The sequence below is a fragment of the Tenrec ecaudatus genome, chromosome 5 (genome assembly GCF_050624435.1).
Source record: "Tenrec ecaudatus isolate mTenEca1 chromosome 5, mTenEca1.hap1, whole genome shotgun sequence".
NCBI classification, from domain to species: domain Eukaryota; kingdom Metazoa; phylum Chordata; class Mammalia; order Afrosoricida; family Tenrecidae; genus Tenrec; species Tenrec ecaudatus.
The window spans coordinates 163,133,401-163,205,489 of record NC_134534.1 but is presented as its reverse complement, the minus strand read 5'-3'; the positions used below and the strand labels follow the sequence as shown (position 1 = coordinate 163,205,489).

At 43.9% G+C, this 72,089-nt stretch overlaps 1 protein-coding gene and 1 non-coding gene across 2 annotated transcripts; one reads left to right on the top strand and one right to left on the bottom strand.

Annotated features, from left to right (window-relative positions):
- Positions 1-44,720: 44,720 nt before the first annotated feature.
- Positions 44,721-44,854, bottom strand: LOC142449628 (small nucleolar RNA SNORA13). The gene has a single exon (XR_012784758.1). It is a non-coding gene; the product is annotated as a small nucleolar RNA SNORA13 (small nucleolar RNA).
- Positions 44,855-47,764: 2,910 nt separating this feature from the next.
- Positions 47,765-65,922, top strand: INSIG1 (insulin induced gene 1). Its single transcript, XM_075550184.1, has 6 exons — positions 47,765-47,924; positions 48,746-49,158; positions 54,074-54,198; positions 56,130-56,296; positions 56,744-56,843; positions 63,949-65,922. Exons 2-6 carry the CDS (start codon positions 48,774-48,776, stop codon positions 63,976-63,978), a joined length of 807 nt encoding a protein of 268 aa, XP_075406299.1. The 5' UTR covers positions 47,765-47,924; positions 48,746-48,773; the 3' UTR covers positions 63,979-65,922.
- The last annotated feature ends 6,167 nt before the right edge of the window (positions 65,923-72,089 follow it).

Genomic DNA, 72,089 nt, shown 5'->3' with positions numbered 1-72,089 from the left:
ACATTTGTACATGTAGCCATCATCATTTTCAAAACATTTTCTTTCTACTTGAGCCCTTGGTATCAGTTCATCTTCACCTTCCCCTACCCTCCCTCCCTCATGAACCCTTGATAATTTATAATTTTTTTCATGTCTTACACTGACCACTGTCTCCCTTCACCCACTTTTCTGCTGTCCGTACCCCTGGGAGGAAGTTAAATGTAGATCATTAAGATCATTTTCTTTTCTCCCCCAGCCTCCCCCTTACTGGTATTGCTACTCTCATTATTGGTCCTGAGGGGTTATCTGTCCTGGATTCTCTGTGTTTCAAGCTCTTATATGAACCAGTGTACATGCCCTGGTTTTGTAAGGTAGAATTGGGTTGATGTTAGTGGTGGCAGGTTTGATATGCATTCTTAACAACATTTGGTATGATCCATTTGTTAAGCTTCAGTCATTCTAGTAGATGTGTGAATGTTGTCCAAGTCACCTGCTTGGACATGCCATCAGGAGGGAGCTGTCGCTGGGGAAGAACCTCATGTTTTGTGACATGGAAGGGCAGCAAGGGCAGCAGGGAGCCTCCTTAACATGGACTGGACCAGTCAGAATGCTGAAATCAAAAGGCTGGGAAGCAGAGGATAACATAAGAGTAGGCAAGGTCTAATTCTCTTTCACTTACTTGCAGCCAAACAGTCGTTAACAACAACAACGGATGTGTCATGGTCCCTCGTCGTGAGGAATAAAGTTTTAAACCCATTCAATTTGAAATGCTTTCAGACATGCATGAACAAGTATCGAGGAAAAGATCAACATCCAGTGTCATCAGCATCTAGATGGTATTTATTACAAGCCATGGACCTGGCTGAGAACTCCTGAGTAGTGTTTTAGGGTTCAAATGAGACCTCATCTCAAATATAACTTAAAGAGAATATTTTTTAAGTCTTAAAAGAGACGAAGACACAGCTGCATCATTCGGATGAAGGAGGTCACTAGCACAGGGTTAAAACGGCACCCAAGGATCCCCAATTGGGAAACAAGATAAATAGGGAATGGGGTAGGGTGATGGTGGTGGCAAGGTCTAAGGAAACTGTGACAAAAGCACAGTTGGTGGCAGATTAGTACATCACAATTACAGGTAGGACTACAGGATCAGGAATGGGACCTTGATTGGGACACTGACATCATTCCTTAGAAGGACTTATACGATTGGTTCAGGACCTTCCAACCAAGGCAATCCTGGCAAGACTGATAGGGCCTGACTTATAGCTAGATACTGTCTCCAGAACTGTGACCTCCATCAAGAACATACCTAGGCAAGCCCCTAACAGGAAGACTGATGCTCCCTGGGTTGGCCAGAGAGGGGTAGAGGCAATCCACTCTCCAAGGCATTCTGCCTGAGGACAAGATGGCCTGCATCCTGAAGGAGGGTGAGGGGGGAAGAAGTGGGGTGTCAACAAATTCAGGGACAAAGGAACAACAAGTGATCTAAAAATGATGGTGAGGAAGGTGTAGGATGCCTGGTGGGGCTTAATCAAGGGCAATGTAGCCAAAATGAATTATTGAAATCTGAATGAAGGCTGAACATGATAACGGGACAAGAAGAAAGTAAAAGAAAATACAGGAAAGAACTAGGAGGCAAAGGACATTTATAGAGGTCTAAATACAGGCATATATATATATGTAAATATATTTATATATAATGATAGAGAAATAGATCTATGTACATATATTTATAGGTTAAGTATTAAGGTTACAGACGAACATTGGGCCTTTACTCAAGTACTCACTAAACACAGAACACTTTGCTCTAATAGCCCGGCATTCTGTGATACTCACCTTCCTGACATGATTGATAAAGATAAAATGGGTGCACAGCAAATGTGATGAAAAAAAGCTGATGGTGCCCAACTATCAAAAGATATAGCATCTGGGGTCTTAAAGGCTTGAAGTTAAACAAGCGGATATCTAGCAGGGAAGCAACAAAGCCCACATAGTAGAAGCACACCAGCCTGTGTGATCATGAGGTGTCGAAAGGATCAGGTATCAGGCATAAAAGACCCAGATCAAAAAATCATATCAATGTGAATGGGGGGGGATGCAGAGGGTGACCCAAAGCCCATCTGTAGACAATTGGATATCTCCTTACAGAAGGGTCACAAGGAAGAAGTGAGCCAGTCATGGTGCAGTATAGCACTGATGAAGCATACAATTTTCCTCTAATTCTTTAATGCTTCCTTCCCCCCACTATCATGACCCCAATTCTACCTTACAAATCCAATTAGAGCAGAGTACCTACACCAGTACAGATAAGAGCTTGAAACACAGGGAATCCAGGACAGATAAACCCCTTAGAATCAATAATGAGAGTAGTGATACCAGGAGGGTAAGGAGAAGGTAGGGGGCAGAGAAGGGGAACCAATCACAATGAATGACATATAACCCTCTACCAGGGGGATGGACAATAGAAAAGTGGGTGAAGGGAGACAGCAGTCAGTGTATGACATGAAAAAAAAATTATCAAGGATTCATTAGGAAGGGGAGGAGGGAAAATGAGCTGATACCAAGGGTTCAAGTAGAAAGAACATGTTTTGAAAATGATGATGGTAACATATATACAAATGTGCTTGACACACTGTATGGATAGATGGATTGTGATAAGAGTTGTACGAGCCCCAATAAAATGATTTAAAAAAAAGAAAACATCGCACCCAGTCCAGATCAAGTCCATAAGTCTGATATTAGCCCACATGTCTAATACGAGTCTATAAATTCCTCTTCAGCCTCACACAACACATGCAATGATGTCAAATGCAGGAAGATCACAGGCCAGTGGGTAGAAGGTCTTGTGGATCCAGTGGCGGTGGAAGCATCTCAACACTGTCACAGGTCTCCATGTGTCTCCTCCAGTCTCTGAGTGTCTCCACAGCAGGAAAGGGAAAGCAGAGAGTGTACCACCTCCAGGGAGGAAGACAGGAATTCCCAGAATTCTCAGGAGAAGGCCAAGCCCACACAGAAGCATGATTGGCTATGACCTGATTGACAGGCTAGACTCCACCCCTTCACTCAAGTTGACAGGAGATTGTGTAACTACCACAACAGTAGTGAATGTGTGTAGAAGAAAGATGATCCTAGGACTCAGCCCAGGGTACACCACTCTCAGCGAGATGAGAGCAAAGAGAAGCCAGGGTAGTGTTTTCAAGGAAGGCTTGACCAGCTGTATCAAATGCTGGTGAAGATCAAGAAGCCTGTCAGCTACCATTTTTATTGAGGCTAAGACAATATAAACTATTTTATGCACAGTCAGTAAAGAAAAAAAATGCTGCTCGTTAAATTATGGCACTTCCTCGATAAAAAGATGCAACCTAATTTCAGAGCTGCTACGGTATAAACAAATACACAGCTTAGAATTAATGAAAATACACTATATGAAAACAAGCTTTTTAATAAGATTATAGGTAACTAATTGTCCTCTGCTGAGGAGTCTCACAGTCATCAAAACAATCCAGGCTCATAGAGACCTTACAGGAAAGAGTAAACGGCCACTCTGGTTTCCAAGGCTATAAGTCATTACTTGTGTAGAAAGCCTCGTTTTTTCTCCCATGGACCCGCTGATTGTCTTGAACTGCATACCATGTGGTCAGCAGCCCACTAAGTCACCAAGGATCCTTGTTATGGACTCTAGTAGGAGATATAATGTTAAATACTGGCTCTGGTTTTGTTCAATGAGTGGCTCTAGTCACAGGCTGGTAGCCAGGCTGGATCTTTGGGAATTGACTGGGATTTGGCTGTTGGTAGGAGAGAGTGTACGCCTGAGGAGTCACACCACATCCAGTCATCACAAGCATCGCCCAGTGTCTAGTAGAGTCCCTGGCACATAGAATCAGCTCACAAACAGTGAGCTGAAAGAATATGTGCGTGAGTATGTTGTGCCACGCCTCTCCCTTGAGAGAGGAGGCACCAATGCCCAGAGAGAAGAGGTGACAATTTCCTGGTCAAGTGTGGTCCTGACTCCTAGTCCAGTGCCCTTCCCAGTACCCCTGCAGCAGCTCCTCATCCTACCACAGGTCACAAGTCCCACCAGCATGGAAAGTCAGGGATAAGAGCAGATATTTGAACTGGCTCTATTTTTTCCCTAAAAGAACATCCTAATTTGTGGTTTTACTTTGAAAGAAATGATTAAGGATTAAATTGTGTGCCCTGTCCCCCCAAATAGGTGTTATATATTATAACCCCTATCCTGTAGTTGTCATCCTATCTGAAATGGACCATTTATTACATTAATGAGATTGTATTCATATAGGGTATTCTTTAAATCAATCTCAGTTGACATAGAAAACAGCGAATTAAGCAGGCAAGCACAAACAGAGGGGACTACATGCCGCCCGATCATCAAGGAGCCTATTAATCAAAGCTGAAAAGAAACAAGGCCATTCTCCCGGAGCAGACAGGAGGGTCTTCCTCTAGAGCCAGTGACCTGACTTCAGACACCCAGCCTTCTGTGCTGTGAGAAAATAATCTATCTGGTCATTAAAGCCACTTGGGCTAATTCCGTCCTAACACCAGTAAACCCGCTGCAAATGAGTTCATTGTGACGCAGAGCAAACATATCGTGTCAAGGAGAACTGCTCCACAGAACCGAGGATGTAAATCTTTACAGGGACAGGTGGCCTCACCTTCTCCTACAGAGAAGCAGGTGGATTCGAAAGGCAGGCCTCTCCGTTAGTTGTCCAACACTGACTCCACTGTGTCCCAGGGGCTCCTTAGAGCAGCACCAGAACACTTAGCAACCAGCCAACACGAAAACTTAAAATTGTCTGGAGTTCTGCACCGGTGTGCACCTCAAAAGGAAAACTAGAATCGGATCAATTATAATTTCTGCCAGAAAAGGAAGCTAAAAGGAAATGCTATCTTATTTCAACTTGTTACAAACGGTGAGGCTAAGGGGGTTGGGAGGGAACTTTGGCCTTTTTCTTACTCCTTTCTAGGTAGGCACATTTTTACATGGTGTAACAGGTTCCGTACCTGCAATGTAGGGATGATAATTAGAGCCACCTTGTAAGGTGGCTGTGAGGGGTAGGTCATACATAAAGTATGTAGCGCAGTGAGTTACACAGTTCTGGCAACTAATAAGAAGAAGAAATCAAATGTACCAAAGGTTTTGACTTCCCCTGTAAAAAATACCTAATTTTAAAAGTGTACAATTAAGAAAAAACAAAAAGAGACTCTATAACTGTCTATGTAACATACACCAGCCAGGGCCTTGAGTTGTAAGTAACAGTAACTGACTCTGGATCACGTAAGCCAAAGAGATGTTATTGGAAGGATATGGGGCAGCTCACAATATTGGTAGAGGGCTAGGCTCAGATGAGACTCAAACTAGTGTTGGGAGCACAGGGATCCCGATTTCACAGTGGGTGCCACAGCTCTGAGACTGGCCTTGCACCTGCTGCAGTAAAATGAAGTAGCCACAGACCTTTCCCTTTCATCAGGAATTTCTCCTGATCGCTGAGTCCTTGTCATGTACCCAAGCCAAAGCTGGGAGGAGAGCTGATTCACACAAACTCACCTCCCCAGACGTGAAGAGATTCTGATGGTAGGAACCACTACACCACAGGGGTCCTAGTGAAGGAGACACATAAAGGCAGGTGGGTGAGAGGCTCAAGCAAGAGCTATTGAATGATCAGAGAATTTGGCCTCCATGGCCAGCAGGTAAAGCAAGGAGAATAAGTGACTTATTGGTAGAAAGTGAACACAATATTAAACTCCACAGGAATAGTGGGTAGGAGGTACTGAATAAAAGACCACTGTTTGCAAGTTGGTTCTTTAAAAGGAACGACAAAATTGACAAACTGCTAGCAAACATAACAAAGAAAGAGCAGATGAAAGTCATCAAGAATTAGAGAAGAAACAGGTGGCATCACAACTGATCCAAATGAAATAAAAATAATAACACAGTATTACAAAAGACTGTATTCCAACAAGTTCAATCATCTAAATGATATGGAAAAATACTTATAAATATACCCTACACTCAAATTAAGGCAGATAGACATTAAAAACTTGAACAGACCCATAGCAAAAGAAGAAATAGACAAGGTCATCAAGAAACTCCCAACCAAAAAATGCCCTAGACCAGATAGCGTCACACATATCCAAAGAAGAGCTGTCACCAATTCTACACAAGGTATTCCAGAATATAGAAAGGGGAAGCAAACTTCCAAACTCATTCTACAAAGTCAGCATAGGCTTATCACAGACCAACAGCTCTTGTGAACATAGATGCAAAAGTTCTTAACAAAATCTTGGCCAATAAAATCCAACAACATATCAAAGAAATCATGCATCATGACTAAGTGAGATTCGTACCAGTGTTACCAGGATGGTTCAACATTTGAGAAACAATTAATGTAATCCATCATATAAACAAGATAAAGTATAAGAACCACATGATCATATCAATTGATGCAGATAAACATTTGACAATATCCAACACCCATTCCTAATAAAAGCACTCAATCAAATAGGAATAGAAGGGAAGGAAATTCCTCAACACAATAAATGCCTTATATGAGAACCCAAGGACAAATAACTCAGTGGGGGAAAGCTGAAAGCATTCCCTTTGAAAACGGGTACCCAACAAGAATATTCCTTACTCCACTCTTATTCCAATTTGTGCTGGAGGTGCCAGTCAGACCATAAGACAATGACAAGAAATTAAGGGGGTACAACTGAGCAAAGAAAAAGTGAAACTCACTATCTGCAGATGATATGATTTTATATACAGAGAACCCCACGGTCTCCACAATAGGATTGTTGGAAACAATTGAGGAATTCAGTAAAATAGCAGGATACAAGATTAACAAGCAGAAATCAATTGGACTCCTATATATAAGTGATGAGAGATCTGAAAAAGACATCAAGAAAACATAGTATTCACAATAGTCACACAAACTTTGAAATGCCTCGGAATAAACCTAACCAAAGAAACAAAAGACCTGTACAAAGAAAACTACAGAACAATAATACCAGAAACCAAAAGAGACCTACACAAATTGAAGACTGTCCAGTGTTTGTGGATAGGAAGATTCAACATTGTGAAAATGTCAGTACTACAAATCTACAAATTCAATGCAATCCTGATCCAAATCCTGTCCCGTCCAGCAGGACATCAACAATGTGGACCTGAAAGAGGGACTGGGAATGAAGATGGGCAAGGGCATGGAGAGATGGAGGCAAGACAGGAATCTGATCAAGCCTCATTTTATTGAGTTGAGAGCAGAGGTTTAAATAGCTAGCGAAGGGCTGGCACCATTACGTCACGTGTAAAATAAGGTACAGCTGAGGTAGTCAATAGTCGTGCATCTCCAAACAAGGAAGGAATGGCGGGCAACTGAATCAAACAGGTAAGTATGCTAATGAAGCATTCCTGGTGAGTCTGGGGGGAGATGCCATCAGTCATGTATTGACCAATGAGCATAGCAGCTGCTAGTGAAAGATCACCAATCCTAGCAAGGGTCAGGGCAGCCACCCTCTGGCGGGAAAGGAACAAAGGGCAGTAAAACCTCAGGGCAGTTTGTATGGCAGGAAACCAAGAATAAATTCATGGCTTAAATCCAGGGTAGGGAGACACGCAGTTCCCTACAAAATCCCAACTTCATTGGTTAAAGAAATAGAAAGAATAAGTATGGACTAACTTCATATGGAGAGGGAAGAAACCCAGGATAAGCAACAAAAAAAAAAAATTATCAAAAAGAAGAACAAAGTAGGTGGTCTCACACGACCTGATCTTAAAACCTACTACAGAGCCACAGTTGTCGAAATAGGCTGGTCCTGGTAAACAGACCAGTGGGATGGGACAGAAAACCCAGGGAAAAGCATCTGTCTACAGGCAAATGATTTTCAGCAAAAGCCATTAAACATTACATGGGAATTGGATGCCCTCTTCAATAAATTGTGCTGGAAAAACTGCACCACGATCTGCAAAATGAAACAAGATCCATATCTCACCCCATGCACAAAAGCAAACTCCAGGTGGATCAGAGACCTAAATGTAAAACCCAAAGCTATCAGGATCATCAACGAGAAAATTAGTGCAAATATAAGGGCCCCAGTGCAGGGCACACACAAGCAACCAAATATATCAAAGAAAGCACACACAGTGCAAGACAACATAGAAGAATGGGACCTATTAAAAATAAAACATTTGTGTACATCAACAGATTTCATCAAAAGAGTAAAATCAAGAGCTCACAGATTAGGAAAAGATATTTAGCAATGATATAATGGACAAAGGGCTACTTAATAAATTCTACAGAATACTGCAAGCTCACAAGAAAAAAAAAACCTTCTTACAATGTGGGCAAAGGCGGACAATGCTGTGCCTCAACTATACCTGTCACCTGAGGACTTAAGAAAAACTACATGATGTGTTAAGAAGCAGAACACAGCTATACCAAGAGTACTGAATTGTTAGTAGGCAGACTAACATTTACTTACTAATTCAGCGCCCTACTTTCTGTATTAAGATATGTATTATTAGTCTGACATTGTCCATGAATATTTAAGTTTTGCCTGACCACCATTGTTTATGCAAATAGCATCCACTCACCTAAGGATTTATTCTATAGAAGTAAATAATCCATATATTGTGATATGTAGTTAGCCTACTTTTGTTTGATCTCCTTCTCTCAATAGTGTTTTAAAATTAGTCAATTTTATAATTAATCAATGACATTATAAACAGAAGGTCCCTATGCTCCAGGGAGATGATCAATAAGATTATGTATCATAAATTAACAACGATTACTCTTAAGGTGAACCAAAGATAGATAAAAAATGTAGATTCAGAAATGGATTTTGAGCCCAAACTTAATCCCAGCTCCAATCAAGAATTAGTTCATACACCATGGCGCTGCTCAGTACTCACCCTCATGAAGGAAACAAAGAAGATATGGGTGCTATAGCAAAGTGTAATGAATAAATTATATAGTACCTGACTATCAGAAAGAATAGCATCTGGGGCCTTAAAGGCTTATTTTCAACCAAGCAGCCATCTAAGTGAGACATCAACTAAGCCCGCATGGAAGAAGCACACCAACATCCTTGATCCAAAGATTGTAAATTACATAATACAAATTCAAAGGAGGGAATCACATAAGATCTTAAGTTGTGAGCATCCCATTTGCAGAAGGCTATGGATGACAGAGGAAGCCCCAAAACTATTTGCAGGCTCTATATCAGCATGAAGCCTACGGTGATTTCCCTCTAACCATAACTGAGGGATGGGAATAACCTGGTTGTCGGAGTATTGGAGAGATGGCTATAGTAGATTAAAATGATAAATCTAACTTGACACTTGATCTCTCTTCTGATACATGCTGTGCTTGATCTGGCTTTTAATATTTTCTGTGTTGGTTTTTCATATTACGTTTTATCTCTGTTGTATTTTGTCTTTGTTGGTAGCCTTCTTGACTCTCTATTATGTGTTTCTCTATGTCTTTCAGCATATGAAATCCAGGAGAGGTAAATCTATAGAGACAGCAACTAGAATAAGGGTCTGTGGGGGGTTCAAGAGGGGGAGGTGGGGAGGGGAAGAAGAAGCTGATATCAAGGAGTTCAAGAAGGAAGAAAATACTCTGAAACTGATGTGGTAGTGATTATACAATACCGCTTGATATGATTGCATTGTGGAATGGGATGATGTCTGGATTAGCTCCTAATAAAACAGTTCAGGGCATGGTGGGGAAGAGCCACTCTTTGCCACTCAACAATCATTTAGGAAACTCTCTGGAGAAGACCCGAAATTTCACTTGTCATTTTCAAACTTCTATTTTGACTAACCAAAAGGAAACCTTGAAAGTTACATTTTTCAAGTCCAGACACAAGTGGATTTTGACCTGCGTCATTGGGTTTATGTGCAATTAATGTCAGAAGACTATAGGATACAGAAGGATCAATTACTCATAATATCTCACCTCTCTCTTCCATTGAGATGCCTGACTGTGGGGTGTCTGCTTTTCAAGATACCCACACAAGTGGAAGAAAATATATTAGTAGAATTTCTAGCAGGAGTAAAACTAAGCTTCATTGATTGATGCTAATGAAGAAAATAATGAAATTAAAATCTTTTCAAACAATTTGTGCATGTAATTTACATATCATACAAATCAATAGTTCAATCATAATTTTTTAAGAGTTGCATAATCAGCTCCACAATCAATTTTAGAACATTTTCTTCTTTCTTGGACTTATTGTTATCAGTTTCCCATTTCCCCCCTCCATGTCCCCCAAGAGACTATCAATGCAGTCTCTGTCTCCAGAGTTCCACCTAGCCTGGATTTCATATACAGAGAAACATACAATTATTTCTTTAAAGCACAACACTACCAAGATAAAACAGAGAAAAATCTCAATCAAAAAGAAAGTAGCAAAATATTACAAACTAATGTACATTTTAAATGGGTCAAAGGGGGAGATCAAATGATGAAGTGTTCATTTGTAACCTAAGGGCATCTGCAATCATCCCATTTCCAGTGCACTCTGCATGGCAGCAAGGCCATTCCCCGAGGCTTCGTCCATGTGTGGATGCTGCAAGTGGATGGCGGGCTGCCATTGTCATCTATAATACCCTGCAAACGAGGTAGGTGCTCGCAATTTAAGCTTGGATACTAGTCTCTCCTTCGGATTTAGATAGGTAAAATATTTTAAAGTAATTTTACGATATGAACCTTCTCTGTGAAGAGAGTAAGTATCCTTATCTTCTATTTCAATGCCCTCAGAATTTTAAAAAGGACTAAATAAAATACAGGTCACAACCAGTTCAAACCACAAGTAAAGTGGACTAGTAATCTGTCTTTTATGGGGACACCAGAGCGTAGCTGTGGAAGAATATGGTATCTTTACCAAAACTAAGCCTATGCCCCAAGGAGCCAGAGTTTTGATATATCTTTAAATATTTCATAAAAGTATTTCTTTTTTTCCTTTTTCTTTATATAGCAAGTTAAAAACTGTTATTGCCTCAGTATAAAAAGAGGAAACACAGGGAATCCAGGACAGATAAACCCCTCAGAACCAATATTCAGAGTATTCGCCATACAGGAGGCAAAGAGGAAGGTGGGGGAGAAAAGGGGAACCGATCACAATGATCTACATATGACCCCCTCCCAGGGGACTGGACAGCAGTAAAGTGGGTGAAGGGAGACATCGGTCAGTGTAGGACATGAAAAAATAATAATTTATAAATTATCAAGGGTTCATGAGGGAGGGAGGATGTAGCAGGGAGGGGGAAAATGAGAAGCTGATACCAAGATTCAAGTAGAAAGAAAATCTTTTGAGAATGATGATGGCAACAAATGTACAAATGTGCTTGACACAATGGATGGATGGATGGATGGATGGATGGATGGATGGATGGATGGATGGATGGATGAATGGATGGATGGATGGTGATAAGAGTTGTACGAGGCCCCAGTAAAACTATTTAAACTAACTAAATAAAAAATTTTAAACACTTTCTCCTTTGTCCTAAAATCTCTTTTGGTACTGAAAGTTGGTTCTTTTCATCTCCTCACAGAAGGGTCACAAGGAAGGGATGAGTCAGCCAGGGTGCAGTATAGCACTGACAAAACATACAACATTCCTCTGGTTCTTTAATGCTTCCTCCCCCACACCCACTATCATGACCCCAGTTCTACCTTGCAAATCCAGCTAGACCAGAGCATGTACACTGGTACAGATACGAGCTCTGGACACACGGAATCCAGGACTGATAAACCCCTCAGGACCAATAAGGAGAGTAGTGATACCAGGAGGGTAGAGGGAAGGCAGGGGAGGAAGGAAAGTAGTCACAAGGGTTGACTTATAATACCTCCCCCCAGAGGGGTGAACACAGAAACATGGATGAAGGGGGTAAGATATGAAAATAATAATAATTTATAATTTATCCATGGTTCACGAGGGTGGGAAGATGGGGCGGGAGTGGAATAAAAAGGAACTGAAATCAAGGGCTCAAGTAGAAAGAAAATGTTTGAAAATGATGGCAGCATATGTACAAATGTGCTTGATACAATTGTGTGTTATAAGAGCTGTAAGAGGCACCAATAAAATGATCTTTAAAAAAACACCTTTTTAAAAAATGAATAATTTTTTAAGCTTTAAGAGCCCCCAATCAAATGATTTATTAAAAAAGAAAAGAAAGTTTGTCCTTTTATTAAAAAGGGAGGAGCTGGGGAAATGAGCAATCCAATCCAGTTCTAAGAGAGATAATAGAGCCACACTTCATTTACATTGAAAATGTTTGGCGTTTTCCACCCTACTTGGCTCTGCCCTGCAAGTTCACACTGCCTCTCCTCTCTCAAGTGCTTCAACAGGAAGCTCACGCAGGCACATAGCTCACCTGATTTTCAGGAAGAAGGAAATGGTTCGGCAGTGTATTTTCCCCAGCTTCCTTTTCTCCCAAAGTCCCCTTGTCTCTGTCTGTGCTGATTTGTAAGTGTGGCCTTTCATTACATGCTTAGCCAGTACAGACCCAGTTCCTTCCAGAAGAGCCCTTCATCCAAAGGAAGCTCCCTCTGAGACCAGAGGATGTTTTCACTGTATCCACGGGATCTTTTAACTGGCAATCTCTTCTCCTTACCTTCCTCCTGCCTCTATTGCTGTCCCTCAGCCTTACCCTAGATCCAACCCCATTCTGCCATCTCCCAGTGCCACCCATGCCAATGACACCTGTCTACTCCTTGCAAAGCGAAGACCTACCTTGAAAGGACCCTTATCTTGCTTTGTTTTTTCAAAGTGCAGTTCCCACAATTTAAAAAAAACATTTAACTTTTCTTGCTGATATGCATCATCGCATAATGTCGGTATATTCTTATGCCATAGAGCCTCTACCCCAACAGGCATGAACAAAAGAAGGTGAGGAAGCAGAGAATCTTGTCCTGCCACTAGGCCATGTTATAAATTTCAATTGTGCTCCCCCCCCCAATGTATGTTATAATCATAATCCCTAAACCTGTGGACACAATCCTCTTTGGAAATAGAATTGGCTTTGTTGGGTTAATGAGGTCACATCAGTGTGGGGTCTATGTCCTAAAGCTGATTGCTTAACAGTCCAGAATAGACAAAGACACACATGCACACAAGGGAAGGCAAAGGCCACATGAGAATCACCAAGGAACCACCCAGGGCTACAGACAAAACAGAAATTGAAATAGTGAAGACCTTGGTTTGTTTTTTCAGCCTCTTACAAGAATAAATTTCTAATTTCTGCTCCTTATAATCACCGATCTTAGTTATCTAGTGCTGCTGTAACAGAGATGCCACAAGAAGAGAGCTTTAACAAATCAATGTCTTTTCTCACAGTTGACCGACAGCAGCCCCAATGCAGGATGCCACTGGCCCTGGAGGCAAGTCCTTGTCTCTTCAGCTTCTTGATGGTTCCTTGAGACCTCCCTATGCCCTGGTATCTTTCTCTCTCCCTTCTCTCTCTCCTTGCTTAATTAATCTCTCTTTACATTTGAAGAGAGAAACCCAGGATATATCCTATTGTAATCCTTCCTCATTAACATAAAAAAGACAACCCACTCCCAAATAGGGTTATAACCACAGACACAGAAGTTAGGATTTATGACACATTTTTGGAGGGCTCTAATTCAATCCACAGTACCACTCACTTGTGTTTTGGTTACAGTAGTACTAGATAACTATGACAGACCCCCAGGTAGCCATTGAGATGCATAAGGCCCAAGAGGAGTAGGAGGTGTGCCAGAGGACGTAGGTTAATTTCCTGCCTTCATGGTTGCGGTGATGTTTAAAATCTAGTTCATCTTACTGCACCCTACCTGGCCCATTGAAATAAAGATTCTTCGTGGATATTTTGAAACATCAAGCAAATGCTAGAAAAGTAATATTCAAACTTCTCATGATGTCTTTAATAAAGACATCTGGTCTACAGAACATAAATTGATCCTATGATAAACTCCCTCTGGGTATGACACACTGAGTGAGGCTGGGTTTTCTCAAGAAGTAAAACCAGTACACACACATACACACACGTTGTTGTTGTTGTTGTTGTTAGGTGCTACTGAGTCAGTTCTGACTGATAGCAACCCCATGGACAATAGAAAAAACACTGCCTGGTCCTGCACCACCCTCACAATTGTTCTTATGCTCAGGCCCATTGCTCTTATGTTTAAGTTCCTGAAACAATAGAAATGCCTGGGACACGGTCACAGATCAGAAGAGATTAAAGGGACATAGCACACCAAATGCAATCAGGTGGTTCACAATGGGAGTTCTGCAAGAGAAACAGGACAGCATTGGAAAAGCTGAAACCAGTTTCTCAGTTTTGATAAATACCTGTCAGAGAAGACAACTTGGCAACAACGTGCTGTTATTTTTGTTTCTCAGGGCTGGAGTCATAGTGGTGCCAACACATAGCAGCCCGTGTGCAAGAGAATACAATACTGCCCGGTTCTGTATCATCCTCACATTGCTACGTTTGAGCCCATTGTTGTAGCCACTGTGAAGATCCATCTGATCAAGGGTCGGCCTCTTTTCAGCTGCTCATCTATTTGACCAAGCATGATGGTCTTTTCCAGGGTCTAGAATCTCCTAACATGCCCCAAGCAATGTGACATGAAGTCTCGCCATCCTGCCCTCTAAGGAACCTGTTGGCTGCACTTCTTCCAAGGCAGATAACTTTAGGAAAACGATTGCCAATTTACCATAATCTCTTGCTCAGCTAGTAGTTAACGCAGAATCCACTGCTGGAAACAGATTCTCGTTTTATGGGAAAGGGCTTGGAGAGACAGGAAGGACATTTCAGTGGCGCTCTTGGTGGCTCGAGGCGAATGCTCAAGTTCGACTTGGAACAGACTCTGAGGCTGTTCTGCTGGATGGCATGTGCGTGAGTTATCTATGACTAGTACACCACAATTGCCAAAGTGGGTAACTGGAGGGACAGAAAGCTTTATTCTTTCAATGTTAGTGACTAGAAGTCACAGACCAGGGCACGAAATCTAGGTGCATTTTATTGAGGTAACAAGACACGGTGTGACTCATGGGCCTATTACCTCTATACCCTGCCATTGAGTTGATTCGGGCTCAGAGCTACCCTATAAAACAGAGAGAACTGCTCGTGGAAGTTTCTAATAGCATATCTTTATGGGAGCTGAGAGCCTCAGGAGCTGGAGCAGTTGATGGGTTGGATGTGCCCATCTACAGTTAAGCCCCTGTACCTGTGGATTTTAGCCCTAGTAGAGGAGAATGGTCAAAAAACACTCTTGTTTTTGTTTTTTACAATGAAATTCCTTTGATTGTCCTTAAACCTTCGGAAAATATATATTACCTTGTAAGCCTGACTTGGTTGTGTTTTGGACATTCATGACTAGACATGAAGAGCAACAACTGAGAGGAGCACGCTAGCTAGCTAGTGGGGGGGGCTAGAATCAGAGGGCTTTTGAAGGGCAGCACACCCCACTCAGGGTGCTCCTGGAACCGTTGTCTACCTTGGGAATGGCAGCAAGAACTGCATGCGTGGAAGCCCCGAAACACTGCATTGACCACATCCAGGAAAGATGGTCTGGGTGATAACATTTGGCGATTTAAGGAAATGTTGATTTGACATATGGAGAAGTTATGCACATTAAACTGGGGGGGAAGGTCAGATGCTCACAGGCATCCTCCCCAGGGCGATCAGTTGCCAGACTGCAGGGGCCCCACTCCCTACCGTTAAAGACAATGGACGCCTGCAGTCATCTATTTGGTTCCAGAAGGTGGGGTTCACACCCTATGGATAATGGTTCCTATTGAGATCTAGGGAATAGGTCAAAATTAAGTTGCCATCCTAAACCTAGGATCTGCCCATTTTGTCACATGTATAACCCCAATCCCTCCTCTTCCTATTGCGTGTATGTCCCTAGACCACCCCCTCTCATTACTGTATTACCTATAGGACAGTCCCTTCCGGTGATGTATGTCCTCGCCTGTAATTAGGGGACTTGAATGTCCCCAAAGAATATAAAAGGCCTGGGCTAGCATTAAAGATCTCTCTCTCTCCCTCCACGTGGACCATCGAGTGGGACTGAGATGAGCATGCTACTATGAATCGTATCTGACTCCATTTATTTCAATACTGCTCTTCTATCTCTCATGCTCTCTATAACTTTACTATGATCTTTACTTATTATCGCTGTACAATTGTGCCTACCGGACCCCTGACATTAAACTATTTTATATAATATAACTTGTGGATATTCAGTCTACTTACATAATAGGCTTCCATGTGATAGTGCACTTGAAAAAGGGTTTATTAAATTTGCTTTTCAATCCCTGGCTAAGACTATTTTTTAAAGGAAATGAATAGATTCAATCCTAGGCAGGGCCTTCATTTAACTGGAAGAAGAAAAACAAACCCCAAAAATGCTTGAAACCTAAAGAGAACATAAAAAAATATTAGAGCCCCTAATAAAATGTTTTTTAAAAAATATTAGAAGTTGTCTTTTTCTTTGCTTCCCAAATAGAAAATTTGTATTTTAACACTAAGTTATTCTGTGCTGGTTTTCTTTCCTTTCTTTGAAGTGGAAACACATTTTCAAGGTTGTGGAAGTCACTATACAATCAAGAAGACAGAAACTGACCCTAAGTCAACAAATATGTTCTAGAAAACACGAAGTTTGTGGAAATAAATCGGTTATTTTGTTTTCTCAATTAAGGTTAAGGAGAGTACAGAATTTTCACATGTCAATAACCTTTGTGTTGCAACCCAGTCATTGGCCTCAGACATCAAACAGCAACGTTTGTCATGTGCTTCCGTCCCCCCCCACACACACACACCACCCCAAATTAAAAACCAATCTACCACAAGCACATGCACTTTTGAAGTGCTTAGGTATTAACATGTCGATGCATGTGAAGACCCGGCCTTGAAATATAGAAGACAAAGAAAAAATTCCCCCTTGCCCCTCTTGTCCAGCTCATCCTAACCAACACAGGATTGGAAAAATAAGATGCCAAGGCCCAGGGTATAGTGAGCTTCTTACAAGCAGACTTTGGGCGCACTTCTTTGTGCCAGGAGGTATCATGGGCACTCAAAAATAGCTCAGACATCAGCCCTCCTTACAAGGTCTTGTGTACGTTCAATGAAGATGGACACAGATATTAGAAATACTAGCATGTTTGCACAAAAATCAAAGGAAGGATGATACCAGATCAAGAGGGGGAAATCTCCTTCTGAAAGGATCATGGTAGAATAGTTTAATTGAGTCTCAAACAATTGTACAATTACCTCATAATTTTGAAAGGTAGGAAAATTAGGGATAAAGGGTTGTCTCTACCAAGTGCCTAAGCTAAACAAAAATTAGCTGGCCATGTCACAATAAAACCATTTGAAAGGAAATCAGGCACACATTAGACACTTATGTGGACTATCCAAAGCTGGGCATGCGCAGAACAAGGTCACCTAGACACAGGTGAAGGGCAAGCTGGGCATATACACTAGACACCAGGGACCTGCTGTCACATATGTGCCTGGACTCAGGCACTAACAATAGCCAATGCCCTCGACCATGCCCCCTGACCCCAAGTGGGGTGGGAGGGAGTAAATAGCAGAGACAGAGGTCAGGCCGCCCGTCTTTCAGGTCAGAGGACGAGAGCTTTCCTGTGTGCACCTGCGCACATGCGCATCCTCGCAGGACTCTCCCTCTCCCTCTTTTTCCTTCCTTTCTTGGTTCTGGCACTCCTCTTTTGGTTCTGTGGACTCCACTTTCTGGCCATGTTTCCATGTGGTGTTCCCGGTTCCCCTGAAGTGGCTATTTTCAGTCTCGAACTTTCCCATGAGGGATAGCGTGGACCACCTGAGACTGTCCCACCGAAACTTCCCTTTCCTCATAAAAGTGACTGGGACTACAAACGTGCTTCCGCCGCGGAAATTCCTTCAGCGTTGAGAAGCAAGGACCGGGGAAAACCATGCCAGAAACTTCACAGATTCAAAGCTTCAATTCCAGAACTATGATTTAAACTGATACATATTCATTAAATCCTCATTTTTGCCTAGTAGCATACTACAGTCTATAGCAACCTGGGTATGCTCCAAGCATAATATTCAATATTTGTGATTCATGTGCTCTGTGATCCAAAGGTTCTCCTAACAGAAGGGAACAGAAATAAGGATTTTTTTTTCTTTTTAAAACCCTCTCCCAAACTGGTTTAACAAGGTCTGAGAAAAGAAGGGGGGAGGAGTGAGATTGAGAAGGCAACATGATAAATATTTTTGGATGCATATTTTCATTAAGAGTTTGTACGTACTGTGTGTGTTTTTTCAAGAATTATCTATATGGGATCATATGAGCAAACCACTAGAAAGGTTAAATCAGCAGCTTAAGGAACAATGAGCTTATGTTACAGCACAAAGAACAATTTAAGAGGTTAGGAATGGTTGTATAACTTGGAGACTGTAATCTAATCGGTGCCACTTAATAATACATGTAGAAATTGTTGGATTGATGCTTGTTCTGCTATGAATATTTCTAATGATAAAAATCAATAAAATAATCAAGGGCTCAAGCAGAAAGCAAATGTTTTGAGGATGATGATGACAACAAATGTACTTGACACAATGGATGGATTGTGATGAGAGTTGAACGAGCCCCCAATAAAATGATTAAAAAGAAAGAAAACCAATAAAATATGTGTATGTAGCTATAAAAATTTTTAACCTTATGCATAGCAAAATAGTGCTTATGTTCACACAATGGAAGAGAAATAAGAAGAAAACCCAATGGGTATATGTATGTGAAGTTTCTTTTAAAGTCTTCAAAATCAAAGAGGGGTCCCCATGCTGCAGCAGCATCCCCTTGCTGCAGACTCGGGGGAGCCCCGTTCAGAATCTTGTCATATAAGAGAGTCCCAATAATCTTAAAGCACATTCAAATTTGAGCAGCACAACTTCAAAGCACTTAAACGTACAGAAATGCTACTTTATCTTTGCAAAAGAAAAATAAAAAGAGGCTATAAAAAGTTCAAATATTCCTGCTCTCCCCCATATTGACGATTCTGCCATTATTACCTGGGCTGACCATCTTCCAGTAGGGGCGAAGATCATCTTTTAAGAATGGGATGTCAAAAAAAAAAAAAGAATGGGATGTCTTTGGCCACACTTCCAAAAGTCATTCTTGCTTTAATCTGACGCTGTTGAAGTTGCTCCAACTCAGGGAATCAATAACTCTGAGCTAAATCGCTGCTCTCAACGCAGTAGCCTGTAGGTCATGACCAGAAAAGAGGGCAGGGAAAAAAAATCTTCCAAACACAAACAGAGAGAGACGGTTCAGGGGAGGCTGCAGAAGGCAGGCCGGAAGGCAGAAAGGACATAGCATTTTTTCAGGGGCCTAAGCACTCCGCATCGCTGCCTTCATTAGACCCTCGGGACTGAAATGTGAGACAGGTGTTACTATTCCCTCCTGGTGACAAGTAATGAGAAGCTGGAGGCTCTGTGGGGAGAAACAGTTTGGCCAAATTGACGTGCTTATGATGAGGGAAGCTACTATTCATATGTATACCTGGGTTTCAAATAATTCCATTGATAGAATAGATAGACGATAAAGTAATAAAGGATGTTAACCAGAGCACATATTAAATTTTACACATGAGAACCTTCCAAGTATTCCCTGATCAAGCACAAGCTCCTCACAATGATCTAATTTGATCAGATAAAGTTTCTCAATGTGCTTTAAATTGAATTGGTTTTATATGGGTAACAAATCACACTTCAACCTTTTGCATCAATAAACATGTTTTTGTTACATTTTGGTTATATATCATGTATGCATGTTTTAAATCAGGATGCAAACCCTTATGCCTTTGTTGGGTCAGTTTATACAAAACTATTTAAAATTTCCAAAATTAAGAATCATATGAGTAAGATAATCACATTCTTGGAGCTTAGGAATAGTCTTAATCATTGTCTGAGGATATTTTGATTATCTGCATAAAAAATGGGTGTTCAAAGAATTTTATAACTTATCCGACTTCATGAAATATTGAGTGGCCAAGTCAGAAGTGAAACTCAGACTTTCTGATTCATAGACTAAACTTTCTTTTTTTCTTTTTCTTTTTAGACTAAACTTTCTACCACCTGCCACACTGCCTTAAAACACACAATATGATACCAAAAGCACAAGCAACAAAAGTTAAGATTGGTAAATTAGACTTTATAAAAGGCCAAACATTTGCATACCAAAGGATTTTATCAAGAAAGTAAACAGACAATACATAGAAAGGGAGAAAATATTTGAGAATCATTTATCTGATAAGAATTCAGTATCCCGAATATACAAATAGCTCCTGCTCAACAGTGAAAACACAGGCTAAAGAGAGAAAAAAAGAAAACACAGGCTAATTTAAAACTGGACAAAGTAGTTGAAAAGACATTTCACCTGTTGTACAAATTGCTCAGCTACCAAAAGAGATAGGTCTGAGGTCGTAAAGGCTTGCAGGTAAACAATCATCCATCTAGCTCAGAAGCAACAAAGCCCACATGGAGGAAGCACACCAGCCTGTGTGATCACGAGTTGCCAAAGGGATCGGTTATCAGGCATCAAAGAACAAAAAATCATATCATTGTAAATGAGGGAGAATGCAGAGTAGAGACCCAAAGTCCATCTTCAGGCAACTGGACACCCCCTTATAGAAGGGTCGTGGGGAGGAGATGAGCCAGTCAGGGTGCAGTGTAGCAATAATGAAACATACAACTTTCCTCTAGTTCTTAAATGCTTCCTACCCCCCACTATCATGATCCCAATTCTACCTTACAAATCCCACTAGACCAGAGGATGAACACTGGTACAGATAGGAACTGGAAACACAGGGAATCCAGGACAGATGATTCCTTCAGGACCAGCGCTGAGAGGGGCGATACCGAGAGGGTTGTGGGAAGGTGGGGTAGAGAGGGGGGACTGATTTTAAGGATCTACATATAATATCATCCCTGGGAGATGGACAACAGAGCAGTGGGTGAAGGGAGACGTCGGACAGTGTAAGACATGACAACATAATAATTTATAAATTATCAAGGGTTTGTGAGGGGGGAGCAGGGAGGGAGGGGGAAAAATGAGAGCTGATACCAAAGGCTCAAGTAGAAAGCAAAACTTTTGAGAATGATGATGGTAACAAATGCACAAATGTGCTTGACACAATGGAAAGATTGATGGATTGTGATAAGAGTTGTAAGAGCCCCAATAAAATTATTTTAAATAAATAAACATTTTTAAAATTTTATGTAAAATCCTAATTGTGAAGCAGTAATAGGGATGAAACCTATTAAATGAAAACATTTAGTGAGATTCAACTTGGACTAAAATACAATATAGCTTAGAAGATAATAATTTATAAGTACATTGTTTTCCAGAATCAAGCATTGTTGTGCTCTTCAACTATACATTGCAATCAAGGACGTAGGTTAGTGGTTGAGATCAGGTCTAAAATGTCTATAAGAAACTATAATAAGATGACTACCAATTTTAAAAAAGAAAAACATAATAACATACTACTTCACTCCCACTCGAATTATTATTATTATAAAAACAGAAATTTCAGAGAAACCAGAAACCTCATTTTTTGGCGGTGGAATTATAAAATGGTACAGCCACCATGGAAACCAGTTTGGTGTTCTTCTCAAGGAGTTCAATGTAGAGTGACCATGTGCCCTAACAATTCCATTCCTCAGTACATACCCAAAAGACTTGAATGCAGTACCTCAAGGAGTTGTACACCAGTGTTCATTGCAGCATTGTGCACAATCATAAATGAAGTTCTAATCTATGTTGTGATATAAATGAATCTTGAGACTGGAGAGAAAATCCCAATAGGGAATTTTAACCTCGGGAAAAGAAGCCCAATGTACTGACACACCCAAGGTATTTCCTCATTCCCAGAACGCAGCCATCCCCCAAGCCCCTTCTTCCTTTACTAAGGACCAGGTGTGCACTAGAAATTGCTATCTATTCCGCTACTATGACCTTGCTCATGCAAAATATAAAAGCCACGCCCACCCACCATTTGGGGCCCGGATCTTCCAGAACACAAGTTTTCTGGGTCACTGGCTGATGAAGTTTTCCTCTCTCAAGTTTCCCAAGCGTGCCGGTCTCTCTCTCGAGTCACAATTTTGCTGTCACAAGACTATTATGCTGAGTGAATAAGTCAGACACAAAGAGCAAATATACGATCCCACTTGTTAAAACTATCAGCAACAGGCAAGTGCATAACACAAGTGTTTATCCAGTGGTGAAGGGTGTCAGGAATTATTGCTGGAAACCAAACCCAACCCACTGCCCATCACTCGAGTCCAACTGAAAATGACCTTATCTGGCTTGCTTCCCCTGTGTAACTCGTGCGCTTGAATCCTGATCTTAGTAGCTTAATGCTCACTCAGTAGGACTACCAGGACTCCTAAATTTCCATTTGTGATGAAAACTTCAGAAATAGAGTGATGTTGTACTCTACAGGAGCCAGAATAGGGACTAAGGGGGGTTGTCACCCCAACGCCTGCATAGGGAAAGGGGGTGGAAAGAAATCAGGCATCCATTAGACGCCTATGGAAAGATCCAAACTGAGCATGCTCAGACACAAGCCAGCTAGGCCCAGGTGGGAGGTCCACCTGGATGCACAGGCTAGGCCCAGCCACTTAACATCACACAGTTGGGCCTAAACTCAGCCAGTTTGGATTGGCCAGTACCTTCAACCATGCCCCCCAAAGCAGGGGGCACAGTGCCACCCGCCTCAGGGCTCCCGGGCTCTCCTAGTTCCACAAGCATGGTTTCGTGCTCCTGAACCCGTGGTGCATTGATCTGACAAATAGTTGTATTAACTGATCTTCCTTGTAGTTGTATCGATATCATCCCATCACAGGCAGCATTGTAATTCAGGATCGACCTAGAAATGTTCTTTTTGACAATGATTGATTCAAAATGGCTAATATCGGTCCATTTTAGTGACTAATGTTCAGGATATTGTATTGATCTTATTACATTCCATTTCATTTTTAACAACTTCCAAATTGCCTCGATTTATACTTCATACTTCCCATATTCTGAGTATTAACGAATGTTTACCGCTGTTTCTTCTCGGTTTGAGTCAGGTGCCATCAACAGCTGAAGGTCCTGAAAGCTTTGTTCCATGCATGTCTGTAAGGTCAACTCTACCTGGTGGAGCCAGTCTTCTGCAGTCATATTTTCAGTGCCTTCCAACTTGAGGGGCTCACCCTCTCACACGACATGTGGGCATGTTCCATGGCTATTCCAGAGAACCCCTCAGAAGTGGCCTTACTGTTTCTGCCTTCTTCCTCGTCTGCTCATATGTAGAACCAATGAGAGCACAGTTCTGCAGCCTGCCTAGACATTTCCAAACACTCACAGATGGCTTTGCGGGGTCAAAAGGCTCGCCAACGGCGTTCACTGGTATTCCATAGTTCACGAAGATAATGTTCTACATATCCTAGTTTGGTGAGTAACATCCTAGGGTCTTGAAAACTTGAGTAGCCTTCTAAGATACAAGGGTCGCTCCTCAGATGGAATAAAAGGGAATGACGAAAGTCAAAGACTTAAAGGAGAAACTAGTTCACAGGACTAAAACTCACATGATACACAATTTCTTTTCAGTGAAGACCCAAAGAACTAGATGGTTCCTAGCTAGCTACAACTGCTTACTGTTCTCACTAGGGAAACAATAGAAAGTCTCAGGAAAAGACGTACAACAAAATCTCAAATCCTTAAAAAAGCCAATACTGGGCCAATAGAGGCTAGAGGAACCTCCAAAACTATCACGCTTTAGCAGAGGTTCTCAACCTGTGGGTCGTGACCCCTTTGGGTCGAACAACCCTTCACAGGGGTCGCCCGATTCATAACAGTAGCAAAATGACAGTGATGATGTCGCAACGAAAATAATTTTATGGTTGGGGGTCACCACCACATGAGGAACTGTATGAAAGGGTCATGGCATTAGGAAGGCTGAGAACTACTGCTGTAAAGTAACCTTTGCACTTAGGATAGAGAGTATTTCTACAGGCCACCCTTCAGCCAAATATAAGATTAACTTATAAAATAAATAATATTACCCATGAGTAATGTACTCCCTTAAAAAACTGATCATATGAGCCCTATCAGTTAACAGTCCCCTCTTTTGACAGGAAAGCAATTGACAGGAAAGAAAGTTGAGGGAAGTGCAACTTGAATGGTGCAGGAGAGAGTGAATGGGGAGGGGGGGGGGGAAACAAGCTATCTTAGGAGAGAGGAGATGGAGCCACAGACCTCTCCAGACCAAAAAGAAACCAAAAAGAAACAAAGATGAGATAGGAAAGGGGGAAAAAAGTAAGAAAACGGAGCGAATTCCTGTGTGCCAGATGACCTCACAGAGATAAAGTGAGTGGTAAGCTGATTTGTCAAGCCAAGAAGCTGTGAGCCATTGTGGTGAGTGCCACAGGGAACCTCTGGGCCTCAGCGCGTGAGCACCTGGCAGGGCGGTCTGGCTACACTGAGAGGGGATTCTGAGAAGAGATGACATGCCAGCGCTTTGCAAAAGATGCAAATCTGTGTTTTGCTTTGTGAGGATTCAAAGGTGATCCTGCTGAGAAGCCAGGCCTTCCCTGTTGGGATGGAGTACTCTACTTCACAGTAAATGTATCTATAATATTCTCTTTAGTAGAGAAAAGTGCCCAAACACGGTTCTTACATTTTTAATGGCTTTCCTGGGGGCTTGCTTATTATTTTGATGTCTCTAATAGTGAAATGGTCTTCTCTTTTCCTTTGTTTGCAGGTTGGCAGATTTATTTTTTAATTTCTTTGAGAACACTAGCTTGTGAATCAAAGGCCTGAGGATCCCGGGCGTAAGCATCAACTTTATTGAGGGCAAGAATTTAAAGTTACACTCTGGCCTTATAAACAAGGTTCTGGTCTGAATGCTCGCCTTGCGGTGCCTCTGATATTCAGCACCAGTGTGGATCAAGCGCATCTCCTTCCGCAAATCACACCCTCTGAGATGAGGTGCCAGCGCCCGTTTCAGCAACTGCTGTGATCTCCAGAGAGGACCCTTAGGATTTCTGGGAGGAATCCCTCAGCCTGACCACGTCGCCAGGACAGGCACTCATTACAACATGCTGAAGGAGAGACTGAAGTGAGGGGCTGGGAGATCTTCGTGGAAGACTGCACCAGAACCCCGAGGAGGGCTGTGTACAGATGGACAATGCAATCCCTCAAGTAACCACTGCAGAAATTAAGAATGGAGTTAAATAATTTACAGTGAAATGGACTTCTCAGAAAACAGAAAGACAAGACATCAAGAACAAACGAAGACAGGAAACAAAGAGTGAAAAGCAGCCAAAAAAAACAAAACCCCTCAGAGATAAACCAAACAAATATCAAAACAGAAGACTGAGCATTTCAAGAATTACACTAAATGTAGTGGATTAAATTCTCCAAAGTAAAGGCAGAAATATTCAGAGAAGTTTTTTAAAAAGCAAGATAAGATGCTGCCTACAAGGGATACATGTCAAGGATAAAAACAAGCTGGAGTCTGGGGTCTTAAAGGCCTGAAAGTAAACAAGCGGCCATCTAGCTCAGAAGCAAAAAAGCCCACATGGAAGAAGCACACCGGCCAGTGCGATCACGAGGTGCCCAAGGGACCAGGTATAAGGCATCATGCAAAAAAAAAAAAAACCTGATATGTGTGTGTATGTATGTGTATATATGTGTATATGTATATACATACCATATTAAACGAAGGGGGAAGTGCAGAGTGGAGACCCAAGGCCCAAGTGTCGGCCAATGGAGATCCCCTCATAGAGGGGCTTAGGAGAGGAGATGGGTTAATTAGGGTGCGAGGTAGTACCGATGAAGAACACAGCTTTCCCCAGATCCTGGATGCTTCCTCACCCCAACTACCATGATCCGAATTCTACCTTGCAGGCCTGGATAGGACAGAGGCTGTACACTGGTACATATGAGGGCTGGAGGTACAGGGAATCCAGGGTGGATGATACCTTCAGGACCAAGGGTGTGAGGGACGATGCTGGGAGAGTGGAGGGTGAGTGGGTTGGAAAGGGGGAACTGATTACAAGGATCCACATGTGACCTCTTCCCTGGGAGAGGGACAGCAGAGAAGGGGGGAAGGGAGACTCCGGATAGGGCAAGATATGACAAAATAACGATGTATAAATTACCAAGGGCACATGAGGGAGGGGGGAATGGGGAGGGAGGGGGAAAAAAAAAGAGGACCTGATGCAAGGGGCTTAAGTGGAGAGCAAATGCCTTGAGAATGATTGGGGCAGGTAATGTATGGATGTGCTTTATACAATTGATGTATGTATATGTATGGATTGTGGTAAGAGTTGTATGAGTCCCTAATAAAATGTAAAAAAAGAAAAGAGGAGAAAAAAATGATTAGGGCAAAGACTGTACAGATGTGCTTTATACAATTGATATATGTATATGTATGAACTGTGATAAGAATTGTATGAGCCCCAATAAATTGTTAAAATAAATAAATTAATTAAATTTAAAAAGAAATGGACTTCTCAGAAAACAGAAAGACAAGACATCAAGAACAAACGAAGACAGGAAACAAAGAGTGAAAAGCAGCCCCCCAAAAAAACCCCTCAGAGATAAACCAGAACAAATATCAAAACAGAAGACTGAGCATTTCAAGAATTACACTAAATGTAGTGGATTAAATTCTCCAAAGTAAAGGCAGAAATATTCAGAGAAGTTTTTTAAAAAGCAAGATAAGATGCTGCCTACAAGGGATACATGTCAAGGATAAAAACAAGCTGGAGTCTGGGGTCTTAAAGGCCTGAAGGTAAACAAGCAGCCATCTAGCTCAGAAGTAACAAAGCCCACATGGAAGAAGCACACCAGCCTGTGTGATCACGTGGTGTCGAAGGGATCAGGTACCAGGCATCATCAGAACAAAAAAATCATACCATTGTGAATAAGGGGGAGTGAGGAGTGGAGACCCAAAGCCTATCTGTAGGTAATCGGACATCCACTTACAGAAGGGTCGTGGGGAGGAGACGAGGCAGTCAGGGTGCACTGCAGCAATAATGAAACATACAACTTTCCTCTAGTTCCTAAATGCTTCCTCCCGCCCCCACCACTATCATGCTCCCAATTCTACCTTACAAATCCAGCTAGACCAGAGGATGTACACTGGTACAGATAGGAACTGGAAACACAGGGAATCCAGGACAGAAGAAACCCTCAGGACCAGTGGTGAGAGTGGTGATATTGGGAGAGTGGAGGGAAGGTGAGGTAGAAAGGGGGGACCAATTACAAGGATCTACATATAACCCCCTCCCTGGGGGACAGACAACAGAAAAGTGGGTAAAGGGAGACATCGGACATTGCAAGATATGACAAAATAATAATAATTTATAAATTCTCAAGGGCTCATGAGGGAGGGGGAGCAGGGAGGGGGAAATGAGGAGCTAATACCAAGAGCTCAAGTAGAAACCAAATATTTGGAGAATGATGAGGGTAACGAATGTACAAATGTGTTTAACACAATGGATGTAAGTATGGATTGTGATAAGAGCTGTACAAGCCCCCAATAAAAATAATTTAAAAAATCAGAGTCAGTTCCAACACAGATAGGACAGAATAGAACTGCTCCATAGGATTTCCAAAGCTGTACATTGTGATGAAAGCAGATTGTCACATCTTTTTCCCTCAGAGTAGCTGGTGGGTTCGAAGTACAGACCTTAGCATCTACATATAGCAACCTCTTTGCCACCAACTTACGAACTGATAAAGTCTGTTAATTCTACAAGTCAGAAATCAAACTGGATGCTGACATGTGGCAAAGAATTTCACCACATTTAGTTGAGTTGGCAACCGAATTATTTTATCAGAAAAGAAGATATACACGAATATTTATCTACAAAGTTCTTTGGTGCAGCTGTGTTTAAGAGACTCAAAAAATAAGAGATCATAATATCTCATGACAAAGAAATCTGTGACATGAAGGTAGACACATACAATTTATGATGGCAGAGTCTCTCCTATTTCTACTCAAATTCTTCATTAAACTCTCCCCAATGAAACATGCACAGGATATTAGAAAGGTGAAGGGGAAAGCACTATACAACAAGAGGATGGTGGGCAAAAAACACAATGGAGGCAAGTGAAGATTGGGCAATGAATAAGGGTTAAAAGCAACAGAGGTAAAGATTGTGATACACCCCTTAGGTGGGTTGACCCGATGCTCTCTTTTCAGAAAAATAATTACTCAGCGCTCCCCTGGCAATTAAAACCTTTTGTACTATAGTCCATAATCCAGGATAAATATCCAAATCTGCTTCTGCAGCCACCTGGATCAGTCCAGCCTCCCACCTCCCACTCTGGAAAAGGTAGTAGCACCCACTTTGGGAAACACTGATATACACTATCCTGCAAAACCAGTGGTCTACAAATTGATGTAGACACACAGATTGAGCAGGTATGGGAGGAAAAATAGGAGCACACCCATAAATACAAGGGGGTGCCCCCAAAAGCAGAATTGCACAGGGAGGAGCAGAACTTTCGTACCATTCATTTTGCCCACTAGCGAGCATCGAGCATCTTGCTATGACTTAGTCCACCCAGTGGCGTCGCCTGAGAAGGTTCTCTCTGGTCACAGTGAATTTTTTGTAAAAGCAGTTTCACTCAAACCTCATCTTTTTGTGATGGCCGAATTAAGAGAACAGTGTCAGCTGGGAAATTGTGTTTCCTGCTCAGGAAAATGCCACAGAAACTGCTGTGATGTTGAACACAGCTGACGAGGACAGCGCGATGGGAGAAACTCGCGTGTATGAGTGCTATTCTTGTTTCAAAAAAGGTGAGATGTCGATTGATGACAAACCTCATTCTGAACATCTGTCAACTTCCCAAATGGATGAAAATGTAGACTCATAGTGCATTTGGAGTTCATTCCACCAGGTCAGACTCTTAATCAAGCTTTCTATTTAGAGGTTCTGAGTAGATTGAGTAACAGTGTGTGACCAAAACACCTGATTTATGCAGATGGGAGACTGGTTTTGCACCACAACAATGCACCTGCTTACACAGCCATCTCAGTGTGCCAGTTTTGGCAAAAAACAAAAACAAAACAGCTTGTCTTTCTTGCCCCAGGCATCTGACTCACCTGACCTCACTCTCTTGACTTCTTTTTGTTTCCATGAATGAAGAGGGACAGGAAAAGACAGCAATTTGACTATGTAGAAGAAGTGAAGGATAAACAGATGAGTTTGAAAACTCTTTCCAAGAATGAATCGCAGATTTGGCAAATTATTAAGTGTAATGGAGAGTACTTTGAAAGTGAAAAGGTTGTTTTGTTAAATAAATAAATACATACATACATAGCTTTGGGGAAAAAATCTGTTTTTGGGGGGAGGATACCCCTCATATACATGCTTGACAGAGGCCGTTTGTATGTGGATTTTTACCTTTGCTGCAAAGATATCCATGCATGTGGTACACCCACATGTATGTGGTGCTATTTGTTTTCGTAACAACAAAGTAAAAGCAATTATCTATTGAAAATGAAGCTTCAATGTCATCACAGGTGACCTAAATTGATAGTAAACACGCTGGTGTTGCTATCTCCTCAGCTCTTTCTGTAACCTCTTAGTAGGAGAAGGGTAAGAATGGCCACATGGTGCTGAATAAGCTAGATAAAACAGGAAGCAGAATTCTGCATCCTTTAAGGAAATGTTTGTTAATGAAAAGACTACTTAAGAGAGGTGTGGTGAAGGTTAAGGGAGGGAAGGTGAAACATCTAATGGCCAGCATCAACAGCCCTAGGGGTGGAATGGAGCCAAGGAGCAAGACCAGAGCTGGGGAAAAGTTGCTGACCAAGGAGGCCATGCCCTCTGGCCTCTTGTCAGTACCTGCACTGGCAAAATCCCACCTGACAGCAGAGAGAACAACAAAGAATGGCTTGGGAGGGTTGGGAGGTTCAGAGCATCAGAGGTGATAAACCAGCTCTTGGGAAATGGGCCTTAGAATACTCATCAAAGGGGGTGTTCCCAGGTGACCCAGAAAACAGAATGTGTTTAAGATTCAAAGAGAATTTTTATAGTATAGTCCACCTTGTGTCAAATGTTCATATTCAGTGTCCAGAGGCATTTAAGGTGATGAACTGAGCATTTGGAGGGCAGAGAAGACAGATGACTGAATATTAAGGATAACAAGATAATAAAGGCCTTACTATCATCCTGATGAGGCTGCAGTTTATAGCAACTGAAAGCATATGCAGCGTTGCACAAGAAGATGATGGGGCTCCTCCTGTTTTTCTGTCCCTTCTTCGTTGGTTTCACACTCCAGCCCCAGGGAGTTGGCTGGAATATTAATGCTGATGTAATCAAATACAAAAGGAAGAATCAGGCCAAACGAAGTCCTGCCATCTCCCATTTTCATCTCCCAGTTTGTTGTTGACATCAGCTATGGTCTAGATCCCAGATGACTTAGCTACCGTCTGGTCATTACTCACTTGATAAGCCACTCAAATAAACATTTGTCTAATAGCAGACTCATTTTTCCACCCTTCCTCCTGTACCCCCAGCCCTAACTGCTCTTCCATCAAATCGAGTTCCTGAAGTTGATGGCAGTACCACCCACCCAAACCCAGAACAGGCAACCTCAACTCCCCTTCTGCATCTTTCCCCTGCTGAGCACACTGGCCCTTCTCATGTCCCAGCAGCTTTGCCTGTCCTCGTTATCACTACCATCGCCCATGTTAGTTCTTGAGGTTATGTCTACCCTCCTCCCCACCCCACATCAATTGTGTGGGTGTGGGTGGGTGCATGGGGGGTAACTGACTACAGAACAGTTTTTCCACTTTCCCTCTTTCCTATTAATCCTGAACAAAGGCAGACAATTGATAGCTTTTTTTTTTGTATTAAAGATGTTGCTGCCAATAACTACCGGAAAACAGATGAGATTTATTTTTTTTTAAATCAACAAACAAAAAGAGGCTACAAACATCCCACAGTCTTGCAAAGTTTCTTATATTCATGTGGTTGGGGTTTCGAGTCCACCCCAAGTTCCACGGAAGAAAGGTTTGTTGATTGACTTCTGAAAGGTCCAGTATTGAAAATCCTGTGGAGCACAGTCCCACATACCGTCACAGACTCGATGGCAACTCTTGTTTGGAGAGCAGGAGAGAAGCTAGAGAATTATCATCAGGAAAGTCACGATATAAAACCTATGGGAAATGCTAGCTCGCGTGGGCCTATTTCCTGGTCTGATTTGTACTGAAAGTCATTGTTTGTTTTCTTTCTTTTTTTTTTTAATTTTAACAATTTATTAGGGGCTCATACAATTCTTATCACAGTTCATACATATACATACATCAATTGTGTAAAGCACATCTGTACAGTCCCTGCCCTAATCATTTTTTTCTCCTCTTTTCTTTTTTTTACATTTTATTAGGGACCCATACAACTCTTATCACCATCCATACATATACATACATCAATTGTATAAAGCACATCCATACATTCCCTGCCCCAATAATTCTCAAAGCATTTGCTCTCCACTTAAGCCCCTTTGCATCAGGTCCTCTTTTTTTTTTCCCCTCCCTCCCCTTTCCCCCCTCCCTCATGTGCCCTTGGTAATTTATACCTCGTTATTTTGTCATATCTTGCCCTATCCGGAGTCTCCCTTCCCCCCTTCTCTGCTGTCCCTCTCCCAGGGAAGAGGTCACATGTGGATCCTTGTAATCAGTTCCCCCTTCCAACCCACTCACCCTCCACTCTCCCAGCATCGCCCCTCACACCCTTGGTCCTGAAGGTATCATCCACCCTGGATTCCCTGTACCTCCAGCCCTCATATGTACCAGTGTACAGCCTCTGTCCTATCCAGGCCTGCAAGGTAGAATTCGGATCATGGTAGTTGGGGGGAGGAAGCATCCAGGATCTGGGGAAAGCTGTGTTCTTCATCGGTACTACCTCGCACCCTAATTAACCCATCTCCTCTCCTAAGCCCCTCTATGAGGGGATCTCCATTGGCCGACACTTGGGCCTTGGGTCTCCACTCTGCACTTCCCCCTTCATTTAATATGGTATATATAAACATATACATATACACATATATACACACACTTATATCGTTGTTGTTTTTTTTGCATGATGCCTTATACCTGGTCCCTTGGCACCTCGTGATCGCACTGGCCAGTGTGCTTCTTCCATATGGGCTTTTTTGCTTCTGAGCTAGATGGCCGCTTGTTCACCTTCAAGCCTTTAAGACCCCAGACACTATCTCTAGCCTCTAGTTCTTGCTGACAGACCTGACAGACTTTTTTGGAAGTGTACCACCAGGCCTTTCTTCCTAGTCCATCTTAGTCTAGGAGTTCCCTTGAAACCTGTTCAGAATCACAGCAAGACACAAGCCTTCACTGACTGGCAGGTGTTAGCTACACTCAATGTGCACTGGCCAAGAATCAAACCCAGGCTTGTAGCATGGAAGGCAAGCATTCTACCACCAGACCACTGCTGCAGCCAAGGTTTCACTAGGACGCAAGAGAAAACTGAACTTCTGAATGTGCTTTGCATCGTAAAAAAGAAATTCCATTTTACTAACATTTCACCTACATCTTGACTCCCTGTGTACATCATCGCCAAAGCAAGAAACAATCTGTGAGGCACAAGCTTGCACAGCTGTGAGGGAGACTAAGGCGGTTGGGCTTTCTGTCTCAAGGTGTAGTTAGAGATGGTTATGAAGTAAATACCACAGCTTTCACTCGCTGCTATGGAATCAATTCTGCCGCATAGAAACTCTATAGGACAGAGAAGAACTGCCCCACATGGGCTGAGAGAGAGAGAGAGAGAGAGAGAGAGAGAGAGAGAGAGAGAGAGAGAGAGAGAGAGAGAGAGAGAGAGAGAATAAAAATCTCTACAGAGCATACAGTCTCATCTTTCTCGTGCAGGGTGCCCGGTAAGTCAGAACTGCGGTTCTTTGAGGTGGTAGCTGAGTGCTTTCGCCACTGCACATGCCTTTCTCTGCAAGTGTGCGATGCAAATCAAAGAGCAACACTGTTTGGGAAGGGTTCAAGATCAAAATCCTGCCTTTGAAAGAATATAGGCATAGATGGAGGAGGTGTGACGACACAATAGCTTCAGTTTTATGTAGTGATTGAGTAATGGTATCTATGATTTTGCAGCAATACAAAAAACTTGTGAAAAATTCCATTGACTTTGTTTCATTTTTCCATAAACTTTTGGAAACCCCGTGTATAGATATATTATTACTAGGTGCTATTCAGTTGGTTCACTCTTTGTCAGTTTGTCATGGTGGCTTGTATGTTGCCATGATGTAGGAAGCTATGTCCCTGGCATTTCAAATAGCAGCAGGGTCACCCAGAAAGAACAGGTTTCAGCAGAGTCTCCACACCAAGAACAGACTCGGAAGTAGAAATAGGCTGTTCATTTCTAAGGAATTAGCCACCAAAAACCCTATGACTAGCACTGAGACATCTGTCAGTTACCGACAGTCTAATGAATCAAAGCAGAATATTGTGAGAGATGGTGCTGGAGGATGAGCTCCTGACGTCATAAGGCACTCACAATATGACTGAGCAAGGTTGCCTTCTCAAAGTACAGTTGTCTATGTTGATGCTGATGCAGTAAAGCCTTCACGATCTTCCTTTATATGTTTGGTGTTAGTGAGCTGAAATTGACTGGTCTTGGCCATTTTATATCAGAAAATCAAATGGCTCACTGTGCGGAGAATGACACAATCAAGAGGAAAGGCGTTACATTCATTGTCAAAGGACTTTTCAAGATCTAGCTTGAAGTACAAAGAAATCCAATCGATACAATTGTTATTAAAATTTATGTACCAATCTGGGTTGGAAAGGGGGAACCAATTACAAGGATCTACATGTGACCTCCTCCCCGGGGGACAGACAACAGAAAAGTGGGTCACGGGAGACATCAAACAGGGCAAGATGTGACAAAATAATAATTTATAAATTATCAAGGGTTTATGAGGGAGGGGAGAGCAGGGAGGGAGGGGAAAAATGAGGACCTGATATCAGGGGCTTAAGTGGAGAGCAGATGTTTTGAGAATGATGAGGGCAACGAATGTACAGATGTGCTTGACACAATTGATGTGTATATGGATTGTGATGAGTTCTATGAGCCCCTAATAAAATGATTTTGAAAAATGTGTGCACCAATCACTAGTGATGCGGAAACTAAGATTCTATCAATGTCTAAAATCAGGAAAGGTGTGCAATAGGGTTGTAGCCTATCACTATACTTATTCAATCTGTATGCTGAGCAAATCATCAAAGAAGCTGGATTATATGAAGAAGAATGTAGCATCAGGATTGGAAGACTTATTAACAACCTACAATGGCCAGATGACACAACCTTTCTTGGTGAAAGTGAAGAGGACTTGAGGCACTTGCTGATAAAAATCACAGATTGTAGACTTCAGTATGGATTACAACTCAATGTAAAGACCCAAATCTTCACAAGTGGACCAACTGGTGGCATCACGATAAATGGAGAGAGGGATCACATTGTCAAGGACAACTTTTGTCTGGCTTGGATCCACAAGCAATGCTCATGGAAGCAGCAGTCAAGAAATCAAAATATTCATTGTGTTGTGTAAGTCTATGTATAGTGTTGAAAAGCAAGGATGTTACAGCTAGAATAGGCATTGGAGGCAAAGAGGACAGGACTTCATCTCACTTACTTGGGATACATTGTCAGGAAAGACCAGTCCTTGGAGAAAGACATCATGTTTAGTAAAGAGATAGCAAACAAGGGGAAGGTCCTCAACAAGATAGTTTAACACAAAGGCTTCAAGAGTGGGCTCAAACCTCAGAGCCATTGTGGGGATGATGCAGGAGTGGGTGGAGTTTCGCTCTGTGGTACATAGGGTTGCTGTGAGTTGGAACCAACCAGACGCTTAACAACAACAACACCGCATTGGTCCTGACTCATAGCGACCCCAGGTAGCAGAGTAGAACTGATCCACTGGGATGTCTAGGCATAGTCTTTACAGGTGCAGATCACCAGGTCGTTCTTCCTCAGAGCCACTTCTCACAGCCATCAAGTTGATTCCAACTCATAGTGACTCTGTAAGACAGAGCAGAATTTCCCTTCTGGGTTTCTGAGACTGCAACTCTTTTTGGAAGTAGAAAGCCTCGTTTTTCTCCAGTGGAACTGCAGGTGGTTTTGAACTGTTGAGCTATGTAGCAGCCTAAATCACTGCACTACAAGGGCTCCTTTCAGAGCCACTTAGTAAGTACGTAAGTTTAAACTTCTAATCATTTTAACTTCCATCATTTCTTCCACTTGCTTTAGCTACTTTATATTTAAAAGCAAGTTTAAGAGTTTCTTCTGACATCTACTTTGATCTTTTCTTTCTTTCCTGACTTTGAAATGAATTTTGCTTTCTTCATGTACAATGTTCTTGATCTTATCCCACAATTCATGTGGTCTTCAGTCATTAGTGATCATTGCATTCTTGACATGGTCTCCAATTCAGAGGGGATGGACACAGGGTTGTATTTTGGCTCTCATGGACTTGTTCTAATTTTCTTCAACTTCAATCTGAACTTATATATGTATGAGAAATTGAGAATGATGAGGGCATCAAATGTATGAATGTGCTTGACATACAATGGATGTATGTATGGATTGTGATTAGAGTTGTATGAGCCCCCAATAAAATGATTTTTAAAAAGAGAGAGAGAAATTGATAGTATGTTCCACATTCAACTTGCTTTGTTTTCACTGATGATATTGAGCTTCTCCATTGTCTTTCTTTCCACAGATGCTATCAATTTGATACCTGTGTATTCTGTCTGGTGAGGTTCATGTGTATACTCAATGTTAATGTTGAACAAATTGTAGTTGCAATGAAAAAGGCATGGATCTTGCAAAAGTCTATCATGCATTCCCCAGCTTCATTTCTATGATCAAAGACATATTTTCTAACTACTGATATTTCTTTTTGTTCCAACTTGTACATTCCCATCACCAGAAATTATCACTGTATCTTGATTACATGTTGGATAAATTTCAGACTGAAAAAGTTGGTAGAGCTCCTCAGTTTCTGGCCTTAATGATTGGTTGTATACATTTGAATTATAGTTATATTAACTGATATTCCTCATATACATATTGTTGTTCTTCTTAGGTGCCAATTAGTTAGTTCTGACCCAGAGCAACCTCATGCACAACAGAACTAAACACTGCCCAGTCCTGCGCCATCCTCACAACGGTTCCTAGGCTTGAGTCCATTGTTGAAGACAGGGTGTCAATTCATCTCCTGCAGGGCCTCCTCTCCTTTGCTGCCTCTCTACCAAACATGACGTCCTTCACCAGGGACAGGTCTCTCCTGACAGCATGTCCAAAGAATGGAAGACTAAATCTTGCAATCCTTGCCTCTAAGGAGCATTCTGGCCATACTTCAAGACAGATTGGTTTGTCCTTTGAGTAGTCAAAGCCAGGGTACTTTCAATATTCTTCTCCTGCAGCACAATTCAAATACTTTGATTCTTCTTTCTCCAATGTCAAACTTTTACATGCATATGAGGCAAGGGAAACCGTCACGGTTTGGGTTAGGTGCACCCTAGTCCTCAAGGTAACATCCTTCTTCTCAGTACTCAGAAGAGGTCTTCTGCAGCAGATTTACACAACATAATGAATATTTTGATCTCTCGACTGCTGGTTCCATGAGAATAGATTGTGGATCTTAGCGAGACTAAGCCCGTGACAATGTCAACCTGTTCTCCATTTATCATAATGTAATCTATTGATCCACTTGTGAGGATTTTTGCCTTCATCCATTTGCAATCCATATTGAAGTCTTTAGTCCTTGATCTTTATCACCAAGTGCCTCAAGTCCTCTTTGCTTTCAGTAAGCAAGGTTGTATCATCTGCCTATTGCAAGCTGTTAATAAACCTTCCTCTAACCCTGATAGTTTGCACAGCACACAGGTTGAATAAGTGTGGTGAGAGGATACAACCCTGTTGTAGACCTTTCCTGACTTTAAACCATGCAGTATTCCTTTGTTCCATTCCCACAACTGTCTTTTGGTCTATGTACAAATTCCACATGAGTAAATGAAGTGTTCTGGAAGTCCCATGCTTCTCAAGGTTAGCCATAGTTTGTTATGAGGCACACAGTCAAATGCCTTTGCGTAGTCAATAAAACAGAAGTAAACATATGTCTGGCATTACCCTGATAATCTTCCCTGAGCTGTGATCCATCTGACGTCACCACTGATATCTCTTGGTCCACATCTTTTACTGAATCAGGCCTGAACCTCTGGCAGCTCCTTTTCAATGTACTGCTGCAACCATTGCTGGATGATCTTCAGCAAAATTTTACTGGAATGTGTTATTGGTGATATTTTTCTATAGCAGTGGTTTCAATCTCTGGGTCAAGACCCCTTTGGGGGTTGAATGACCCTCTCACAGGGTTTCCCAATTCATAACAATAGCAAAATGACAGTTATGAAGTAGCAATGAAAAAATTTTATGGTTGGGGTCACCACAACATGAGGAACTGTAATAAAGGGTGGTGACATTAGGAAGGTTGAGAACCACTGTTTGAATATTCTGGTAGGTACAAATATGGATTATTTCCAGTCAGTTAGCCAAGTAACTGTCTTAAAAATTTCCTGGCAGAGACAAGTGAGTGCTTCCAGTGCTTCCTCAGCATGTTTTCTATTGGTATTCCCTCAATTCCTGGAGCTGGCTAGACCAGAGGATGGACACTGGTACAGATAGGAACCAGAAACACAAAGAATCCATGGCGGATGATCCCTTCAGGACCAGTGGTATGAGTGGCGATACTGGGTGGGTAGGGGAAGGGTGGGTTGGAAAGGGGGAACCGATTATAAGGATCTACCTGTGACCTCCTCCCTGGGGGATGGATAACAGAAAAGTGGGTGAAGGGAGATGTTAGACAGGGCAAGATATGACAAAAATAATAATTTATAAATTATTAAGGGTTTATGAGGGAGGGGGAGTGTGAGGGAGGGGAAAAATGAGGAGCTGATGCCAGGGGCTAAAGTGGAGAGCAAATGTTTTGAGAAAGATGAGGGCAATGAATGTACAAATGTGCTTTACACAATTGATGTATGTATGGATTGTGATAAGAGTTATATGAACCCCTAATAAAATGATTTTAAAAATAAATAATAATGTGTTAAAAATTGTAATTTGGGCCTTAAATTATTTCATAGGTTCTCTCAGTTTAAGATGTGCTGAGTGTGTTTTCCCCTTTTAGCTTTCTAATTCTATATCTGTGCACATTCCATTATAATATTTGACTTTGTCTTCTCAAGCTGCCTTCTGAAATTTCTATTCAGCTTCTTGACTTCATCCTTTTTACCATTTGCTTTAGTTATTCTATGATTTTTTTTAGCTACTCTATAATTAAGAGCAAATTTCTGAGTCTTTTCTGAAATCAGACTTTGATCTTTTCTTTCTTTCTTGTCTTTTTAAGGACCTTTTGCTTTCTTCATGAACAGTCTTGATGTCCTCCCACAGTTCATCTTGTCTTCTGTCATTAGCCTTCAATGCAACAAATCTCTTCTTAGATGTTATCAAAATTCAGGAGGGATAAGTTCATCTTTCAAAACCCAGCTCAACTCATATAATCTGAGGCACGCCTTCTCACTCTTCTGCTAGGTGTCCAAAGCCCTCTGCATGGATTTCTGTGATAACACTTACCATGATAACACAGTGAAATCATGTCTCCCTGTCTGTGCTAACAGAATAATAACCCCCCAAAACTACTCCATCTTTTAATCACTCAAACTTGTGATATGTTATTTTATAAGGCTAGAAGAATTCTGCAGAGGTGATTGAATGAAAGAATTTTAATGTAAGAGGTTATCCTGGATTACTTGAGCGCGCCTTGAGTGAGCAATGGTCCTTAGAGGTAAAAGAGGCATAAGAATCAAGGTCAGAGAAGCAGATGTGCCCATGGAAGCAGAGGTCAGAGTGGCTTGGAAATCAAATATAAGTCAAAGAATGTGTGCAGCCTCAAGAGTTCAGAAAGGTGCAGACATGGCCTCACCCTTGGGCACTTAAAGGAATGTAGACTTACCAACATCTTCATTTTAACCCAAGGGCATACATCAATCTTGGGTCCTCCAGGACCATAATAAAACCGTGTTGTTTCAAGACATGATATCTATGAAGGTTTGCTACAAAAGTCATGGGAAACCAGTATAATGTCCTTCTCCCCTGTTAGTCTGTGAGGTCTTTGAGGACATGGAGAAGTTTGGGTCTTCTCGATATGAAAGCAATGGAGGGAGGTGGGTACAGGGACAACAGCATCACACATGTTGACCCAAACAGCTCTGGTTTCGAATCCCTGGTTGTGGGAAACCGAAAGATTTCTCCCAAGTTGTCGACCCCAATAATATGCCAAACTTAGCTGCTTGCTACACATGGCAAATGATTACACACTTAGAGGTCAATGAAAAGTAGGTCAGGGGTTATTCTCACTAAGGGTTATCAGCCATCTAGAGCAAGCAGACACCACTGTTTATCCCACAATAAGTAGGGGCCCACTCCCTTCTGATAAGAATAGTAGTAAATTGTTTCCCTGAAGGAGAGCCCAGGGAGGTCAAGCCCACTCAAGGGTGGCCAAGGTTAGGCCGCCATCAGGAATCTAGGGTCCCCCCCTCTTGTCACATGTATAACACTAATCCCTCCCCTTCCTATCATGTGTACACCCCTAGCTCATCGCCTTCCTGTCACACGTATGCCTATTGTACAGCCCCTTCCTATGATGTGTATGCCTATTATACTGCCCCTTCCTGTGACCTGTGGTTACCTGTAATCATGTCCCCAAAGTAGATATGCCTTGTTTAGCAATAAAGTTCTGGCCAGCTGGCTCCCCCCGGGTCTCACCTCACTCTCCTGTCCTGCCCTTGGTCCATGCTGTGCAGGGACCTGGCTGGTAAGATCATGGCCATCCAGGAGGTGAGCATGCTACCGTGAAATGTGTCACACTCCATTATTTAAAGCTCTCTTCTATCTCTCATGCTCTCTATGACTTTATTATAATCTTTATATATCTTAACCATACAATTGCACCTATCGAACCCATGGTTAGTTGTGGAGGGCTGGCCCTTCCCCCACACCAGGTGAGCCGCTTATGGTAATAGCTTTGAGCAAACAGTGTCATTTAAGCCTCAACTTCTTCTTTTAGTAGACATAGACGGCATCTATTGTGCAGATTTTTATGTAGATTAAATAAGATAGGTGATTTGGGGGATTTATATGTTGGGTGATAACTAAACAGACTAGACCCCCTTGCTTCCTCTCTCCTGACGCTATGCCCCTCCCTTTCTGCTTCACCCTCTAGACATCCAATCATACCCAAACTTACCTATAGCTCACCTTCCCCCATACACCTTCTCTATACTTCCTGGCCTTGTTGAAGGCTTATGTAATAAAAAGTTCTCCCCCATAGATATCCATCCCTGTAGTTTCCCAGTGTCCCACATACCTCTCTCTCATTGCCATTTACCAACCTGTGACATCTTCCTCAAACACTGCTTCTGGACTAAGCTACTTCATCATACTCTAGCATGACTCACTCAAAACACTGGCCTCTCAGTTCCTCAACCTCCTTGGTTCTGGTGACATGTTTCTTTCTTTCTTTTTTTCTTGACATGTTTCATATTACTTCAGCCACCCAATCCTATGGCCACTCTCAGGATTTTCCCACCATTTGTACCTGCTCTCTCTCTGAAACCATGCATTCAGATAACCTCCTATATGGCTGGAGTCTCTTATTCTTCTGCCAGAATCACTAATTTAATAGCAGATTCACCAATTCTTAGTTCGTATCAGTTGTCAAAGATTGTTGCCCTTGTGAAGCTAACTTCTAGTGATCACACAAATACTCTCGATCCACCAGTCCTCCCCAGAAGATCTTCAGAGGAAGGCAGCTGCCTATTAGCACCCTCCTTCTTACCTTCCTTAGATTCCATAATTTCCACAGTCCCTTCTTGTACCTTAAATTCCCATGCTCTATTGTTCTTCCTTTGTATCAGGAAAACTTAAGTCTGGGTACAGTTAACCACAAAGTCAGTGGTTCAAACCTACCAGCTGCTTCATGGGAAAAAGATGAGGCTGTCTGCTTCTGTAAAGACTAACCGTTTGGGAAGCCCAAAGGAACCATTTCACTTGTCTGTTGGGTCCCTCTGAGTAGGAATTGACGCTGTGGCAGGGAGTTTGGTGCGGGTTTTACTCAATCTGAAGAATGATACAAAAGAATATTCCCACCACCCTGAAGATCAAGGTCCCTATGAAATCATGGTCATGAATCTCAACTAGCTCTCAACATAGCTAAAAATCCTACTGTAATTTTCTAGTCAGCTCCCCCTCTCTCCTCTTGTTCACTCCAAATCGTTCACAGAACCCATCTTTCTCCCTCACTCCTCACTGACCTCTACTCATTTTCAGAAAGAGAAACAAACAATGAAATCATGAAAAAGGAATGCTCTTACTCTCTCACCAAAGCCACCAATCCATCTGCATCCACATTCTTTTCTCAGGTAGGCGCCTTCCTTGTAATTACAAGCAGTCCCCAAGTTACAAACAAGGTACATTCATAAAAGCACCTTTATATTTCATATGTGGGAAGTCAGGACAGGTGCACATATGGTACTTCCTATTTAGCTTTACTTTAGTGCAACAAAAGAACTTGGTGGTGTAGGGGGTTCTGGGAGGGGCTGGCTCAAATCTAACAGCTGCCACTCTAGCTAAAGATGCACCTGTCTGGTCCCATACAGAGTTACAATCCTGCAAACAGTTCTGCTCTGTTCCTAAAGGATCCGTATGAGTTGGAACTGACTTGATGGCAGTGGATTTTATGTGGGGTTAGTGCAAGAAATGAGTCCTAATGGTGTGGTAGTTAAGCTCCACCACCCACCAGAAGGTCGGCAGTTTGAGGTCACCAGTCAAGCTATAGGAGAAGATTGTGGCAGTTTGTTTCCATAAAGATTGACAATCTTGGAAACCTTGGGACAATTCTACTTCATCCTGTAAGGTCGATATGAGTCAGAATTGACTTGGTGGTAGGGGGTTTGGTTGATTTTAAGGCTAGAAAAGGTTGAAAATCTTTTCAGAGCTTTAAAAGCTGCATACACAGAAAGTGAAGGTGATTGAGGATGAAGAAATTATTGTGACTAGGAATTGGTTCAGTTATTCCCAAGGGAGGGTAGATTTACATAGTATTAAAAGATGTATGAACTGTCCCTAAGTCAGATGTTTGTCATCAGGGACATACTGACAGTCAATCTCTATTTTCAGGTTCTGATCCCAAACATTCTCTCAATAGCCATCCTTTCTTCCTCATCTTCAATTATTTCTGCTGCAAGCTTCTCTCCAGAGTTTATATTAGTCCAAGCTTCTTCCATTTTTAAAACAAAATAAAACCTCCTTCATATCAGTCCCCCTAGCTTTATTTTTCAGCCTTTCTTTCACGACCAACCCTCCAAATGTTGTCTACATTGCTGACTCATCTTTGTTGTCTCCAACTACTTCTTATCTCCCAACAGCCTGACTTCTGTCAGTTCCTCACATCATTCTCACCAAGGCTACCGAAGACCCTCCAGCACTGGGCAGGATTAACCTGTTTCATTCTGCTTGCTTTCCTCCTTGGAGCACTGTGTCCAGAAACCTTCTTCTTTCTTTTCTCTTTTTAGATTTTTATAAGTTGGGATTTAATACATAAAACATATCATTCCATATTTCAATCACATCAAATAGAATTGTACAATTGCTCTTCTTCCTACCTTTTTTAGAGCTTCCATCTTGGTACCCTTTGCATCCTCTTTTCCTGTCCCAGCTCTTTGATTTCTCATCCTGTTCGCTCCTTTGGCATGTCCACCACTCCACTGGCTTCAATTCCCATTTGCAGGAGTCTCTGTGTACGGTTTGGCATAAATTTCCACATCATGGAGTTGTTGTTTGGGGTTGTTGAGTCTGTTCCTACTTAGAGCATCCCTATGTGCAACAGAACAACCCTGCCCAGTCCTGAACCAGTCTTACAATCTTTGCTGTCTTTGAACTCATTATTGCAGCCATTGTTTCAATCCATGTCACTTGGGGTCTTTTTATCTTTCTCAAACCCTCGACTTTACCAAGCAGGATCCTCTTATTCATGGATTCGTCCCTCCTGAAACATGTCTAAAGTACATGAGTGCTGGACTCCCAACTGAAAGGTTGATCGCTCAAACCACTGGGAGGCTACTTGGAAGTAAGATTTGGCAATCTGCTGAAAAACTCTATGGAAAAACTATTAAAGGAAAAACCCCATCTGGAACAATTCTACTGTGCAACACATGGAGTCCCCTTGAGTCCTGATGGACTCGGTCGCAACACACAATAGCAACCATCATAATGGTGCTATCATGAGAACAGTATGAACACCTGAGAAGGGCAAGCAGACTGCTCACTTGACAATGTCTCCAAGTCCTGAAGCCCCATCCCATGCCCCACCCCTGCTCCCCAGGAATCTCTTGTGCTCAGAGGAGCGGCAGAAACATCATATCTTGCGCATTCTGAAAGCTATCACTCCAAATATCACTTGGCCATTTGAGAAGCAAATAGAGCACTGTGCAGTCCCGGAGACAGCTAGACTTATGAGAATAATAGCACACAATAATGATCAGTGCAGAGTGATACAATTAAGGACTCTGTTGTAGCTTAATCAACACATTCCGCTAAATATCAACTGACTGACTGGAGCTGAGAGAATAGACCCCATTCCATGTCCCTTTATCACCCCCATTTAGTACCAAAATTGCATCAAAATAGTTTCACTGGAGTAAAGTGGAATCTCAAACCCTCAAAATATTTTTAAATTATTTGCAATGGTTATTCTGCAATAAGTTCAAATCATTCGGCTGCCATCATTCTTAAATGATTTCATTCACGGGATCAGACAAACTGTGGCAAACTACTGGGATATATGCCCTGGCAAGGAGCCCTGGTGGCATAGTGGATTATATGGTGAGCACTCACCACCTGCTCCACGCGAGAAAGACAGGGCTTTCGGATCCCAGAAAGAACTGCAGCCTCAGAAGTCCACAAGGCAATTCTACTCTGTCCTACAGGGCTCTGTGAGTCACAATCAACTGGATGGCAGGTCGTTTGGTTTGAATGTCCAAAGCTGCCTGCCTTAGTTCATTCTGACCCATGGCAACCCTAAGGCACAGAGGAGAGCTTCCCCTCGGGCTGTCCCAGACTTCACATCTTCACAGGAGTAAACAGCCTCACCTTCTCCTATGGAAGCTGGTGTGCTCAACCTGCTGACCGCCAGTGATTGGCAGCTCAGTGTGGAACTCACTAGGTCACCAAAGCTCCTCTGTACGCACTACATACTGGCAGTGTTCAAAGAACCCAGTAGAAGGAAGCCCACTGGCACCCCTCCTGTGTTCCTTACTACATCTTGTACTTCGCACCCAGACAGCGCAGCCACAGCTCCACAAGGCCCTTTTAGTCATAATGGTCCAGGACAGCTGGAGAGAGGCTTGATTCTTAATCTAAACAGGTAATAAAGTAAAAGAACTTTAACTTATCAATTAGCTACAGGAACCAATGGCCCTTATATCTGAATGGTACCAATAGTTCAACAGTTGGCTCACTCACTGCCATGGGGTAGATGCCAACTTAGAGTGACTTTATAGAACTGCCCTTTTGAATTTCTGAGACTATAACTCTTTTTTTTTTTAACTGTTCCTCATGCAGCTCCGACGCCAAAGAAACCGGACTCAGAGGCAGAACGTAGCTGCCAGGTGTTCAATTTGCGCCTTTTTTGACACCACGTTCACCAGTTTCTGAAAGCGAATGGGCAACACAAAGGCCGGAGACTATAACTCTTTGTGAGAGTAGAAAGCCCCATCTTTCTCCCTTTGAGAAAGCTGGTGATTTCAACCTGCTGACCTTTTGGCTAGCAGCCCAACCCCTAACCACTATGCTGCCAGCACTCCTTCAACACTTGGCTACTTACTGAAATATTCTAAGTTGGAATCCACCCAGAGACACCTTGACGTGAATGAGCTCACGGAGAATCTGTGTGGACGTGATGTGCTCAGTGGTTTGGGTTTCGTTTCCCTTGTTTTGTTTTCACACAGGAGACTAACAGCTCGGGAATCCTCAAGGGGTTTTGATAAAGCATGTGCACCAGAAGCGCCACAGATTAAAGCGCCATGGATATAGTCGGCATGGCCAAGTAGGATGGCGGGCGATGAAAAGAAAACCAAATGCCCTTTAAACCCCAGAAGAGAAACTGATTTCTGTACTAAGGAACTCATGAGCATAGCTGCTTGATAGGTCGCAAAGAGCTTTCACCTCTGCTTCTTGGGTTTCCTACCTGAATCAGCCAATTATTAAAAGCTGATATACCAAAGAGATGATTTTTGTGTTTGCCAGTGTTTCATCATTTGACCCACACAGCCCTACATCTCAAGGTCAAGGCTGGACAGCTTGATTTATACCAGTGATTCTCACACTGATTGTATGGGAACTCAGGCTGATGGCTCAGTCAGGGGAGACATAGCTCACTATATGGTTGAAAGATTAATGACTCCCTTTTGTCCAGTCTCCCCTTGCATTGGCATACCATCTTTGATTTAACCTGTTTCCTATTGGTTTACCATTGGACTGCTGCTTATCTTTTTGTTCTTTTTTGTTCTTATAAACACACACCCGCATTTTGCAATGTATCTTTGTGCGTTCACATAAAGTAGCGCCAAGACTCCTTGGAGTCAAAACTACTTCAACTCATTGGGAATGCTATGTGGATAGGGGAAAACAAGGTTGAGAGAGGATTGGACGGAGTTGACAGCCCTGATTCTGCCCTAGTCAGCCAAAGAGACTGCTGAACATCTAACCCTTCCATTTCATCCACTCCCATACTATGTAGGTCAGGCTCAAGAAATGAAAACAGGTCACATTGTTACCAAAGGCTAATTGATTGGGTCAAAGAGTTTGGTAGCAATTCTTAATTATAGCCCATATTGACCGTCCTGTTTATGCTCACCTAGAAGCACGCATTAGGTTATACACATGCCAGCTTGGCATTATGGACTGTGGGGGGAACTACTACCCATACCTTGGCAGTGACAGGGTGAAAGAATCAATGACGACCCCGGAGCGATCATAATTAACAATGGCAACTGTCTTTTACACATTGCTTCTCACAGAATACCCCTTACAATCACGGCGGCTGAGCACAGCCACTCAAATGCGTTTCCTTTGTCTCCTGCTTTGATTAAAATGTTGTATGAGTGCCCCCCCATGGTGGGGGGGGGCACACTTGGAGCAATTGCTAACTCAGCTACAGTTTTCATCTTAATGTGGAAGATGTCAGACATAATGGTATTTTGTATTGCCACATGCTTTTGCGTGACTGGAGTTTTCTAAGCCTCCAAGGTCTATTGGCCAACTCAAGAGTTGCTGTTTAGGGACTCGACTTCCTCTCTGGACCTCTGCTCATCGGTAGATAGAGCAACCGAGCACATGTTTTCTCCACTATTGGTAAAGAACCTTCTAAATGATTTAGGTCTTGCTCAAGATGTGGGTTTTCCATTGGCATGGCGCCTGCATTCTGAACTTCTTAGAGGATGTGACCCACGAGAAACAGGATGGAAAAGCATTATGCATGTCCACAAGCTAAAACAGTCCTCTGCAGGTTCTAGTTTTGCATTTGTTTTTTGTTTGTTTTTGATGGTCTAGACAGAATCTAGAATCCCCGTATGAGTGAAACTTTTGATCAGTTACTATTTTTTAAAGGATTTACTTGTTTTGTTTCGCACCTTTCCACTAGTAGGCAAGTATTAAAGTACTTTGAACAACACAAACGTCCTTTAACCACACGCATGCATACAAACAGAACACAATTAACTCCGGCTCGTAGATAGATACTCATCCTACAATGAATGGCTTCCGCAACTACCAAGAACCCCAGGATGGGGTACGAAGGGGGCATCCCTACGTGAAACGAGGTTGAAGCCATCACCCGCGAGCCCGCGGGGCGCGTAAATGTTTGCACGGATGGCAGGTGCAGAGATGGCAGGCCAAGCTGGCTTCTCGGGACGGCAAAGTGAACCTGGAGACAAGGGGAGGCTTATCAATCGGCACCCCGCTGGAGCGCGGATCATCGACACCCACGTGGCCGGGCAAGTGACTCAGACCGTGTGCGGCTGGGGAGTTCTGCGAGGGGGCTGTATACACGAGTCGCTGCCCGGGCCATGAAGCCCGGTCAATGCCCAGGCGGCTCCACCGCCCTTCCGGCCGTCCTGGGGCGGCGAGCATCGCGGAAGGCGACCCGGCGGGTGCGGCCCGCGCGTGACGCCTGCCCCGGGGCCCGCCGGCTGGGCCCCGCCCGCGCGGAGGCCGCCCCGCCGCCCGGGGTTCCCTGGGGCTCGGCGCGTCCACTCGGGTCCCTCCCGCTCCAGCGCGGCGGCCAGGCCCGGGCCGCGCCCTCCCTTCGCGGCGCCGCCACCCGCGGGCCGGCCGAGCCCCGCGCGACACCGCGCGGAGCGGGGAGCCCGGCGGCCGCGTTCCCGCCCCAGCCGTTCCTAACTGTCAGGAGGGAAGGCGGGTGGTGTGTCCGCCACGTCATATGGGCCGCCCGCTCCCCATTGGCTGCGGCCGCCTCACCAGACCGACTGTTTACCTGGCGCGTGCGAGGGGGGCGGGTCTCCGAGGCCCCGCCCCCGCTGGGCGGGGCCCGGGCCGGGCGGCGCGGCGTCGTGGGTAGGCTGCGCGCGGGTAACGTGATTCGGGGGCTCCGCGGCCCGCGATATAAACCTTTTACCGCCTGCGGGAGCGGCGAGGCGAACGCCGGGGACCCTGTGCGCGCCGCGGCCGCCGCTCGTCCGCAGCCCCGCCTCCGGCGCCCCTCAGCCCGCTGGCGGGCCCCCTCGGGCAGGTACGGCGGGGGACCGCGGGGGACCCCGGCTTGGCCGCCGTTTCTGCAGCCGCCGGGGAGCTCGGAGGATGCACGGAATTGTCTGGGCCGCGGGGACGGTACCGGACGCCCGGCTGCTCCCGACGGAGGGCAGCGGGCGCCCCGGGCGCCCCCGCGGGGGCGGGAGCGCAGATGCCGGGCCGACACAGCTGGGGGTTCCCGGCCCGCCGAGGGGGCTCTCACCCCATCAGCGTTTTCCATTCGGACGCAGCCGGTCGGACCCCGCGGACTGCTCCTGGGAAAGGCAGATGGAGCGGGCAGGATGCTGGCTGGCTTGCAATGGGTTCACTGCACCCGTTCGCAAGTTTCCCGGCACTTGGAGATCGGCAAACTTTTAGACCGAGCCCGCCAGCAACTTCATGATTTATATAAAGCAGAGGGTGCTTGGTAGGAAGCTAGTTGTCAACGGTTCTTGTTTTCTTTAAAGAGAAACAGTTCTGTTTAGCTCACACGTTGCTTCTGTATGCCTTCTAGCAACATATGCATCACCCAATTGGAATATGTGGGTTGGTTTGAGGGTTTTTTTGTTTTTAAATGTTCGTTTTGTGGCTGAGGAACAGAGATGAGGTAACCTATTTAGGCACAATCAGTTGCGGTAGGCAGGCAGGTAGGTAGTGCCCAGGACGTTAGTGCTGACTTCCCCGTGGGTAAGAGAAACAAATACAGCTTTCAGGATCTGACTTGGGCGGCAAGACTTTTAGTGGCGCTTGTCCGTGACATGCTTTGGCTCTGAAATGAACTATAACGACATCCCGCCTCTTCTTTTTCTTCTTTCCTTCCAGGAAACTCGTCCCAGACTGGTGGGCACTGATGCCCAGATTAGACGACCACTTCTGGAGCTGCTCCAGCCCTGCCAGCGAGAGGCACAAGACCCACTCCAGAGCCAGCTCTGGAGGGCTGGCTGCCAAAGCGGAAGAGATGATCAGCCCCTCCGCTTCCCGCCCCCCATTGCCCGTGGCCCCCGGGGCCCCCAGTGTGAGCGCCCACAGCTGCAGCAGTAGCGGCAGCCACACTAACAGTTGGCATCATCATTTGGTGCAGAGGAGCCTGGTGCTGTTTTCAGTTGGAGTCGTGCTAGCCCTCGTGCTCAACCTGCTGCAGATCCAGAGGAATGTCACTCTTTTCCCGGAAGAAGTGATTGCCACAATCTTCTCTTCTGCCTGGTGGGTGCCTCCCTGTTGTGGCACGGCCGCTGGTAAGTCCACCGTTCCTTGCTTTGTAGAAGTTAAGAGCTCTCGCTTGTTTTCTTCGTTGTGGTTCTTCTGGATCTTTAAGAAATGTAAGAAATAACCGAACCCTCAGGAAACATTTACTCGACGATGGGCTCATCCCCAATTTAAAACCCAGCAGCTTTCATTTTTATGCGGAGGTGGAAAAGCAAGGAGCGGTGCGCATCGCAACCGCCCACTGACCAGCCACAAACAACAGCTCGGAAAGTTCGAGGAAGTCCAGTGATGGAGATGAGGCCGGGAGATAATTGGCTGTTTAGGCAAAGGCTTGTGCCAGACGGTCAGCTCTGGGCACACTCGGACAACCTTGCCGGAAGCCCAGCAGCTGTCATCTAGAACTAACTGCCCTGTGATTGGCTGCCTGCAGAACTGGTGAGCAGCAGTACCACGTTGCTATTGGCTGCCTGGATGAACACGCTACACTGCTGGGTAACCGAAAACAAATCCGTCACGTGTGTTCAGGAGGTGGTTGCCAAGAGAGCAACTTCTCAGCACTTCCTCCTGCGGAGAGCCAAGTGAACTGTGGCCAGAAGCGAAGTTTTAGATTTGCTATCAGTGTAGATTGAGTGCTTCAAGAAGAGGGTAAGCGCCTGGTGAAGTGTTGAGATCTCAGAAGACCTAACCAGTCACACGAAGGGGCGCCATAGCACTGGATAACTCTTACTTGTCCACAGGAGCGCTGTCTTTCTTGAGTGGAATGCCTTGGCTACCACTTAGTTTCTAAACCTGCTGAATTGCTCTTGGCCCAGCAGATTTCTTGATCACTTCCCTACTCACACAGCGTTGGCGTATTTACCACCTGTTTTTTTATAGGGTCAACTAGGAGATGGAAGTTGGAATACAAACGGGAATCCTACCAGCCCTTCTCTCTATGTGTCCCCTAGTCTGGTGGGGGAAAAACATGTATCTAAGTAACAGCAATGGACTGTGACATATTTTCTTGGTAGCCAGCACTTATTGATAGTTTGCTAGATGTCATATGCTTTATTTCTTTTAATCTGTACAATAATATTGTACTATCACTCCATTTGACAAACGCGGACGTGTAATTACCGAGAAGTTACGGAATTGATATCCGAGGGCGCATAACTAGTAAGTGTCTGAACCGCTGTTTTGAAACTTGGGTTCCAGAACCCCCGTTGCTCCCCGTGTAACTGCCTCTCAGCATTACAGGTGTGTGTATTGCAGGGTGGACACAGCACACACTCAGCCACTTAAACAGTCGAAATTAGTCTTATAGCTGAGTACTGTGTATACTAAGGGATTCAGTAATTATAATTTGACTTGAAGAGGTGTCAAAAAGTTTTGGGGGACAAGAATTGAAAGATAATGGAATTGTTTCATGATTTCGAATGTCTTAATCTCTCTCAAGGCTAGGTCTGAATTTGAGAAGTCATTTACACACACACTTGGCACTGTTGTTCCCTCCTTTGAACCCAAAATAATCTCAACTGAAAATTGTTCTTATTTAGCCTTTAGTGTTTGTACTTGAAGCTTCCCAGGAGTGTCTGAAACATAATTTTTATACCTACCCTCACTTTTTTTTTAACTATCAGAGCCAAGAACATAAGGAAAAATTGTTCCATAACAACACCTAGCTAGCTTTTAACCTGAAAAAAGTTAAGTTATAATGATGGGAATTATAGAATTACCTAGGTTCCATTTTTCAAAACTCCAGATTTGGAGCTTGAGTCTATCTAGCATGAAATTGAAAACTAAACCTGGTTCTTGTGTTTGTTGTTTCTCTCTTAAGAACCCCATTGGCTTCCTCTTCCCACCTCGGACAGGTGGGACTGTGCCTTGCTGAGGAGCCTCCATACTTTGGATGCGATTCACTTGGGCAACCAAGGGCCAGTTCCATTCCGTCTGTGTTCTCGCTGGTTACCGTACCCCGTTCTCCCATTCATTCAGATCTTTATTTTTATCATTTCATTTCTCGTGGGTGCTTTACCTTCTCCCAAATAATTCTCTTTTGTATTCCATCGTTCGTGAAAATTCAGCAACTTCTTAATTATTCCAGACCACAAAGGTCTCTTCTTTTGCTGTCTTCCAGTTCCATAAATCTCAAATTTTTACACATGAGGAGACAGCCATAGAAAGCCACAGCCGCCCACTGGAGGGCAAAGTGGGCTTCAGTGCCAAGTCTTCTGTCTTTGGTCCAGTGCTCTGGCCACAGTTGAGGGCTTAGGACATTGGAGCCAGGAGAGCATGATAGGCGTATGTGGTGGGCTGTCTCCAGCATTTCTAGGATATACCCCTATCTTGGTACACAAGTGGGTGGCTTTGACAAACAGATTTCTTCGCAGTTTAGGAGTCTAGATGTCCAAATTCAAGGCACCTCCTCCAGGAGCAGACTCTTGGTCCACTTGAGGGAAACAGCCTTATCTTCTTAAGCTTCTAGCTGCAGTCTGGCAGGCTGCACTTGTAGATTGTTCTGCCTCCATTGTCTTCATAAAGCGTTGGGTATCTTGGGTCTCTCTCCCCCTACCTGCCCCCCTCCCCTAGGCTGCTTTATTCTGTGCCTCATCTGCTCTTGTAGATCTCAAAGGTGTTTGGCTTAAGACATATCATACACTGATGGGGCCTATTTAGCCTGACAAAGAAAAACCTTGATTAAAAATGGAATTATCGCCAACATGTATAAGGTGGTAAGATTTTTTTAACACACATTGGGGGTTAAAATTCCATCCGTGCAGTCTATAGACCCAGGATTAGCTACAGAATTGTCTACACAGCTGGTGCCCGAGGTCCCCTAGAGGAAATGCATGCTTTCTGTTCCTCGAGAAGGAGTCCAGTCCCACCCTGTGGGCATGTGAAAGGAGGTCCCTTCCCACCCAGGCCATCAGCTTCCCGCCCGCACAGATGTGGGCGGGATCTGTTCAGTATAAGCACTGGGTGCTGAGAGGAATGTAAGAACTTGCCATATGACTTGTGTCTCAAGGGTATTCATGGAAGTGTGGGGTACCACGGGTCCAAGGGTTGGTTGTGTAATTGAGGGGTAAAATTAAAGAGACATCAGACAAGATAAAACATGCACGTGCTCACCTCCCAGACGGCCATGATCTCAGCAGCCATATCTGCGCAGAGACAATATATTTCCAATCAAAGCTTATATACACTCAGGTGATGTGCAAGCTCCCCCAATTACAGGTAACCACATGCGTAACAAGAAGGGTTGTACTATAGGCATACATGCAACAGGAAGGGGGCGAGCTAGGGGTATGCAAGCAATAGGAAGGGGAGCTACTAGGCATGCATGTGGCAGGACGGCAGACACGTAACAAGATGGGCAGACTCTAGAGCAGTGGTTCTCAACCTTCCTAATGCCGAGACTCTTTATATAGTGCCTTGTGGTGGTGACCCCCAACCATCAAATTTATTTTCCTGGCTATTTCATAACTAATTTTGCCACTGTTATGAATCGGCATATAAATATCTGATCTGTAGGATGTATTTTCATTGTTACAAATTGAACATAATTGAAGCATTGTGATTAATCACAGAAACTATGTAATTATATATTGTGAAATATTTATTTCTAATGACAAAAAATGAAATTTTGTCTTGAAGCATGGTATAGCATGGGTAAGTCTTCACTCCGGGTACTCGTATGTGGGCGTATCTGCATGTGGATGGACCTGCCTGGAGACGGTAGAGGAACTGTGTCTCACTTCCTAAGACCATTGGAAATAAGTGTTTTCCAGTGGTCTTAGGTAACCCCTGTGAAAAGGTCCTTTGACACCCCCTCCCCGCCCAAAAGGGGCCCAGATCCACAGGATGAGAACCACTGCTATAGAGTCAAGAGGGCAGCCTAACCTTGGCCTTCCCTGAGGTGGCTTGACCTTAGTCTTAGGGCTCTCCTTCAGGGGAACAATCCAATTATCCTTATCAGAAGGGAGTGGACCCTACTGGGGGGGGGGGGACAGACTGCGGGGTCTGATTGCTCTAGATGGCGGATAACCCTCAGGGAGATAACCTTTAAGCAGTTGACCTCCAAGTGTATAGCCCTTGACCATGGTTAGCAAGCAGCACCTTGGGTTTGGCATAGAATATGGGGGGACAACCTCGGGAGTGACCTTTCTGTAGTTTACAGTGGAAGCTTGCCTTGTCATTTCAAAATGGAAATACCAATAAAAATAGGAAGGTGGTTAGATGGGCATCTGAGGGTTTTGTTCCTTAGGCCTATCTGGATCATGACCTCTGCTTGAGTCATCTCTGTGTACTAGGACAGGTATAACTAGCCAAGCATTAGTGCTATTTATTAAACTTCTGAAAATGTGTTACTCAGAGAACAATATCAAAGGTGTCTTAGTTTCTACATGATGAATTTCCAGTCAAAGGAGTTGAGTCCTTTACTAGGTACTAGTTGCCCTGGAGAGGAGCCCTGGTGGTGGACTATTTCCACAGTAGGCTGTGGTGTGCATGCCGACTGTTCGAAACCACCAGCAGCTCCTCGGGAGAAAGACTGGGCTCTCTACTCCTGGAAAGAGTTACCGTCTTGGAAGCCCCCAGAGGGTCACTGAGTCAGCATGAACTCGATGACAGTGCGTGAAGTGCCCTGGAGGCGGTCCAGCTCATGACAAACCCATGACTGCTGGTCCGTTTGAGTCCACCATGGTGAATATGGTGCCAGTTTATCTCATGTCCATTCTTTGAGGGTTGCCCTGTGTCTTTGTTGGCCCTCCACTTTCAGGAGCATGTGCCTTTTTCTAGTGCTTGGTCTTCCTTGGCGATGAGTCCAAAGTCAGTGAATCAGAGTTCTGCTAGTCTCGCTCCTAAGGAGCAGAGGATTATATTTCGTGTCATACATTAATAACAACCATGTAGAAGTCATTTCATTTTAACCTGGTGTGTTTTAATACTGTTTTCTTTTTTTAACAGCTGTTGTAGGCTTACTGTACCCCTGCATTGACAGTCATCTTGGAGAACCCCACAAGTTTAAGAGAGAGTGGGCCAGTGTGATGCGCTGTATTGCCGTTTTTGTCGGCATCAACCATGCAAGTGCTGTATCCTTCAATTGGTGTATTACATACAGAAGATTTTTGTTAGATTATATATCGCTTAGTTTGCGCCTAAAATTTTTTCCGTGGGGTTCCTAGCATCTTTCCAGTTCATTTCGGGAAATGGTTAATAATAGCAGAAAGAGAAAGAACATATTTGCTCTCTCCTTTCTCAGGCAAGATGCTTTGGTTTTTAGCGGTTTGTCTTGTAAATTGACTTGGAGCCTCTCAAGGTGAGCGCTAGGTGGTTCCTATGGAGCTGAGAAGAGCATCACTGTGTTTGTAGTGGCGCCCCTGCAGAAGACAGTGTGGAGAAGAAGCTTGTCTGCTTTGCTGCCCACTTTCTGGCCCAGACAACAGTCCAAGGGCCCATCAAAAATAGTGATCCTCTAGAGTCGGGTTCCTAAATAAAAGGCTCCCTCGCTTCCGGTGTCCATGAATTCTATTATGGACACCAGAAGTTAGCGAGCCCTTAATGGATATTTTGTGTCTCTGTACAGAAATGCTTCCCCACCCCCACCCCACCCCCCAGGAAGGTGGTCTGTGATTTCCCAAGTCTCGAGATGAAGGGTTTCCGTAGAGCAAATGGGTTGTGTTTTTAAATCTTGGAGAACTATGTTGTTAGAGGTATAAGCCCTTCAGTCTGCTTTACTCCCGCTTTAATAAGAAGGTCCAAAGGGCTAGAAGAGATGCCTTGTTTTCTGCTGTTGTCAACTCATTTCCGGCTCCAGGTGACTGTATGGGCAACAGAATGAACCGTTACCCCATCTCATGTCGTCTTCACCGTCACCAGTATGTGCCAGTCCACTGTTAGCTGCTATTGTGCCAGTCCCTCGTTGGTCCCCTCATTTGATGTCCCTCTATGCCTAATGCGAAGCCCCTCTGTGCAGCTGATCCTGCCTGTTGATATGTCGAAAGTAAGCAAGCTGGGCAGTGTTCGGCTGCAGTCCACGAAGTGTGCTTTGACGGGTTTTTGAAAGTGCGTTGCCAGGCCTGCCTTTTTTAGGGTTCTTAGTCTGGGAGCCCTGCTGCTCTTTGAACTACCGGCAGCATAGCGTTCAGCGTCACAACAACGCGTCAGCCACCGTAGGGTAGCAGACCAGCAGGGGAGTGGAAGATAAGCCATGGTAACCCTGGCTGCGTTGTCACCTGAGGACAAATAGAGTAATGAAAGCCTGGCTGTCGTAATGGACGTGCATCCATCTGACTAGTGGCCTGCTGCAGCCGCGAAGACAGCATTGCTCACTTCAAATTATGAGTCAAATGAGAATGGGATTACAGGTGCCTTAGTAACAAAATGACTTGGGTTTGAAATACAGTAGAGCTTCTTACCGAGCTTTTAGAAATGATCCTTTTAAAAGTTCATTGCTCAGTGATCCCAGAAGAGCCCCAGTGTTGCATACAAATCACGAGGGTAACTTTAGAGCCGCATCCTTCTCTTTGTTTATGAATAGAAACATTTTTCGTCAGAACAAGTTTACACATTGACGCTTCTGGTTTAACTAGAACACAGCTGCCCAAATCCAAATAGGTAACAGTTACTGGTAAATCAAACATTGCAGTAGTGTTCCATCAAAACATGAGGTCCTCGTTCCATTTTAAGACCGTTTGAAAGCAAAAATCCAATTCTTGACATTGAAGATTCAAACGTTTTATCTATAGCTGAGAACAATTAGCTATGGGGTTCCAATATACAATGTTTACCACCCACTTCTAGTGGGGCAATTTGTAAACTGCAGATGTAACATTCTCACTATTAACCCCTAAGACCTTTTTCTAGCTCACTATTTCTTGTTTTTTTCTTTTGTTTTGTCATTAGGCAGTTTTTATGAGTAGTGAATTATATGGTACTTGCCAATAAACACTCATGTGGTCTTTTTTTATTTTTTATTCTTACTAAACCTCATAAAACTTTTCCTTAACCTTTGGTTCTCCAGAAATTGGACTTTGCCAATAATGTTCAGCTGTCCTTGACATTAGCAGCCCTGTCGTTGGGCCTCTGGTGGACATTTGACCGCTCAAGAAGTGGTCTCGGGCTAGGAATTACCATAGCTTTTCTAGCTACGCTGATCACCCAGTTTCTCGTGTATAATGGGGTTTATCAGTAAGTATGGATTTTCAGATATCTCCCTCATAGCATTGTTAATTTTACTAGAAATAAATTCCATTAAGTTTAGGATATGCTTTCACATTTTGTCCACCTTTTATAAAATACATCATATACATGTATTCCCACTGCCAGCAAGTCAGTTCCAACTCTTATTCACTTAGGTAAATTCTCAGCATGCTGGGTGAGAATAATATGCTAGTTATTCTTGATAGAGGTGTTACAAATGTACTGCCCATAATTGATGTAGAAAAGTAACACAGCGTAGTAGTAAAACATTCAGATGTTAACATTTTATAATGTTTTATTACTAAATTATATTCTACACTCTCCCCATTAAAGAAAATCTGTAACCCCCCAAATATCCCAAACATAATGAAATGATCTGTTAAGGGACAAGAAATAATATATTTTAATATGTATATATTGTTATTTTTGTTCTAGGTACACATCCCCAGATTTTCTCTATATTCGTTCTTGGCTCCCATGTATATTTTTCTCAGGTGGTGTAACAGTAGGAAACATAGGACGACAGCTAGCTATGGTAAGTAAGATTGTATTGCCTCTTAAAGCCCTGGGGCTTTGCTCTACCTAGAAACCAGGGCATTGCCATGGCGTCTATTCCAAATCACAGCAGCTCTGTGGGACAGTGGAACTGCCCCACATGGTTCCAAAGGCTGTAATCTTTATAAAAGCAGAGTGCCACGTTTCATCCAAAAGGTGACTGGTAGGTTCAAATTGCTGGGCTTTCAATTAGCAGCCACTAGGCTAACAGGAGCCCTGGTGGCGTGGTGGTTATGCATTGGACTGAGATCCCCAAAGCCAGCAGTTCAAAGCCACCAGCCAAGACTGGGCTTTCTACTCCTCTAAACAGTTACAGTCTCAGAAACCCACAGGGGGCCACTGTGAATCAGCAGTGAGTTTTGTTTTAAAGAGTTACAGACTGAAGGGTCCTGTAGGGTCTCTGTGAGTCAGCATTGACTCGATGGCAGTGAGAGGGCTCTTTAACTGGACAGGAGTCCTGAAGGCCTAGTTGTTAGGTATTAGGTTGCCACCTGCAAGGTCAAAAGTTCAAAATCACCAGTCTCTGGGGAAAAGAGGAGGCTTTCTACTCCCGTGAAGAGTTACAATCTCGGAAAGTCACAGGGGCAGTTCTACCCTGCCCTATAGAGTTGCTCTGAGTCAGCATCAACTCTGGCAGTGAAGTTCTGAGGGCTCCTTTGCTTTATACACAACATCTTGATAGATGTGCATAGCAGCAACACTTTTTGAGAAAAGCCTACATGGAAAAAATTGGTAATGATACCAGGTAATTCTTTACTCAATTTTAAAGATGCAGAAAGTTGTAAACTTAGTGGAGCCAGAAAGGAACGAGAATTCCAGGGCAACCCCTTTATTTGACAGATTCACTAAATGATTTTTCTGAATTCACACAACTACCCGAAGAACAACAGAAGTACTGAAATGGCTCAGGTGAATGACTTAAGATGAGTCACGCCCCACCCACACTCCTCCTTCAGTATCAGAAGCCAGTCTGGATTGACACTTTGGTCCCTGAGATTCTGTGAAACAATGTTTATTTAACCCAAAGTGGGTTTGTGTAATGAATCTATTGGGCTAGCTGTCAGCCCGAGGCTGCAGACACCTGTCTCTGCTCAGGGCTTATTAGAGGCGGACTGGGCACAGACCTGGGTGGAGAAAGTACAAGCATTTCAGCACACAGTGGCCCTGGACACACAGACACAAGGAGACAAGCCATTAGGGGCATGGACATCTGTGGCCTCTATCACCGGTGAGGTGGACAGATAGATGTCCTCCCACATCTGAGCACTTTCATTTGTTCTTACTGAAGATGGGAATAGTGGTAGATTTTATGATTCCAACTCACAGTGACCCCATATGACCGAATGGAACTCCTTCAGGATGGTGTTCTGCCTGTCGGGTTTCCGGGAGCGGAGGGTCCCACGGAGCACTTTAGGGGTTCCAAGCTGCAGCCTTTCGCTTTGCAGTGGAGCTCGTGACTGTGCACCGCCCGGCTCCTTTAAAACAAGGAGAGCCCGCCCGATACTGGGGATTCCCCTCACCTATGCTTATTTCTCTCTTACTCTTTCCAATGGATGGAGATCTGATCTTGACACTGGTGGAGAGAATCCAAATAAAACACCAAATAAAACATCTCACATCTCTCGGCCCCACCTGGAGCTTAACTCATCGACCATATTTTCTATCTAGGAAAATGTAAATCTTCACCCATGGAGCTCCAACTAAAGGGAAAAGTAGCAGACTTATCAAAGATTTGAAGCGTGAGGCAATTTAACGAGGTGCTCCCTAACCAGGTGGATAACCCCAACCAGTTAGTTCCCAATTCTGCCGCACACAGCAACCCCCTCGCGCTGATCCCTGAAGTGCATTGGTAATATCGGGGCCTACTAGTGGCTGCTGTAAAGGAATGTGGAAGATGTCCAGCTTTTCCAACTCTTACTAACGAGACCAAGAGGAAATGTGAGTAAGGTAAAGCCATTATCAGTTGCACTTACCATCAGTAAGAAATCGGGAAGGTGGCTTCTAGTGGAATTGTTCCACTGGATTTGCTAAGGCACAGTGTAATAGTTATAAAGGATCGTTCATTTGGATCTAGCCCAGAACAGTGGGCGTTCTACCCGCGTTCATAGGAAGGACTGAACTAGAAGAGTAAGACATGTAAAGGCATTAAAAGTTATGATTTCTGGAAAGCAGATTTGCATAAAGTTTTTGTTGTTTTCTGCATTTCAGAACTTTTTTTGGTTGTAAATAATTTGATATGTTTTTTGTTTTGTTTTGATAAATCATTTTATTACGGGTTCTTGCAGCTCTTATATTTCAGAACATTTTTATAGTGAGAACGTTGTTTTGATTCAGAAACATAAGATGTATATTGGAAACTGTAGTGATCGTGTCTGTCTAGAGTATTTAGAAGGTAGAGAGGATGACTTGTGGATGAGTTGTACTTGCTTGTGGGTGGGTTCACTTGGAGGTCATAGCAGGACTCTCATCTTTCTCCTGGTGCCTTCAACACCACCCCAAAGCCCTTGGGCTCTGCATCTAGCCTCCCATGTCAGTAAACGATGCTGTCATTTTCTTGGGAGCAAAACTTTGGAGTTCCATTGTGGACAGCGCTGAGATGGGGGTGAACCATTGAGTTCTCCCAATCCCAGTCCTCCCTTCCCCAGAGCACTCTTACCATCAAGTCAATCCCAAGGCATGGTGCCCCCACAGGACAGAGTAGAACCGCTCCATGGGGTGTTCCAAGGCTGGTATATATAAATTTTTAAATTATTTTATTGGGGGCTCATACAACTTATCACAATCCATACATACATCAGTTGTGTAAAGCACATTTGTACATTTGTTGCCCTCATCAATCTCAAAACATTTGCTCTCCACCTAAGCCCCTGGCATCAGCTCATTTTCCCCCTCCCTGCTTCCATCTCCTTTATGAACCCTTGATAATTTCTAAGTTATCATTTTGTCATATCTTACACTGTCGGACATCTCCCTTTACCCACTTTTCTGTTGTCTATCCCCCCAGGAGGAGGTTATATGTAGATCCTTGTAATCAGTTCCCCCTTTCCACACCACCCTCCTTCTACCCTCCCTGTATCGCCACTCGCACCACTGGTCCTGCAGGGATCATCCGCCCTGGGCTTCCTGTGTTTCCAGTTCCTATCTGTACCAGTGTACATCCCCTGGTCTAGCTGAATTTGTAAGGTAGAATTGGGATCATTATAGGGAGGGGGTAGCATTTAGGTACTAGAGGAAAGTTGTATGTTTCATCATTGCTACAGTGCACCTTGCCTGGCTCATCTCCTCCCTGAAACCCTTCTGTAAGGGGATGTCCAGTTGCCTACAGATGGGTCTTGGGTCCCCAATCTGCACTCCCTCTCATTCACAGTGATTTGATTTTTTTGTTCTTTGATGTCTGATACCTGATCCCTTTGACACCTCATGATCACACAGGCTGGTGTGCTTCTTCCATGTGGGCTTCATTGCTTCTGAGCTAGATGGCCACTTGTTTACCTTCAAGCCTTTAAGACCCCAGACCAGGGGTCCTCAAATTTTTTAAACAGGGGCCAGTTCACTGTCTCTCAGACCCATTGGAGGACCGGACTATAGTTTAAAAAAAAACAACTATGAACAAATTCCTGTGCACACTGCACATATCTTATTTTGAAGTAAAAACAAATGGGGCAAAAACACCCAGAGGGCCAGATAAATTTCTTCAGTGGGCCACATGCGGCCCATGGGCCATAGTTTAAGGACACCTGCACCAGACGTTGTATCTTTTTATAGCTGGGCACCATCACCTTTCTTCACCACATTTGCTTATGCACCCATTTGTCTTCAGCAATCGGGTCGGGAAGGTGAGCATCATGGAATGCCAGTTTAATAGAACATAGTGTTCTTGCATTGAGGTTAGTACTTGAGTGGAGGCCCAATGTCCGTCTGCTACCTTAACACTAAACCTATAAATATATCCAAGGCTGGGATATTTATAGAAGTAGTACACACATCTTTCTCCTGAGTTGCTGCTGACTGTGTCAGTCTGGGTAGACTAGAGAAATCCATGGACACACATATGTATAAGAAGTATACAAGAGAAACTGAACATTGAGAAAACATCCCAGGCCAGTCCAGATCAAGTCAATAAGTCTGATATTAGCCCATATGTCCGATAACAATTGATAAAGTCCTGAAACACATGCAATGAAGCCAAATGCAAGACAAGCACAAGCCAGTGAGTAGAAAGTCTCTGGGTCCAGTGGCGTTCTAAGCATCTCAGTGCTGGCAGGGGTCTCTCTGTGGCTTCTCCAGCTTCAGAGGTCTGGTTGCGTCCATGTGGCTTGTCTTCTGCAATGTCTCTCAGGGAGTGGCAGAGAGAGAAGTGTCTTCCACCTCCAAGGAGGAAGTCCCAGATTTCCCAGGAGGCCATGCCCACAGAAGTCTCATTGGCTGTCTCCAGATTGACATTCTGGTTAGCAGAGAACCACTGTGCCACCAGCCCTCTGTTTTCCATCCCTCATTTATTTATGTAAATGAATCTTCTGAAAGCAGTAGGAGTCATAGGAAATCAGTCATTTGTGGGGAAAGTCCCCAGTTCTTTAATAGGAATTAAATATTTAATCACATTTCAATTCAGTTGACTCTTGGACTCTGATACCCTCTCTCCCCTAAGCAACTGCTGTTCTCACATTCACCGAGGTTTGTGTTTGATGTTGAGGGGGCTCTTGCCCTGTACACCCAGCTTTCCTTTGGTTCCCACTCTGTCAGGCCACATGCCTTTTCTGTTCTTAATTATTTGGGTTCCTCTTTCTCCGAAATGTCATAACTTTCCAGGATAACCACTCCCAAAAGCTCCAAAAAGCTTTGCTTACAGTCACTAGTTTTAGGAGCTTATGACCGGCCCTGTTTCCTCTCCCGGCCATTGTCCTGTATGTTATGCACGTGTCATCAGTCTGTGTCTTTAAAGGGGAGCCATCGTTTGCTTTTTAAAAATACACAAAGTGTCGTGCTGGTTGTCATTTGAAATCTCTCTCCCAGGCAAAAGGAGGCTTCAAGCTACCAGCAGCTGCACACTGGCCCACTTCCTGTTACCAGCATTCCACAGCAATACTTGGCCGCACACACATAAAAAGTGCTTGAGCATACAATTTAATTTCCTTTTCCTAATTTCCATTGACCCAATTAACCGCTAATGGTCAGAATCACAGCCCCGGTCTTGTATTTTACTGAGTATTTATGAAAAACACGTGGCATCGTGCTAAGCCTTTCTCATTGCTGCCTGGTTTAGTCTTCGTCACGAGCCCCATGAAGGGGGACGGTAAGTCCGTTTGAAAGACGAGGCCGTCTAAGGAAGGTTTGACAGCATGCCCACGTGGCAGAAAAGGCCTTTGAACCAGGCTTGTACTGTGCGCCTCGCCGCTCAGCTCACCGTGCAGCTCATGTCTTTCCGTTCCACCTCTACTGGTTTGGTAACTTGCTGCCCTGGATTTGCTGCAGGATCCAGCTAATCGTCTTCTTTCATCTCTGTTTTCATTTACAGTCTCACACTGATGCCGACCCGACTTTTTTTTTTCTTTCTTTTTCACCCTGTGTCAGGGACTCGAAAGTCTATTTTCTACTTGTTTATCACTCAGCCTGTTGTGAGCGGGGCGTCAAACGTGGTGACTGTTGTTGACGAGAGTTTGCTTTCTCTGAGGTCTCACCTACCAGTTCGTAATGCTTTCCTTTGGCCAGTTGTTGAACATGTGTGGTCTCCAGAGTAACTTCGTGAACCTGCCTTCCCAGGACAGTGATGAGCATTCCCAAGCTCCTGGGTGCTTTTGCAGAGAGCCCTGAGGTTTAGAGGAGCATGTCTGTTTAGAGGAGATTTCTAGTATTTTCATTGTTAGCTTTTTAAAATGTTATTTTATTGGGGGCCCCTACAGCTCTATCACAATCCACACATCTATCCATTGTGTCAGGCACATATGTACATATGCTGCCATCTTTTTCAAAACATTTTCTTTCTACTTGAGCCCTTGGTATCAGCTCCTCTTTTTTTGTCCCCTGCCCCCATGAGCCCTTGATAATTTTTTTTTTCACGTCTTACACCAACCACTGTCTCCCTTCACCCACCTTTCTGTTTTCTATCTCCCTGGGAGGGGGCCATACATCGATCATTGTGATCGGTTCCCCCTCTCCCTTCCTATACTCTCCTAGTTTCCCTTCTCCCCTTAATTAGCTCCTTTTTCTTAAAGCATGATTGCCTAAAATGGGGGGAGGGGGCCAAGTGAAATGGAAAGATTTGATTCAGAGGAAAAATGCTTGTCATTAAAGTTCCTCTTCTGCCCTTTAGTATTTCTGTGTCTTCTCACTGCCAGCAAGTCTATCCCAAGGCATAGCAACCCTGTAGGCAGGATAGAATTGTCTCTATGGGTTTCCAAAACTGTAACTCTTTACCAGGAGTAGAAAGCCTCGTCTTTCTCCCTCGGAGCAGTTGGTGGTTTCGAACTGCTGACCTTGTGGTATAACCACTATGCTACCAGGGCTCACTTTCCTGTGACCTTATTTTCTTAAAGTCATTTTAATCTTTTAATTTGTTTCTTTAGCCATGAAACATTCATTCTGTATTGAAAGTTTTTCACGGCATCTGTTATTAATGGTACTACTGACTCTGGTGGCATCATGGGCTAACCTAGCGTAATGAGCTAGGGGATGGCTAAGGTCAGTGGTTCAAACCCACCACCAGTTGCACCACAGGAGAGAGGTGGGTGCTGGTAGACTAGATTATAATAAAAACTCACTGCCATCAAGTCAGTGCTGACTCATAGTGACCCCTGGGGGTTTCCGAACCTGAAACTCTTTACAAGAGTGGAAAGCCCAGTCTTTCTCCCAAGGAAGAGCTAGTGGCTTTGAATTGCCGACCTGCCAATCACAGCCCAATGCTCAACTACTACCCCACCAAGGCTCCAAACAGACACATTAAAGATTCAATAATGAGGCTGAGATAGGTGCTCCCTCTCCTCATACACCTGCCGGACGAGAGAACCGCCAGGTGCACCACTCGTGCCGGGCGTCATGTTCTGCTTTGACTAAACGCTCACGGAGCTCTCTTTCCTTGTCCTATGTAGGGTGTTCCCGAAAAGCCACATAGTGATTGAGTCTTCAAGCCCTCTGATTCTGAAGACTGAACAGAGTTTGGGAAGAAAATCCGTGATACTGGATTGTGCAAAGATGATCTTTTCCCTACATCCTCCATTTCGATTGGGCTGACTGGACAGTTGACTCCTGGAAAAGTATTTGCGGCTCTTGAGTAGTGACGTGGAAGCGATGGCTGCTTGTCTTGAGATCTGACCTGGATTCCCTGCACTCCACCCTGCCCCTGCTCTGCAGAAACGCGCTCCAGGCTCTGGCTAGGAGTTCTGGCCAGGGGCAGTTCCCCAAGTATTAGAGTTCACTTATGTTATTAAAACAAATTGCCATATTTCAAAGCTTTGAACTAAAACTTAATGACCACCTATTGGTTTTGTATCAGTGCCCAAAGGAGACAGGCTGATGGTGCTTAACAAAGATAAGTAGGGTATAATATTTATCCAAAAGTTTTTAAAAATAGGGTTGTATTTAAAAAACAAAACAATACAGTGAGTGTGGGGTGATTGTGCTCCGACTGGCGTCGCCATGCCGTGGGGTGTGCGGAGCCCCTCCCTCCAAGTGCTGTGAGGGAATGCCCGTTCTCCTGCTCCCTCGCACGCTGGAGTTCCTATGAACACCGAGGGATGCAGTCCTCTTCACGGGATCGTGTGTGGACAATCCTACTGAAAGCAAAAGGCAATAAAACATCACGGTTCAACATTGATGTGTTGAAAGTTCCACCTCAGTTTATGAAATTGTACCTAAAATCTGTCATTGCCTAAAAGTGAGTGAATACATCTCTGCTGTGTACTTCAATCTTCACCAAAATGATTTGTTTCTTTGATACTCCAGGACAGAGATTTTTTTTCTTCTCCACAGCCCTATAGAATTTGCAATCTGTGATTGCCTTGTAAAAATAAGAGTGCATATGTCACTATATTAAACATTTGGTGTTTCTAAATAGTCAATTATATTGGTGAGCACAATGTATTCGTTTAATGGCATAGACCATTCAGACCTAATTTGCAAGTATTGGGTCTTAAACTTCAAGTGCAATGTATATAAAAACCAATCTGAGCCTTCTATTCTCTTAAATATTTATATTTTTGTTTTGTTTTCAATGTGTGAGCCGTTCAAGAGGGGTTCTGCATTCATTTCAGTGCTGCATGAAGGCAAAAGTCAGCAATACTTTCTCTCAACTATAAAGTTACATTACTGTTGAACCTTCCACTGAACCCCTGCCCTTTTAAAATACTCCAGTTTTGTGGTTTTAGCAAACTTTGAGTTTTCACTTAGAAAATTACCTTTTTTATTATGCAACTTAAATATTTTTAGTTTGTTTTCAATTCTGTTAAAGTGACTTGATTAAAAGATGTCCCTTTTAAATAGAGGTCACCGGTCAGCAGAATGGACATTGAGAACAACTTGCCTGTGAGTGTTGATGTAAGTGCATTTGATTTTCTCCGTGTGATGGTCCTTGTTGGGTTGTTTGGCTCGTCCTTGGAGAAAGCTGCCTTGGAGGCAGCTTTAGGTTATGGCCAATTTGTCATTTGGATTGTTCTGAACTTTGGGCTTATTCCTTATAAATTTTCTAAATTGAAAATGATTAGTTGTATTGAAAACTTCTCAATGAACACGTCAGCATTTTATGAAAAGCCAGATGTTATTAGATGAAGGACACTTGATGGCGCACAAACAAGTAGTTTCTTTCTCTTCAGCTGGAAATCTATATGTTAGAAATAATGTGGCTTAAAAATGTGAATCTAAAGAATTTCTTTGCCAATAATTTATAGCAAGTATATGAACCAAAGTGATTTGAGTTTGTAAAAAAAAAAAAAAAAGATCGTATGAACAAACTTTGCACTATACCAGTTGAACATCTAGTGAGATTCACATTCATACTAAGTTTTCAATATTGTGTTCTTTTTGCATTCATTTCATTTTTTTTACTTTTATTAAAGGTTCAAAACCAACTGTTGTATTTTTGGAGGGGACTTTCTTTACCTAGAATAAGATTATGGTCTGTATATTATGTTAGCATTTAGAATGAAACCGTATTTTACACCTTTTCCGATGTTACTGAATTTCAACCTAACCTCTTGGCACAGATAATATAATCGAGTTCCTTTTTGTCCTATGAAACTTAAGTGCCATAAAAGCTAACACGTTCCCTCCCCCCCACCTTTTCCCGACTCCCCTGGTGAAAGGAAAGCACCTTGAAGACGAGGTTCTGTGGCCCTGCGAGCCAGCACAGTGCGTCCAGCGAAGCCTTGCGGATGATGCGCAGAGGGTGCTTTATAAATGACGCCTTGTCAGAGTCGCACGAGGCTACTTTCAATCAGATAAGAAGTGAGAAATCAAATTTCGTACATGTAGCTTCTCTCTCCTACACATGAAGCTGCTCATCTTTTCCTGGGTCCCGTTTACTTTGAACCCAGGTGCTATCAAGTACATACCCTGGACTGAAGAGGAAAAGGCTTTCCCGCCCTTTGACCCCTAACCAGCTACCCCGTTAGACTAGGGACACAGAAAGAACTCTCGGTCTCTACTGGCTCCTCGGGCCCTAGGCAATCTTTATGTGGCTTGGTCTCTTTTTCCCATCTCTACTGCGTGAATGCCTGGTGGTTAATTTTTAGATCCAAAAGTGATTGACTCAAGATATGCCCTCCACTAATTCCGCCCCATTAGTGTATTGGAAGACAGCCCACTGCCAAATGATATTAGGATTTATGACACATTTGGGGGAGACAATTTGATCCATTACATTTCACCTAGTGCTCCTCTTCCCCCCGACACACACACACAAAAGCTTGTCTGCTACATGCAGAACACCTTCAGTCCATCACCCAAACTCCCTGCCATTGAGTCAGCGCCAACTCAGTGACTAGACAGACTAGAACTGCCCCCCTTTGTTGACCAAACTAATGACAGGAGTGGAAAGCCTCAGTTTCTTCCAAAGAGCAGCTGGTGGTTTTGAACCCCTGACCTTTCAGTTAGCAGCCCAACACATCCACTCAGACCACCAGGGCTCCTTTCAACTGACCATCCCCAAAGTCTTAAATCCACTCCAAATTGAAATTCTATTCTGAATCAAAAATGGGTAAGAAAATCATCAAGGAAAAATTCGTTGTTACCTGTGAAGCAATAAAATCGACAGTCCTTCTGTCTGTTCCCAGAGTACATTGATGGAACAGGTATAGCCTTTTCATGACAAACTTGGAGGTAAAGAACGAATAATAAGTACTGAGCTAGTCCAAACCCCAGCAGAACAATTAGTATTCACTCTCAAGCTTTGGAAATAATCATTTGTAGGTATGAGGCATCTAAGACTCAGAATAAAACCATACCTAAGGTAAATGGGAGTGTGGCAGGGGGTACCTGTAGTGGAGACCCAATGCCCATCTGTAGACAATTGGACATCTTCACAGAAGGGTCCCAGGGAAGAGATGAGCCAGTCTGGGTGCACTATAGCACCGATGAGACACACAACTTTCCTCTACTTCTTTGGTGCTTTCTTTGCCCATCATGACCTTAATTCTACCTTACAAATCGGATTAGACCAGAACATGCACACTGCTACAGATAAGAGCCCGAAACACAGGGAATCCAGGATAGATAAACCCCTCAGAGCCAACAAGGAGAGTAGAGATACCAGGAGGATTAGGGGAGGGGAGGGGCAGAAAGAGGGAGCCAATCACAACGATCAACTTAGAACCCCGTCCCAGGGAGCCGAATAACAGAAAAGTGGGTGAGGGGCGAGAGAGGATGATGTAAGATGGAAAAAAAATATAACATCAAGGGTTCATGAAGGGAGGAGGGAAGGGGGAAGAAATGGGGAGCTGATATCAGGGGCTCAAGGGGGAAAAGTGCTTTGAAAATTATGACGGCGGTATATGTACAAACGTGCTCGACACACTGGAGGAATGTATTTAAAAAAAATAATCTGTTCTCAGCCCTCCAGACTGGGGGTGAGTGGTGGGGCAGGGGGGTTGACTGCTTTCTGGATTCCGGATGGCCTACCGACACCACAAGAGGAGCCCTAGTGGTACAGTCATTGCTCACACGGGCTGCTAACTGCAAGGTCAGCAATTCAAAGCCAACTTCTACCGCAAGGGAGAAAGACAAGGCTTTCCTACCCCAGTAAAGAGTTACGGTCAGACTCCCACAGGGCAGTTCTCCCCTGTCCTACAGGGTCACCGAGTCAGCTTCCACTCAGGGCAGAGAGTTTGGGTATAATGGCAACCCTGCTCGCTCAGCTTCCGGTGACCCTTTTCTTCTAGTCTTGAGTGGTGACCACCCCTGTTTGCCCCTGCAGGCTGTGTCCTGCTTCCCTTGGCTTGTGGCAGCCCTGCCTCCTCGACGGTAGGCAGCAGTCTCCCGGCCTCGCCACTGGGAGCTGCTGAAGATCTGAAGGAGCCTCAGGAGGCCACGGTCGCACTCTGGAACCGAGAAGTTCCTCCTCCCAGCGTTGCTCCAGGCAGAGGCCTCTCCTTTTCGTGGAGGACAACAGATGCAGCTCCTGCGGCCTGCCTCCTGCCAGCAGAATCCCAAGAGACCCACAGAGTTCGTCCGTTCATGCTTCCCTAGCCCCGTCGTCTCCCTGCTGGGGTTGCTTTCTGCTGTGGTAGTCGGGGGGAGCTGTACGTCAGAGACCTCGTGTCTCTACAGCAAGTCTTTGGGGGGAAATCCGAGATGCATGATCTTACTTTGACGGACATAATGTTCTAAATTAGAATCTAAATCTAATCTTTTAGATTCTCGGTTTACATGGGTCATTTTTAAGTCCATCTTTTTCCCCTCGCATCTGACTCAGCCCCTTTAAGACCTTACTTAGAAATCTACGGAGTCAGGTCTTGAAGTCAAGAGAGGATGGAAGGGATATTACGGTTGCAGTTGGGCAGTGTGGAAAGTCTGATTGCTCCAAAGCACAGAAGACGAGAAGGCCTTTCATGTAGGAGCAGCGTAAGGAAACGGTAACTATTCGTCAGTCATGTGTCAGTTAATCTAAACACTTACCGACCCGGAGCTAGCCTAGGCAAACATTTTGCCCAGGTGGTTGTATTTATCTTTTCAGGATAAGAACAGCTTGTGCAAAAGCTTTCTTTCCGTCCCGTCTCCCCCATTCTCCCCGAGTAAGGGCAGGTTAACCTATTCCTGCTCCCCCAGTGCTCGTGGTTTCTTCATGTGTTAACAGCAGCTCTGGTGGTGTGGCGGCTATGCGTTGGAGTGCTAGCCGTAAGGTTAATTCAAAGCCACCAGTTGCTCCACACAAGAAGACTAGTCTTTCCATTCCTATAAAGGACTACAGTCTCAGAAACATGTGTTTGATTCGGCTTAGCATAATACTAAACGGAGCTCAGTCTGTCTCTCTTATACCAAGTACCTAGGTTTGGGGGGCTCATTCACATATTCAAGTTTATCCTTACAAGTTCTACCTTCTACCAGACGTTGGAACATAATCAGGACCCTTCTCCCATAGTCCAATCACATGTTAATCGTTCCTTTTAAAGCCCGACCAGAAGTCTACTTGAAGTCCAAGGGAAGCTCCGGCGCTGCTCACTTCCTTCTGAGCCTTCTCCGGAATTGCCTTTTATGTTCATCATTCTACCAACAGTCTCTTCAAGGCAATTCTGATTTTTACTAATAGACTCATTACAATTCCTCCAGCCTCCACCCAAGTTCAAAATCACATGCACAGTTTAGGTCTGTGTAGGAGCCAAGGCCCACTCTTAGTTAACAAATTCTGTCTTTGTTATGCAATGCTGCTATAACAGAAATACCACCACCAAGCGCCTTTAATAAACCAACTGGTTTCCTCACAATTCAGGACACTAGAAATCCAGCTTCTGGGTGCTGGCTATGAGACGGCTTCTCTCTGTGTTAGCTCTCGGGGAAGGGCCACGGCTCTCTCCAGCTTCTGCTGGGCTCCCAAGTGCATGGTCAGCAGTTCAAAGCCACCAGCCACTGCACTGGAGAACGCTGGAGTTTCTAATTCGGTAAAGGGTTAAGGGTCAGAAACTCACAGGGCCAGTGCTACCCTGTCCTTGAAGGTCATTATGCGTCCGCATCGACTCCGTGGTGGCAGTGAGTTTGGTGTGGGATTTCTTCGCTAGGTTTGACATATCTCTTCCCCTCGCTGTACTTTCCTCTCTGTCTGCTCTTCTCTCTCTCAAGGGAGACTGATTTGAGACACACTTACACGAATACAGCCTGGAGAACATGGCAATGACAGCCCCTTCCCAAAGGGGATTAGAACCTCATGCCCCTGAGTTAGGATTGAGAACCCATATTTGGGGGTGACACAATGTATAACAGACACAATTCAGAAGGGTGCTTTGCTTCAGTATGACTTTGTTACTTCACTGGTCATATCTGCAAAGGTCACAGGAGTGGGCCAGGGGATGGGAAGTGGAGGGACATTTGGAGGGGCACAAGTCAACCCAGAACAGTCACTAGATTGTCAGCCCCCCACCCCCCCAACCCTGGTTTCATGCAGGAGGAGAGAGGAGGATGACCGAAAGCCGCAGCACCTCAAGCAGACCAGCTCTTCAGTTCCTTGTTTCAGTTGATTTGTCTCCCAGGTATGTTCAGGGATGGGACGCAGTTTCAGCTGCGAATATTCCCAAGGGATCGGCCAAGTGGTCTCTCAAATACAGAGAACCAAAAGGAAGAGTTCGGCTCCCAGAAGGCTTGTGCCATGTGTAACACAACCTGCTTAAAACGCATCGTCACTTGTGAAATTGCATTCCACTGCTAGAGAAACGCCTTGCCTTCTTCTCAGCCCTTTCCATTCCTGAGTGCAGGTTTGGAAGATAAGCCAGGTATGGGAAAACTGGGAGGACTCGTGATGCAAACATCCCCTTATCACAACAGCCCGAAGACTGGCCCGAGATTAGTCCAGTGTAGAGGACTCTGACATAGTAAAGTCCCTGGTTGGCCCAAACAATTTGCACTCAAGTGCTGGTATAAATACCGTCCAGCTGGTTCTAACTCTTAGCTACCGGGTACACAACAGAGCCAAGCCCGGCCTGATCCTGCGCCAGGCTCGCAGCTGATCTTATGTTTGAGCCAGCTGTTGCAGCCACGGTGTCAATCCATCCTCGGCGGCCTTCCTCTTTTTCACTGCCATTACCAGCAAGGACACTGCACATCAGATTACCTCATGGGAAACAGCACATAAACTCCAAACTGCCAAACCACTAAGGATCACAACCCAGTCAAGCTGACACATATTTTGGGGAGACACATTTCAACCCACGACATCTGACCATCTGCTTTCCTAACGATGACAGCCACGACAACCCCATACATTGCACCATGTGGGGCCTCTCCTCGAATCGGAGTCAATTCGGCAACAGGTTTGGGCTGGATTTTCTAGAGAAACAAAGCCAGTGACACCCCTCTAGGCATATGGAAGAACTCATATCAAGAAAACATTTTCTGTCAAGGAGACAGTCCAGCCCAGTCCCACTCCAGTCCATGAGTCCGATGCCAGCTAGGGGCCCTCCAGACTCGCACAGCCGTCAGCGCACGAGGCAGGAAGGCAGAGCAGAAAGGTGAGAAATCACAGGCAGGCTGGTGGGTGGAGAGTCAAAAGGATCCAAGCTCCGAAGGAGCATGGCAGGGTGCCAACAGCTCCCAGGGTCAGCAGACCATATGGGCCACTAGCCCTGATTTGAGGCACAGGAACCAGGCAAGCAGGAAAGACAGGAGAAGGGGGGGCAGGGGGGAGAGGGAGAGAGAGAGATCGTTCTTCAAATCATTGCTTATGAAAAGGCCACAACTCTAAGGGGACAAGATTAGGGAATGACCTGATTGAGAGACTGGACTCCACCCAAATCTCCACTCACGTGCATCATGTTGACCCAAAAGCTAACCATCACATGGGTATCACAATAATACACACAGTGAACTAAGCTCTGGTTTAGACTAAGACTTGGGTGGAAGGTTTCCTGGATTTGTTCTCTTATGTGAATAAGTAAGTGAATTATAACGTTTCATTAAAGGCAAAAGATATAATGCAGAAAATATTTCCTTTTCCGTGCCTTTTCGATCACAGGACGAGGCTGAGTGAATATGGACTACGGTCAGAGACAAGGTGCGTTCTTTATCTACCAAACGATTGCCGTCAAGTGCTTTC

Coding starts and splice junctions, on each gene's coding strand:
- INSIG1 (XM_075550184.1), top strand. CDS start 48,774: ATGCCCAGATTAGACGACCACTTCTGGAGCTGCTCCAGCCCTGCCAGC. Junction 49,159..54,073: donor CTGTTGTGGCACGGCCGCTG/GTAAGTCCACCG, acceptor TTTTTTTAACAG/CTGTTGTAGGCTTACTGTAC. Junction 54,199..56,129: donor GCATCAACCATGCAAGTGCT/GTATCCTTCAAT, acceptor TTGGTTCTCCAG/AAATTGGACTTTGCCAATAA.